The 55,717-nt window shown below is 37.2% G+C and overlaps 2 protein-coding genes across 2 annotated transcripts; both read left to right on the top strand.

The window, feature by feature from the left end:
- Positions 1-3,361: 3,361 nt before the first annotated feature.
- Positions 3,362-51,400, top strand: LOC128223834 (multiple epidermal growth factor-like domains protein 8). The gene is made up of 38 exons (XM_052933252.1): positions 3,362-3,744; positions 7,832-7,995; positions 8,283-9,447; positions 9,741-9,901; positions 10,308-10,430; positions 11,982-12,177; positions 12,966-13,141; positions 13,723-13,941; positions 14,631-14,731; positions 17,259-17,380; positions 17,675-17,931; positions 18,204-18,313; positions 18,712-18,989; positions 19,306-19,534; positions 20,477-20,596; positions 21,339-21,448; positions 22,820-22,961; positions 23,421-23,619; positions 23,970-24,129; positions 27,487-27,659; positions 27,932-28,254; positions 28,555-28,687; positions 29,021-29,210; positions 29,491-29,654; positions 30,756-30,921; positions 32,063-32,201; positions 33,178-33,288; positions 34,163-34,295; positions 37,473-37,686; positions 39,870-40,084; positions 40,570-40,828; positions 41,482-41,647; positions 42,073-42,268; positions 42,662-42,859; positions 43,269-43,417; positions 44,487-44,616; positions 44,922-45,141; positions 45,370-51,400. Exons 1-38 carry the CDS (start codon positions 3,570-3,572, stop codon positions 46,236-46,238), a joined length of 8,355 nt encoding a protein of 2,784 aa, XP_052789212.1. The 5' UTR covers positions 3,362-3,569; the 3' UTR covers positions 46,239-51,400.
- Positions 51,122-55,409, top strand: LOC128223478 (uncharacterized). The gene is made up of 5 exons (XM_052932758.1): positions 51,122-51,131; positions 51,502-51,612; positions 51,792-52,186; positions 52,300-52,964; positions 53,204-55,409. The coding sequence occupies exons 1-5, from the start codon at positions 51,122-51,124 to the stop codon at positions 55,407-55,409; spliced, it is 3,387 nt and encodes a 1,128-aa protein (XP_052788718.1).
- The last annotated feature ends 308 nt before the right edge of the window (positions 55,410-55,717 follow it).

Here is a 55,717-nt window from a genome sequence, read left to right on the forward strand (position 1 = left end):
GATGTCAATATCACGATCAGAATCAAAAATTCAAGAAACTTACATGTGTTTGCTTTTTTAAGGAAGGGGCTTTATATTAAAAGGATCCTATTGGAAAATAGATATAAATATGGACAATCCTGGGGGGAAAATCAATGTTTCTATAGCTGTTTCATTTCTTACTATGTCATATTGTTATTTTTAAATGTTTAAAAATTTCTAAACTTTTCTATGTATTTCATGTAAAGAACATTTAGAATAAACAAGATCTTTATAGGATTTGAGACAAAAATCCTGAGGAATTTTGTAGAATATACGAATATTTTCTTTTTGCATATTAGAGCAAACTTATCTGATCTTTAAATACTTATGTGAAAAACTACAGAAACAAGCTCAGTAGCCAAAAGTTTAAACATGAACCCCGTTACAATGGCACAGGGTAAACGCCAAAGACATAGAACACAAAAAAAAATCACAAACAAGAAACATGGAAAAACTGCACAAAATTCCACAAACAACACAGTCCATATATACTATATAAAAACACTATGTATGTTTATCAAGGATTGTTAGGTACCGCCTTGGAACGGTCAAATTAAGGGACTGTACACCAGATTGGCACCAAAAAAGTTTTTTTTCTGTAACGAATCTCAGGACAATTATTTAATAAAATGTTTTACTCTTTGATATCATAATGGAAAAAAAAATACCAAAATGTAAAAAAATCGAGTCGGAGACCGGGTTCGAACCGGTGTCGCCAAAATTGCAGGCCAGTGTTATATCCACTGAGCTACGAAAGCTTTATCAGTTGGAATAGTTAAGCTATATAATTAATCTTTTAAATGGAAAAATACGAAAAAAACTGCGAAAAATATATGAATTGTAAACTATGTGGTACTTCAGATAGTGAGTTTCAATTCATCGTACACATCGATACCAAGTTTATTTTTTTATTTTTTATTTTTTTTCGCTATTTCATCACACGGAGTACAGCCCCTTTAACAAATCCTTATGAAAGTTTAGCAAGTGCTAGAACATTTCTAAGATAGTGTATGTAATTAAATATTGAACGGAACAGAACATAATTTATTACACGTAAACTATACAGTTTTTTGTGTTTCATATACATATTAAATATAATACAATTATACAGTGTAGTGTGAAATATTAAATAAATATTATAATCAACTTTTTTTAAGGATGAACTGGAATTGTAAATCACAAATCTATCAAACTAAAAAGTATACAGAACAGAACATATTTTGTAACACGTAAATTTAACAGTATGTGTGAGTAATATTGTGTGAGGATTACACTTCAAACTTTTCGCGGGAATAATTCTGCAAGTGTTGATGATGCACGATTTAATTACTGCCCAATTAGTTCGTTCAATATTGCAAGTGGGTTACATTCTGTAGACACCCCAAAATCCCAGGATCAATGACAATAATTTATTAACTTTTGGTCATTTTTCTACATCCCAGGATCATAACTTGTTGAAAGTCCTTGTGAAAAACTGTTAGCAAACAAATATTGTTGTTGTTGTTATTGTTGTTGTTGTTTAGATCTGGATTAGATCAAGCCATGACCGACACCTACAACACCCGAGCAAGTAAGGTCTTTCTTAGGAATAGCGGGCTACTGAAGGAAATACCTACAGAATTGTGCCCAAATAAAAGTGCCATCGATCAAATTGTTACCAAAGTGTGCCAATTCCAAAAAACTCAGATAAAAAAGAAATCAAATTCTCCTACAAAACCTTTTCATTGGGATACGAAAGAAGAAATTGTTTTTCAGAAAATTAAAAATATGTTTTCAAAACTACCCATACTAGGTTATGCTGACTTTGAACTGCCATTTGAGTTGCATATTGATGCTTCGGTGCTGAACGGTGCCGTTATAAATATCAAATCCATACTAGAATGAAAAGAGTGATATGTTATGCAAGTATAGTGGTTTAATTAAGTCTAAAAGAAATAATTCTGCACACCGTCTTGAACTTTGGGCTTTAATGTGATGTTAGTATGTTTGTATCTATAGTTCATTATCGTTTTGGCCCTTGCCTTGTGCCCCTAAACAGGATTTATTTTTGAATTTACGACTACTGGGCTTGTTCCTGTATTTTTCATTGTATTATTAAAAAGGGAGTGTCACCGAGAAATGTTATGATTAAATATATGGTCAAGATTGAACTGTTTACACAGACAATTATCTTTTAACTTGTGTTATGACCACAAGGCTAGCTGCACTTTTTTCCTTTGATTTGGAATTGATAAACAGGCCCGGAAAACTACTTGTTCTAGTAATGTTGATGCAGATGGTTATAATTTATCCTTGTTACCTTATGAAAAAATACAGTTTTTTTTGTACTCCCATTTTTTAAAGTCACCTTAGTAGAGACATTGTCATTTAATCCAGAGTTTGTAAGAAAATTAGTAATTTTGAAGATAATTAACTATTTGAGATGTTATTTACAGACTGGAGAAAGTCTCAGAGAGAAGATGAATAACCGTACCCTGGATACAAGCTAGGTTAAGGAAAGACACTCGCACACTCACACCTTAGTTTAAAGATATTTCATTAAATATGCACTCTTAATCCCGAATAAGATTCATCACAATTAATAATATTGTTTTAATATTTCAGAAAGAATGAATAAATGTCAAAATCAATGGTTCTTATGAAGAATACTAAGTTTAATTTGAAAGAAATGAGCATAAAACATGGTATTTCTACCTTATGAGACTATAGTAGACCACAGTAAATATTTTAGCATTCACCAATCATTTAAATTTTTTGCAATCTTGTTATTAGTAATTAATATTTTCCATAAATGCATTATTTAGTAAGCAGTTAAAGGTTTATCAGTCATTTTTATATTTGCTATACATGTGTAATTGTGTATGTACTGGTTTTGAGTAAGGGTGTCACTTTAAATATTTCTGTCAGAATTTCATTTTAACTTTCTGTGGGAATAATTTTGAAAGTGTTGTTGGAAGTAATTAGTGCCTATATAGTGTGCTATTTTTTATGTGCATTAGATTATGTGGACACAATAAAAAATACCTGAATAAATGATCATATTTTATAAACTTTTGGAAATTATTCTTTGTTTCAGGTATTTAATTTGAGACATTACATATTTTAAATTGCTTTCGCAAAGCTATTAAATATGTTTTGTTGCTGTTTTCTTTTTCTCAGCGTAACAGTAATTTATACATTAGATTATTTTACTAAGTTTCACAAACCCAAACGTACCGGTCAATGTGAGTATTTCACCGTAGTTCCTAAACGCTGCCGCATACTAAACATTCCACATTTTTATCCAATCAAATTTCCCGCAAATCTTTTGCCCGTACATCATAATAATAATGGATGAAGATGGAAAACAGATGATTTCCGCTGTCAATCGAAAATTAAATGGCTTTAAAGTAATTAAATGAAATGAGAGCATCGTACTGCAACTAGAAATTCATCCCAGTGTTATGGAAACTTTGTTTACGCGAGATAATATGTGACGTATTGCTTGATTTACGCTGGAAGCGTTTATTCCCATCCTCTGGCCTAATTTGCACAAATTGTCAGCTGAGATGTGGGTAAGCGTGAATGTTTGGTTGCTGCTAGTCTTTTTTCCTTCGTCAAGAGCATCATGCCAGCACCAAAGAACAGTCCTTACCAATTTAACTGGCATCCTTACTGAAGAGGTTCCAGATGATCAACACAGCACCTATCCACATTATGCCAGATGTGAATGGCTTATTGATGGTAATTTCAATTGAATTTCATTGCTTATGTAGTGTGTGTGGGTTAGAACCAGCCCGATTGTAAGCTCAGTTGGCTAGAATAACATAGTGTTCCGGCAGTGGTGGGTTTGAGCCCCACACCGAGCGCACTTTTTTTCCCAGGTTTACCACATAATGGTTGTTTTACAGCAGCTTCTTTTTACTATAATGGTATACGGGATTGGAACATGCTTCCAAATAACATCAAAGACACAGAATCAAAGTATGTTTTTAAGAAATTAGTCAAAACTCACCTCTTAAAGGAGATGGAGAAGTTTGAAAAGTCTGTCTTTTTGTATTCACAATTTTTATGTATTAGATAAATATAAGTGCGCTTTCTAAGAATACGCACAATTTTTATATAGTTGCTTTGGTAATTTTTAAATATTCCTTAACTATTTATATAATTGTGTGGTATATTATATAATTATGTGATACTGATAGTAGTTTATATGTGATGAATATCATACATTAATTTATTTCATCTGAGTATATGATATAATATTATATAATACTGTTCACTAAATCATTTAATGCCAACTTTAAAACCTTAGACATGGACCCCGTTGGAAATCAGCTTTTGTACTTGTGCAAATCTTTACGGGTTATCCTGTACAATGTCATTTATTATGTTAAACTTTATTTGGTAAAACTTTATTTGGTAATAAATTAGATGTATTTATCATTAACACCAGAAGTAATACTTGTTTTAGTAGATCTAGTATTATGTATTTCATGTTAAACTTTCTGTGATATAACTTATTAGGACTCGAAATATCATGCAAATACAATATGTGATATATCTTATATTGGTGTAAAATGTACTGTTATTGACATAATGCACGAATTAAACTACTACTACTACTACCCCACTATTGGTTTCTTCCAATGGCACTGTTGTGACGGCTCTTTGTCAGTAATTTGTATGCAAACCGGCTGACTATAAGGAGGCCTTTTGTAGAGCTTTATGGTGTTGCCTTAAGTCTACACATGCGCTCTCTTGAGATTGGACTAGCATCAATACAAGACATAGAAAAAGTACTTGTAACTCCAAGAACAACCAAGAGTGTTTTTGTGTGGTTTGAATGGTTCAGATTTAGCAATTAAGGTTATCTAGGACCCACAAAACACTTCAGGACTATGGCATAGGTGGGAAGACATTTTGGACCCGGGTATCTGTACATACATTTCATGTCAAAAGAGTAAATACAGCATGGTAAATGCACCATTAATTTCCTTTTTAAAGCGCTATGATTGAATTAAATGACCACAGAAGATCATCACATGGACACTAGAATATGACCCTTTAGCCCTTTTGATATTGTTTTATAAGTAATTATATAACATTTCAATACAATTCTAAGAATTTTACTTGAAAAAAATATCACTATATATATATATATATATATATATATATATATATATATATATATATATATATGTGTGTACTTAAGAAATTGACCAAATCTTATACATTTGACACTGGCAGAATGGTGAAAAGCTAAGCTACAAGAAAAACATAATTTTTATAATACTTCCTGCTACAATTCTTACATAATCAGACTCAACACTGAAAAAAAAATATAAAAAAAATGGAGAGGTTTGAAAACTATGAAAAATTTCTCTCTAAAACACATTTAATACTGACTGCCATGCAATCTTTGCGCATTACAAAAAGAAGCTTGAAATATCATCCATACTGTTGTGAATTCGAAAAATAAGATGCGTAGTTATCCAAGTTGAACCATTTTTGTTGCATTTTTTTCTACTTTCACTTTCATTCACCATCTTGCACCGCGCACCTGATTATGTCTTAAATGTAAGAAATGTTTTCATTGTCAACTGTCTCATTGCATTGTCTACTGTCTCATTGCGATCGCCATTGTCGCCATTTGTGACAAAATCACAAAAGTGGCGACAATTTGGCGAATTCTATGGGGTTAAAAAGTGTAAAAAATTTAACAGAAGTCATTTTGGTATGCAAACAAATAAATATAATATACATCCCATTTGATAAGGCTTCCGATAAGTTGGCTGGAGTAATGAGTAGACAAATTCTTATTAGGATAGTATGGCCTTAGTTTGACAATGTATATTTCTTGAGTTTCCATTTATTTTAAGTTTATCTCAAAATTTCATAATTGTATTTTTTAATTCTATGACACTATTGTATGCAGGCATTTAACAGAAATCAACATATTGATGTACCGGGTATGTCATATTTTTTGCAATATTTCATTATTTTTATTATTTAGTTACTTGCCCATATATTTTGTCAGTAGAAAAACAATTTGCTAATAACTAGGGATGGAAACCGGATACCAAATCGGTATCCGGATATTCGTATCAAGTATTCGAATACTATCCGGATACTCGTATCAAATTGTTTTCATAATAAGTAAATTTCCTATTATATGTCACCCACCTTCTGTTATTTGACATAATTGTCCACTTAATTTATAATTCGTCATATGGCAATTTCACTTTTTCATTCATTCTTTCTCAGTCTTAATAATTTATAATGTTATAATCAACTCATTTTACGTCATAAAACTCATGATGAATACCACATAAACACCTCGCGAATTTGATAGTCACTTCGGCCGAGGTGATTACTGCCATGTGCTTTCGAGTTTGTTATTTATCAGCAGGTTTCATGTTAAATGACACTTCGGTTATTGATATTCGGTTGTAATTTTATTTCATTACATTGTTTGATTTAATGCAATACTTACAATTTCTGCGGTGTTTTGTTATGAAGGATATATTTGCGGAAAAGATAAGATGACAAAAAAACGATCTGATTTTTCTTTATTTACATGCGTGTACTTTTTTAATTTATCAATAAACTAAACATGTTTACATATCGTATGAAAAATAAAATACACTACACAAAATAAAACGTGAATAAATACTAAATAGGAAATAAATCATTTATATGTTTGATAATTTAATCAAACACTGTACACACACTACTTTCAAGTCCGAAATGTTCGAATACTTCACAACAGTTTTCATTCGATGTCGCACTTAATCGAACGCATGTTCTTGTTCAGAAACAATTCTTTAAATCCCCTATCTTGTGATTGGACGATCAATTCCTACGGATTAATTATCAATCTGTTTAATATCAACGGTATCAATTAGTGTCAATTAAGCACATCTGAGATCATAAAACAACACTTGTCATTGTAAACAAGGTCATAGAACTTCACAGAGTACTGCACAAGGACACAATATCACGCCTTGTGCAAACACCTAATTAGCAGACGATTTGTGACACATACCCGCTTAGCGACAGCCACTGTTGATCACCTGAAATATTTCATCTGAAAAGTTTTATAACAATTGCTATGTCTCTGCTAAGCTTTTTCATTGAAATTTTAATTCTTAACGAATATTCGAATACCCATTTTGGTATCCGAATACTTGCGTGATATCCGGATACTCGCTTCCATCCCTACTAATAACTTGTGCTTCATGAAGTATGTTATTGCACGACAATGTGCTTATTAAATGCAACCTAAGGCTCTTAAAATGCTTATACTCCATTAGCTTAAGGGGGGCTTCGCCCCCTCTGAGCCCCCACAAGGGCGCTGCCCTGGACCCATAAGGAGGCCTTTGGAGGCCTCCTTAACCCCAGCGAAAAATGGCGACAACTTTTTAGAACCCAGAGGGAACCCTGTTTTAGGGGGGCATTTTCATGTTTTTCAAACTTCTTCATTGCATCGCAGCATTTTCCCCCATACCTTGAATCTCGCTATACTGAGCATATCAGTCCAGAAAGCTCTTTTGAAATATTTCTTTTTTGCAAAATGAATCTGTTTATAATGGTCTTGTTCATGAGTTTCTGATAGCATTTGTTATCCAGTGTTTGAACTGCTGATACATTAAGTATGCAAGCTAGATATATGGAATTTGTGAACAAGTGGTTAGGTGCCATTAAGGAAATTATGCAAATCCTTTAGAAATGCTGCTGCTTTTGCAATAGAACCTTAAGGGAACAATTGTACTGCTTGCAATAAGCGGTGTTCTTGTTTTATAATTATTGGTCTTTTAATATATTTCAGCTCAGCACCCAAATAAGACCATCATTCTCAATTTCGAGTATATAGACACAGAGTGCTCCTACGACTTCCTGTTCATCTACGATGGCGACTCCTACAACTCTCCCATGCTTGCCAGTCTTAGTGGAAGCAACAATCCAGAAACTATTTTGGCTAGATCCGGGAAGGTGAATATTTCATTTTCTCTTTCATACACTTGGAAATTCACAAAATTCTTCCAATGATTTGAGATGTGTGTCAAAACAGTTTGTGAAATTGCGTGTCCATATGTATAAAAAAATATGTTATAAACTTAAGAAAATTTCTTTGAAAAACATACACAAATAATTCAATTTGTAATGATATTATACAAAAATGTCATTACCTGACTGTGTACAGAATAACAATATTCCATGAAAGGATTAAGCATTCATCTTGCATTGAGTGTATGTGTATATCTAATATCTCTCCACAGATGCTGATGTACCTGTTCAGTGACAGAAACTATGAACGGAAGGGCTTCAAGGTTCACTATGAGATAAAAGACTGCCCATTTAACTGCTCCAATCAGGGCAACTGTGTGGACTTCAGATGTTACTGCTACCCCGGCCGGACTGGGGAGTTCTGTGAGAGAGAACAATGCCCTCTAGATTGCTCACATGGACAGTGTGTACCAGATGAAGAAAATGATAACATGACTTCCAGCTGTAAATGTGATCCAGGATACATTGGGTATATGTGCAATATAAGCATCAATGATGCTGAAGGGAGTGAATACTGGTACGATGTTTTACCACAGGGCATGGGGTTAAAGTCCAGATCAGCCCATGCTGGTGCTTTTTTACAAGATATTCAGTGTTTGTATGTGTTCGGCGGATTTTCTCTGAATGAAGTTTTAGGTGATCTCAAAAAGTATTGTTTTGACACAAATAGATGGGATGATGTTGAAAAAAATAATTCATGGCCCGAAGGGCGTTACGAACATGCAATGGTGGTATTTGAAAACGGGTTTTACATGTTTGGTGGTATATTAGAAAGCGGGTCTTACAGTAACCAGTTATGGTATTTCAATGCATCTTTAGAAACATGGGAAATGCATGCCAATGACAGCACTGTTCAACCATTGGAACTATCAGGGCATACATTGACCAGGGTTGAAGATGATTTATACGTGTTTGGTGGCAAAACTGTGGATGGCCAGTTTTGGGCGAAAATGTATAAAATCGACGGATACATTCCATCTCAGTGGGAGGAGGTTCTACCTTTGGCAGGAAAGTCTTCAGCACGCAGACTAGTCGGACACTCAGCTGTGTACCATAATGAATCTAAATCATTGCTGATCTATGGTGGCTACTCCCACTCACCAGACCAACCAAGATATGGCTCACATACAAATGATCTGCATATATTTCACATAAAAAACTTGATATGGTCAAAGATCAACTTTGACATTGACAAAATTTCTCAAAATGTTCCTAGTCAGCGCTCCTTCCATAGTGTTCAGATCATGGGGAACTACATGGTAGTGTACGGGGGAAATGCCCACATTCACCATGAGGTGGAAACGTGTTACGACTATAAGATCTACCTGTACCACCTTGGCTGTCATGTATGGGTGGATGCCTCCACATTGATGGGAAGTAAGTGGAAATAGTTTAAAAGAAGGCTACAAGAAGAACCAATATACTGTATACTACATCTTGAATAGAAACTTCAATGCTTCATATAAGACTTCCCAAGTCTGAATTTATACATTTTTACAGTACAGTGACAAAATCTTTCTTCATAAAATGTATGCAAATTTCAAGAACTGAACCAGAAACTCATCTGGTTTACATTTGATAACATTAACCTTTTCATTTATGAAAAAGTAATTATTCCAAAAGTTTTGTTGTTAAATTTACAAGTTCCATTATAACATTTTCTTTTGCAGAGTACATGGAAGTCATTGAGTCTACAACTAATCGAGGGCGTGTCAGTCATGTGTCTGCTGTTGCCAATGGTAACCTGTTGCTGGTTGCTGGGGGTTATGCAGGCTATGTGAAGGGTGATCTCCGGCTGTTCAAGTTTCCACAAATCATAGCACCACCAAGTGTATGTACAGAAAGAGTTCAATCTCAATATAACCTTTCTCTTATTTGCTTAAAGCGATTGGTTTTAAAGGATTACAGTCAGATAAATATTGCACATGTACATGTATAAGTAGCAGTCATGGAGACTGGGAACAGCATGCCCTAATTTTCACACCATTATTCTACAATTTTAAATTTCAAAAGGCCAGATAATTATGTAAAATACAAATCATCCGCTAACCTCAGTGGTTGACATCAGCACAAACCTGAAAGCCCTGCACTGGTAAAATGCTTTCCAGACTTGCTCAAACTGCATTTTGGTAATTTTTGTGGTGGTATCAAATACTTACTGATACTACCCGGCAATGTTAAACATAATCAACATATTGTTATGTTATCACATGTAAATTTCTCTGCACTCCACACAGTATGAAGCGGGCCTTGACCTGGATTACTGCATGAACATCACCTGGAGGGACAAGTGTCAGACCAACCCAGCCTGCTTCTTCTGTAACGACCCAAAATCCTGCATGCACCGCACTCTCGAACATGTAAGCAAATATTGGCAAGAAATTCTTTTTTTTAAAGACAGTTTTGCTACACTCTGAAAGACTTTATTTTTTTAAGATGAGCTATTATTCAAAATCAATTTGCAGTTGATCAGAAACCTATTGATTATTAATAGGGATGCAAACGTATGGCAAAATATATTCAAATATTCTGTAATTCTTTCGATGGAATATTCAATTACCAAAATGAATCTTTATAAAGTTGAAGTAAACTATTATTAGTCGCAAAGTTTTAGCCAGGGCCTTTGTGCCCTTCTTTGTCATACCGGATCACGCGACGGATCCTAATTCTTCCCTAAATAGCCTCTGAAATTCCCTATCCCAACAAAAGGCAATACATTTTGAATAGACAAAACACAAAATGGAATAATTTCAATTCCACTGCATTCATATTTGCATCCTTAATTATTATGCCCCCCTTCGAAGAAGAGGGGTATATTGCTTAATTATTATGCCCCCCTTCAAAGAAGAGGGGTATATTGCTTTGCACATAGGTCAGTCTGTCGGTAGACCAAAGCTTGTCCGAGTGATAACCCAACAATTCCTGGACGTATGGTCATCAAACTTGACATGAAGGTTGGGCCTGACCAATAGATGACCCCTATTGATTTTAGGGCTCTTCGGGTCAAAGGTCAAGGTCACAGTAACCTTTAATGGTAAAAGAATTTTAAAGCTTGTCCGAGTGATAACTCTACAATGCCTAGACCTATGGTCATCAAACTTGATATGGAAGTTGGGCCTGACCAGTAGATGACCCCTATTGTTTTTTGGGAGTCATTGGGCCAAAGGTCAAGGTCACAGTGACCTTGAATGGTAAAAGGTTGTCCGAGTGATAACTCGACAATGCCTACACCCATGGCCCTCATACTTGACTTGGCGGTGGGGCCTGACCAGTAGATGCCCCCTTTTGTTTTGGGGGATCATAGGGCCAAAAGTCAAGGTCACAGTGACCTTGAATGGTAAAAGGTTGTCCGTGTGATAACTCGACAATGCCTGCACTCATCAAACTTGACTTGGAGGTTGGGCCTAACCTGTAGATGACCCCTTATGATTTGAGGGGTCAAAGGTCAAGGTCACAAAAAAAGCTTGTCTGTGTGATAACTTGTCAATGCCTGCACCCATGGCTCTCAAACTTGACATTTAGGTTTTTGGTGACCAGCTAATGACTCCTATGGATTTTGGGGTCATAGAGTCAAAGGTCATGGTCATAACACAATCTATCCTCACACTTTGAATGGTCATAATCTTAAAACTGTACTGCATATTTCATTCAATTGTCCATATAATCCTGACAACATGGTGCTCATGGGGGGCAAAATGTTTGACAAACATCTCTTGTTAATGAATAACTTGGGCTTTGATAAATTGGTAATTATACCCAATTAACAACTCTGGTTATACTAATTGATGAGTTAAACATCTTGCGTGACTGAAAAACGACTGACAATCATTTGTGTTCGCTCTTGTGCAATAATTGTAATGAACTTAAAACCTGAGGTTTTAAGTCTTTCATTATTCAAACTCTGACTGCAGAAATGTAAAGAAATGACCAGCTACATGGCGATGCCACGTGCACTTTGTCCTGGCATCTGTCCACGGCTCACCACGTGTATCTCGTGCCTGAGCCAGGGTCAGGGTGCTTCGCTCACTGAAAAATCCCTGGAGAGGCGCACATACATACAGCCCTGTAACTGGTGTGTCAAGGAGGCCAAGTGTCAGCAGAGATCAAGTAAGATGGCTTATGTTATGAGTACATCACATTACGATTGTAAATATAGCAGTTTGTACAAACTTAATACATGCTTGTCTTTGCAATGTCAAATTTGTAAGCTATGATATCTGAATTTATGACATTAAATTTATTTCAAGCTTTACCATAAATCACTGTGTAAAGGACGCTAGCATAGAAAGGTCGCAGTACAAAAAAGTACTAGAAAATACGGATGATAACTTAATACCATAGACTGAAAATGTCAAGATCGGCAGCAACATATTTTGTTTTAACAAATTGAATTGAATTTTGAAAATGGCAAAGGTTATTAAATAGCACAGCACATTTCAATAAATGGTAAAATATTTTGAAATAACAAAAGCACAAATGGTATTAAGGAAATAAACAGTTAATTGCAATACCATATTACATTACATAATCAATTAAAAACCATTTCATTATGTCATCCCGATGTCACTCTCCTTGAAGCCCTTAAATTATTTGTTATTTGTTGGCAACACTCATAGATTCTACATAAATGTTCTCCAAACCTCCATTTATTTCTCTATAAATAAAATTTTGGCCAGAAATGAATGTAGAATAGTTTTGTCAGAAGCCTAATAATATAGTGGGGGGGGGGGGATTACATCCTATACAAAGAGGTTTACGGAATGTTATATAATTCAACAGTTTGATTTTTGACTCTCATTGGAATGATAAGAATAACTGTAAAATGAACATAAGGAACTTTCATATCTTGAGTTAATCCTTGTTATAAAACTGCAATGTTTCCTTCTTTACCACAGAGCCTCAGGGAAACTGCATCTCGCCCACCAACACTGTGTCAGGTACGGTGGGCTGGTGGAACGGTTTAAGCGCCTCCTTGAGTCAGATTGATCAGTGTCGTGTAGAGGACCTCCCGGCTGGTCTCATTGCGACCAAGTACCGCTCTGGTTTCGGGGAGAACAACATGCCTGATGAGGTAGGGGTTTAGTAACCATTTCACATTGTTATTTATTTACACAAATAATCTTCTGACACTGCATCTATATCAAATGTTTCAATATTGGACAGGGATTGTAAAATATAAAATTGACACAATAATTATGCTTAGTTAATACAATGATACACAATAGAAAGGGTTCCAACACGACTTCACTATTTGCCCAATAAATGAGCTCATATTGCACTTGCCTTGGGGGGCTTGGATGCACAAACGCTTTTGCAAATATATTTACCACTGTTTCGAGATCCTTTTTAATATCTTGATTTGCAACAAGTAGGCCCATCCTTTTGATTGTTACTAGTGACTCGACCTACTCACTTAAAATGCCTCAACTTTTTTTTATTTTGAGCCTTGGAGTAAGATCTATAACATGACAATTCTATCAGGCAATATGAGGAAATAAAATATAAAATTTTGAACCATTCTAGGCTGTAAAGAGGTTAAATGAGCTGAGTTAGTCACTAAGAAATTGCTCAATTGTCTGAGTTTTTGCCCAAGTCTTTCTATTAGTAGGTTATTATTCATTATACTAAACCTCCTGTTTTATATCACATCAGGTGGAGATAATCAGACAAACCACCGAGTCTGAGACATTTCGACACATCTATGTCCGTCAGGGATACAAAAGCCAAATTCGCTGGTCAGGTTTTATTCACCCACTCAACGCCTCTGTGACGGGGCTTATCAGCAGTCCACAGATGCAGTACGCCCTGCAACTCATGGTGGAGAAGATATCTGTCAAGATCTGGCTCAGCAGGAATGAGACCAAACTAGCTGTAAGTCTAATATCTGCTAGTGTTTTTGTTAAGTTTAGACCAACAATTTAACATAAAATTACTACCAATTAGACAGTAAAACAACCTTTAGATGACTGTTTATAATCTAGAATTCATAATCAATATCTTCAATAATTTTAAGACATGTAAATTAACAATTCAGAATTTATGATAAATATTTTCAATAATTTTGATGTATGCATGTTCAAAATGGTTAATTATTCTGAAACGTGAATGCAATCCAGAATGTATGATCAATAGCTTCAATAACTTATGAATAATAGCCTCTAAATGTTTTTCCATTAACTAGTGTTGGTGAATCTGACAAATTTCATAATTGATAATCAAATAAAAATGACAACCATAATTGATGATTGAATATAAAATAATTGAATGTTCTTTTCAACAACTTCTTCATCTTACATATTTGAAAATTGGCCCTGCATTTTGAATGTCAGAATACTTAATTTAAAAAAAAAAAGTTATTTGTGTCAATTCATAGAACAAATTCGTCATATTTATGCCTTAACAAATAATACCATACAATTAAATAATAATGGATGATCATACTCAATTATCGCTGAAGTAGGGCATCCATAGACACTAATTTAATTATAATCATTAATCAAGACATAAGTACCATAAACATTTTGATTCTAAATAGAAATTGTTTCCCACCTAATTCACAGGAAAAGGTTTTTGACCTGGACATCAAGGACAAGAATGGCCGTATTGAAGATGAACAGATGACAAGAGCTGATCGCAGTCTTCTTTTCCCTAACATCTCAAGGTTAGCTGCTGTTTTTTTTGTTGTTCATGTGTTGAGCACAGTCATTTAATTTCAAACTACCATTACGTGAGATTCTTTTTAGAGTCCCACAAATGAACAGAAATAGTCTGTGCAGCCATATAATGTTTTTTATCCCTTGCCTAACGGCGAAGGGAATATAGAAATGGTAGACTTGCGTGTGGGTGTTTCCCAAGCATTTTCGTCCTGAGTATAGCTGCAAAGTCATTGAGGTATTGACTTTCAACTTCACATACAGATATATTATAATGAGGAGAAGTGTATTAAAGAACCATAATTCTGGCTGCAATAGGTATAGTTTTATAATTTCGTTTCATTTGCATACATATTTTTTGTCCGGAGAATCACTCCTGAAGTCATTGTGGTAATTACTTCATATAGGGATAGATTATATTAAGGAGAAGTGCAGTGCAAAGGAACCATAACTCTGGCTCAATAGTTATTGCCCTGTGTTTATGTTCATATTTATTTAGTGTTCGGGGTATTGACTTTAAACTTTATATACAGATAGCTCATATTGAGGAGAAGTGCCCTGCTAAGGAACTATAAGTCTGACTGCAGTATTTTTAGCTCTACTGGCCAAAGGCCAGAAGAGCTTATGCCATGGTAATGTGTACGTAGTATGTGCGTCCGTGTGTCTGTAAACAATTGCTTGTGAACACGATACAGTCCTCAGTTTTGATTGTATCTCTATAAAAATTGTACAGTATCTAGATATCCATTAGAGCTCGGTTCCTTTCGAAAACCAGCCAGATCCGCCCATGCATGCCTAGATAATGGCCCTTGATAGTATAAAAAAATGCTAATGTGTAAAAAATTGGTTGTGAACACAATACAGCCTTCATTTTTGATTGTATCTTGATGAAACTTGTACAGTATCTAGATATCCATTAGAGCCCGGTTCCTTTCGAAAACCAGCCAGATCCGCCCATGCATGCCTAGATTATGGCCCTTGATAGTATAAAAAAATGCTGTTGTGTAAACACTAGCTTGTGAACACAATACAGTCTTCAGTTTTGATTGTATCTCGATGAAACCTGTACAGTATTAAGATATCCATTAGAGCTCGGTTTCTTTCGAAAACCAGCCAGATCCGACCATGCATGCCTAGATTATGGGCCTTGAAAGTATTAAAAAGTCAGTTCGTCTGTAAACAATTGCTTGTGAACATGATACAGTCTTCAGTTTTGATTGTATCTCGATGAAACTTGTACAGTATTTAGATATCCATTAGAACTTGGTTCCTTTTGAAAACCAGCCAGATCTGCCCATACATGCCTGGATTATGGGTCTTGAAAGTATAAAAAATGCTATTTTAAGCTAAGTCTATTTTTAGCCAATTCCACATGAGTGAAGTCTATTTTTAGCCAAGTTGACATGTAAAGTCACAATTGCTTGTGAAGGTTTGTTCAAATTATGCCCCTGGGTTTTGTTATTGCCTTTTGTTAAATTCCTATCCTTTGTGAAAATGGACATGGATATACTGTACTTCGAGAGGGGATATGGCAAATAACTTTTAAACCATAAGAGATATAAACTTCTTATATATATATATAACAAGTTAAAAAAATCACATCCAAAATATTGTCCGATTTATAGCCCTTTGTAATGTACTTGTGAATTGGATTTTCACAATGAAAATGATTTGATTGTTCATTAGTTAAGATTTTTATATGATTCTGGACTGAAAAATAGTGCTTACATAATATAGGATCTTTTAGGCCCCCAAAAAAATACATGACTTGTGTTTCCGGTAACATGGCGACAAAAAATAGGGTCGGTAGGTCGGGATTTTTTTTTTTTTTTTTTTTTTACACTTTCCATATCATGCAATATGGGACTTAAATAAGGCGAAATAAATAACCATTGACAATTGCGGATAAATCAATATAACGATAAATGAAATGTGTATTGGAACCTGGCAGTTAGCCTGCATGAATTCGCAAAGCCTAATCGTAAGAAGCTTGCATGATATACGCAAAGCATTATCGTAAAAAAGTAAGTTTTAATTTGGACATGGATATGGATAAATAACACTGCAAACTATAATTCAAAATATTTTCATTAAAAAGACAGCAAAATATGTCTCCGGTGATCAACCACGTGTTTTGACCGTAAACATGCGTTTGCCAATTTTAAGATATCGGACAGGGTTTGCCGCCCTCCGCCATTTTGTTTTTCCGTCTCGGTAACACATAATCCGGAATGAAAGTATATTCTCCGGGGACATTGATAGACAAACAACGAAAATAATAACGATATATTTGAAGAAATATATTTTTTTCAGAAAGAATTTAAAAAATATTTTTTTACTTTTATGTCTAAAAAAAGAATAGGGTCGGCGAGGAAAAAATAGGGTCGGTCGGGTTACCGGAAACACAGGTTGTTTTTTTTTGGCCTTAGTTGAATGTGTTACAGTGATGAAAAGCTAACTTAGTATTTATTAAGATTAGAAAGATTGAAATAAATTAGTATTTTTATGTGCTATGCTGTTTGTACATGTCTTCAGGGGCCTTAAGTACTACATAGAACTGAGCGGCCTTCATGACTACCCAAACTACTCTGAGAGCATGCACCTTGGAGTGAAAATGTACAACCTGACACTCAAGTGGGATGGGAAAGCAAACAATGGTATGTAATAATCCTTCTAAAGTGGGACGGAGTAGTGGTAAATGGTTTTGCACTACCTCACACTTAAGTGGGACAGAAATCGGAAAATGGTATCTATTCTACCTCTTGAAATAATTTAAGAATTGATTTATATTTTAAAGATATCAGTTGATAGGAATAAAATTAAAATGTACAATTTTTATGGTTTATTTGGTTTACTTTATCACTTAAAAGTTTCTAGACTATGTATTTCAACCTGCAACATTAACTCATTCAAAGAATCTGAAGGCACAATAAATGTAATCCCTGTTCCAGGTAACCAAATGCCCAAGTACCACCCGTTTAGCTATGAATTCCTGGAACCATACAGCCAGGGTGACTGTAAGAAGTTTACCAACTGCCTCTCCTGTATGACCGACACCAAGTGCGGCTGGTGTGACCCCATGGATAGTTGCATGCAGCGAAACAACTCCGACAACACATGTGTGGGGGAAGGGAGTGTACTCATGATCACCGAGCCGTCCGTCTGTCCTGTGTGTTCCGATCATGTGGAGTGTGACTCATGTTCAGAGGTAGCTGTGTTGACTTGTTGGAAGTGTAACAGGCACATTTTATGGCCAACATTTGGCAAAATACTAGCATCTCACCAAACAGGTGATTGGTTTGAGCCTCTAATGGAAAACATTCTCTTGGCCTCTGGCAAGTTTTCATAAAACATCTTAAGTCATTTCCTTACAAGTTGATTGCTTAAAAAGTTTTAATTTTGAGAGTGATAGAACAGTAATCATTTTATGTTGCGTATTTGTAATATCGACATATTCATCTCCATCTATGCATGTTCCAGGATCGTCTATGTGAGTGGGTACGAGACTCAGTGTGTTGTGTACGTCGAGGTCAGGCTGAGGAGAGCAAGGTCGTCCGTCACCCAGATCAGTGTCCTGCCACTTGCCATGAGTATGTATAAAGTACTTTTTAAGTCGGTCTGTTATGGTGTAGGAATTGTCCTTGCCAGCAGTGTTTTTCTCATTGACATGCAAGAACTAAAATATTTGTACACACAGTCGCATATTAATTATGCCAAATATTTGTGGACATGCTGCCTGTAGGATGTAATAACCTGGTAAGACAATGTGAAATTATTTACGTCATGTGGTTGAATTTTCTCAGAAAAGGGGAATGAAACTTTTTCTAAAAAATTGATGAGTGCCAGCTATTGCTATATGACAATTGTTGGGTAGTACAGTCACTGGAGCATATAAGTAATGATTTCTGAATGACTGTTTGATACCCGTGATGCAATCAGGGATTCAATTTTGGTAAAAATTCATACATTTATAATCATTGGTCCCCAGGCGACAGAACTGCAGCTCTTGTCTGGACATCAGTGAGTGTGCATGGTGTGAGAATCTACGAACTTGCCTCCCGTTCTATGACTACGTATCACGACACCGACATGGCCAGTGCACGGAGTGGATAGACAGTGAGACTAAAAGCGCCAGTAACCCCTTCATGTGTAGAAATTGCTCTGAACACAAGAAGTGTGACAAGTGCATGCTGACCTTCAATTGTGGGTGGTGTGGGAACGTAGCTAATCCAACCATCGGGGTCTGCATTGAAGGAGACTTTGCTGGTGTGTATGCTTTTGGTTGTTTAGTTTGGCTTATTTTAAATGAAAATAAAAGTACCTTAAATATTGTCACAGCCTCTTCCTTTCTCTAAGATAGAGTTATGCCCCTTTTACAGCAAAATTTATAAAATATTTCTTGAAAACTGTAAATGGAAAGTATTGGATTTTCTTACTTAAACTACTACTATAAGAGGAAAACTAACTTTAGTCCTTTGTCACAAAATATTGCAGGTTGGAAGTTAAGAAATACACTTTCATAACAGTCATTGATGAAGTTAATGTTTTTTTGGTCTCATATTTAACACTTATACATTTACAGGTCCTTATGGAAATGTCACTTGTTCGGCGATAGTGAACACAAACCATGGTAATATTGTGAAGATGTCTGATCACTCCGATTGGTCGTACAGCAGATGCCCTGACGTTAATGAATGTACCCTAGGTCTCTCACATTGCCATGCCAATGCCACATGCACGGACACACCTGATGAGTACATCTGCACATGCAACAGAGGTTTCTATGGAGATGGAAAGTCATGCACAAAAACGTGAGAGTCAAGTTAATATTTTTACATCTCTTAATGAATTTACTGGGCAAAAAATCCATTTCCAATGAGAACTGTTAAATATCGTTGTTTCTCCAATGAAATAAGGAGCAGATGTTAAAATATGGCAGCTTATTCTCGGATATTTATTTCTTTTTAATAACATCATCAGTAACAAACTTTTTCAGGTGAAAATGGTTGACTTTGACATATTGCATGGAGATATCTTAACCGAAGTGTTTTATGATTTTTATATGCATAATTTCTTCATGTCAGAGCAGGAGTTACCACAAATATGCCTTGGGGGATATTGCAAGGACCATGGGGGACTGTAATTCACCTACCAGTGTTACATTCATGTATATCTCTGTAGGTGTTACCACAAGTGTGCTTTGGGAGAATGCCTGGAGGACCAGGGGGGATATTACTGTGACTGTAACATAGGCTGGACATACCCCACCAGTAAATAATGCTACATTCATGTCGAGGGGTGAATGCGAAAAGGTTCTAAGTGACATTAAATAAAGAAGCAGATAGAACCTTTTCGCTTTCACCCCTCGATGTATATCTCTGCAGGTGTTACCACAAGTGTGCCATGGGAGAATGTCTGGAGGACCAGGGGGGATATTACTGCGACTGTAACATAGGCTGGACATACCCCACCAGTAAATAATGCTACATTCATGTATATCTCTGTAGGTGTTGCCACAAGTGTGCCTTGGGAGAATGTCTGGAGGACCAGGGGGGATATTACTGCGACTGTAACATAGGCTGGACATACCCCACCAGTAAATAATGCTACATTCATGTATATCTCTGCAGGTGTTACCACAAGTGTGCCTTGGGAGAATGTCTGGAGGACCAGGGGGGATATTACTGTGACTGTAACATAGGCTGGACATACTCCACCAGTAAATAATGCTACATTCATGTATATCTCTGCAGGTGTTACCACAAGTGTGCCATGGGAGAATGCCTGGAGGACCAGGGGGAATATTACTGTGACTGTAACATAGGCTGGACAGGGGAGGACTGTGCTGTAGACTGCAAGTGTAATGGACACAGGTAACATACTTGTGTACATAGAAACACTTTGGAAACATAGTTAGATAAGGGGAATTAATGATGGAGAGTTTATTTTCATATGGATCCTACAATCTCAGCTTGTGTGTCTATGATGAGCAAAAGGGTTGTGGTATTCTGATAGCCTTTCTGGTTGGCATCGTCATTGTGCAGAAACTTGAACCTTGGCCATTACATCAAGAATCAGTTAACATATTCAAATTCAACTTGGTACACATGTTGCCAATGGCAATACACAAATCTTAATGCAACACCTATAACCCTGGGGTCAATGGTTGTCCAGTAATGTCTGTTCATCTAAAAAAAACAATTGTAGAGTGTTGGCATTGGCTCTGTGAAACTCTCGTTAGCACATTCTCATACCTTAAACAGCATCTGTAGCATGCGAAAAATTCTATATTGGCCTTAACTTGAAAGCTTGGTACTCATAATCACTCTGACAAAACCCTCATGTGTAGCAAGTCTGAAAACTTGACTAAACTATATGTTGATTCATGCCTCTTGATTCACTGACAAAAGAGAAAAACAAATTTGACAAAATTTTGTATCCACTACAACTGATCTTGTTTAGTTTGAGAAGTACATGTAATTTAATGTAAGTCAAAAATTGAGAAAGTTTAACAGAAAACATCATCAAAATACCTCGACCATGTCAGCTTAATGTTGCTAAATACATTTTAAGTTTCTGAAGTTATAAAAAAAATAGTTATTGCATTACTTGCAGTGGTTGTGAGTTTGGTGTGGGAAAGTGTGATTTCTGTCTCAATGGGACAACTGGGCCATACTGTAACGAGTGTCTGGAGGGATACTATGGGGACCCCAAGACAGTCGATGGTGAGTTGCTAGTTTTGGATGCTTTATTAACCTCTTAAATTTAATGGCAGTTTATTTGTGTGTCACCTTTCTGAAGCGTTCAGTCAAAGCCCATCTTTCTGTGAATTATTGTTCAATTAGTACTAGATTTGAGCCGTATTTGGTGAGAATAGTTTCTTTCATGCTTTTCGATGAAATATGGGGTTTAACCAGTGAAATAACAACAGTGAAAATATCAATTTGATATTTTTACTGCAAAATAAGGAGTGAAAATATCAACTTTCAGAACTACTTTAAATTCCTTTGTTGTTACATGTACTTGCCTACTGGACTTCAATAAATTATGTCAAAAAATGTTAAAAAAATATAAAAGAAATGTTTTATAAATTTAGATAAATATATAATTGGAAATTAACAACTTACCGTTTATTACCGGTTATCCCGTTTATCAAACATTTTACTGATCTTTGAAGCTGAATGTTCGAAAATTTGCTTTCATACCAAACAAATTACAGACAAAAACAACTGTTCGAACATAAATAAAATTTTATATCATCGTTCAAATGTATTTTGAACTGTTAACCATTGGAGTACGTAAATTGAGCTTCCTGGAGAATTCACACAACAATTTACAGATAGATCCGATATTTTTTACCCCACCCACACCTCAAAAGGTGTCAACAAACTAGCGTGGCATTTACTCTTTATCTGGAAAACAAACATTTTAAAGCGAAACAGACTGGTCTCTGACAGTAAGATGACTGAATATTAACCTACTATAAAAACACGCGTACATGCAGTCTTAAACTAAGAAAAATGGTTAAAATCCAATGAGTATCCACATTTGTTTTGCTAACACATTTGACCTTCCAAATTTTCATTCTTTAAATAGCGGCGTAGTAATTTGGTTATGTTTTCATGTCCATCTTGAAATAAAAAGTGTTTTCATTATTTTTGGAACATATGTGCACTAATAATACTTCATTGTTTACTGTTCATAAAGCTTTGCAATAAAAAACGAGCGAATATTAAGCTATAAGAATGAATAGCAGAGAACTATTTCTCAGCAAACCGAAAGTAGAAAAGTTGACAGCTATAATTATGCATGAGGGGCGCCCCACGGGTAGCGGCGTAAAGCCCACCATTTTCAAAAAGGGGTAATTCAGAAATAAATAAAAAACAAATAAAACTCCGAAAATAAGCATAAAAGAAACAGAAAATTTCGCAAATAGTTTTTTTATGACACTCGTGAAATAAAATACGATCTAACACTGAAATAAACAAATATTCTGTATTACTTCTTCTTTTTTTTAGTGCTATGTGATTTTATCCATTATGAACATATGTCTCATAGCTGATTGTGAATGCACACATTTTCCTCCTATGTTTCAGGCTGCTTCCCCTGTCAATGCAATGGGCATGGAAATGAGTCCCTTGGTCTGTGTAACAACTCTACAGGGGCTTGCTACTGCACCGGGCACACCCAGGACTACCACTGTAACAAGTGTATGGACAACTATTATGGGAACCCAGGGTATAAAATAAATGTTGCTTTCCCAGTATTTCAAGGGTTGAAAGCTAAAACATTTTATATCATATGAATAATAGACACTGACAGGACTCTATTCCTTTCTCCACTTGGTTTTGTAATACCTGTATCTTTTGACCATACATACTGTTGTTTACAAATTTCTACCCTCAGATCAAGAATTTACCAGTCCTCAAATCAAGAGCTTACCTCTTTTCTGGTCAAGAGTTTATTGGTTCTGAAATGAAGGGTTTACCACTTTTCAAATCAAGAGTTTACTGTTTCACAAATGAAGGGGTTACTGCTTCTCAAATAAAAAAGAGTTTTCAGTTATTCAAATGAAGCGTTTACTTATGTTCAAATTAAGAGTGTATGGCAAGACTGTTGTAATTCTTATAAATTCAGGTAGTTACTTATGTATTGAAGGCAACCCTAAAATAGAAATTTGAAATTTATGTGTTTCAGAAATGGTGGGAAGTGTTACCTGCAGTGTGACCATGGTATGATAGTGAACAACCTGACAGCAGGCTCCATGGGCTCCCACAGCGGGCCAGGGGTGTCAGGCTGGAGGGCCTACTGCCTGTGGATCCTGATGACGGAGCCTCGGGCCCATCCACAGAGCATCACTTTCACCCTGGAGCAGCTTGCAGTGGAGTGTGAACTGGTTTGTTGTGCCATTCTAGCATGATCTCATTATACTGTGTACTCTCATAAAAGTAACTTTAAAGTAAGACCAGCATCAGACAAAATATTAAGGCAATGGTGACTTATTTGAACTAATGTCTTACTGGTAGGTCTTTCTTACAGACATCAAGGGTTATTTCTTTAATTTGAATACTTATTCACAGTAAGTAAAAAAATTCTGACTCAGGTCTTGTAAAATTCAAGTGGTCTGCTATTTAAATGTCAAATTACCTATGGATAAACATAAATTTGGAATATAAAGTTTGGGTCTGGTTCACACTGTCAGTCTTTGGCAATATCTGTATGTTTGAACTGAGCTTTCCATTCCAGGACCATGTGTATGTGTATGATGGTATCCCTGAGTTTATAGACAGTGCGGGCCTTGGTGTGTTACTGGGAGCCTTCTGTGGGTTCCACTCATTGGACATCAACGTCACCGCCAACTCCGGAATACTCACCGTTTATTTTGATGCTGACATTAGCGGCGATAGTGAGTTCTTTCTTTATTTTCATTTCTTACCACTGTTTGTTATCACACATGAGCACATAGTGCTCAGTGTGTGCTTTTACAATTGCCCTCCTTCCATCGTCCGTCCGTCATTTGCAACCATTGTTTCAAGCGACATCTCCTAAACTGTCTAGCTAATTTAGACAGAACTTCAGTGAGATATTCCATGGATGATGCCTTTCAAAATTGTTCAAAGAAATGATATTAAGATTACTTGGCATACGTGTTCAGTATATAAAGAAAAAAGTTGCGTACGAAACCCATGTTCCTACCTTAAAGGTCAAGGTCACACTTAACGGGGTTAAAGTGACTGTACACCAGATTTCTCTTACGAATTTCAGGACAATTATCTAATAGAATGTGTTAGGCTTTGATATCATAATTGTAAAAAAAAGTACCAAAATATAAGAAAAAATTGTGTCGGAGACCGGGTTCGAAACTGTGTCGCCAAAATTGCAGTCCAGCGTCGTACTACTGAGCTACGACGGCTTACGTCAACTAGGTGACATAATTAAGCTATACACCTACCTCTGTAATATCATGTGATAACACCGACTAGCCAATCACACGTAAGGAATGAATTCTACCTGGTACACATACCCAGTAATCATTTTTAATGGAAAAATACGAAATAACTGCTAAACTTTAATAAATTGTAAACTATGTGGTACTTCAGTTAGTAAGTTTCAATGCATTGTACACATCGATGCCAAGTTAATGTCAGTTTCGACAATTTTCTCTTTTTTTTTTTCGCTCTTTTATCATACGGAGTACAGCCCCTTTAAGATGTGTTGGGTGCAAAACTCTACCTCCAGGGTTTGCATAGACTTGAAGAGTATTTGATTTTAAGCTGCTGTATGAAAAGTCCTTAAATTTGCAAAAGAATTTTTAAAAATGTTTGAATATTTATTTTGCCATGAAAACTGCATGTTATTTCGGATTAAGTCATTGAAATTCCTTAATCTGCTCCAAAAGTAGTTACTATAAAAAAAGGCCCATCTTTTCAAAAAGTTTAATCTTTGTGGATTCTTTGCTAGTAACTCTTTGTTCTTTGAATTTGTTGAGGTCTGTATGACAGTACAGGGATGGTACGGGTTTTAAACTCCAGTGGTACAATTTACATGTGCACCAGTTCAGTCAATTATCATTTACGGTTTCCTTTTTGCTGTGAATGTCTATTGTTTTAAACAAAAAATGCTTTTTGCTTATCTTTCGATGGTTGACCATGAATATAAATATAAATCGATGTATAAACATTGCAGAAAAGTTATCGACTTCAGTTCAAAGTGTGAGTCTGCCCTGACATCCCACGTAAAGTTTGAAAAACCTTTTAGAACAACTAAATGTTTGCCTGGTTAGTGGTTACTATGTCACAAACATGCGTTATTTTCATAGCTTGCTATTAATGATAGTCTTTGAAAATATTTGTTGAAATTTTATATATAGAGCTTGAAAATCAAATAAATGTCAGTGGAATCATCTTAAATACTTTTGCCAGTCTGGCTACACGAGCCCTAACATCTTACTGCATCACTTTTCCACACTTGCCTTGACCATCATGGCAGCTGGCATATACTAAAAGATAATAATCCATTGAACTGGATTGCACTTCAGGGGCATTGGTCACTTACTCTGACAGCTCTTGTTTTGTTTTGGTTTGATTTTGAATTAACCGGGCGGTGTCAAACTCACCTATGAAACTGAATAACTTTAGTAAGGGTTGACATATCTTGAACAAACTTGGTCTATAGAAAGAGTTAATGGGTACCTTTCATTGGATTGCGTTTGGGGTCCCTAGGGTCAAGGTCAAGGTCACTGTTACTAAAAATAGAAAAACTGTTGAAACTGAATAACTTTAGTTAGGGATGACATATCTTGACTAAACTTGGTCTATAGGAAGAGTATATGGAGACCTTTCATGGAATTGCGTTTGGGGTCCCTAGGGTCAAGGTCAAGGTCACTGTTACTAAAAATAGAAAAACGGTTGAAACTGAATAACTTTAGTAAGGGTTGACATATCTTGACCAAACTTGGTCTATAGAAAGAGTTTATGAGTACCTTTCATGGGATTGCGATTGGGGTCCCTAGGTTCAAGGTCAAGGTCACTGTTACTTAAAATAGAAAAACGGTTGAAACTAAATAACTTAAGTTCGGGATGACATATCTTGTCTAAACTTGGTGTACAGGAAGAGTTTATAGAAACCTTTCATGGGATTGTGTTTGGTGTCCCTAGGGTCAAGGTCAAGGTCACTGTTACTATAAATAGAAAAACGGTTGAAACTGAATAACTTTTGTTAGGGTTGACATATCTTGACCAAACTTGGTCTATAGGAAGAGTTTTTGGATACCTTTTATGGGATTGCATTTGGAGTCCCTAGGGTCAAGGTCACTGTTACTAAAATAGAAAAATGGTTCAAACTGAATATCTTTAGTTAAGGTTGACATTTCTTGACCAAACTTGGTCTACAGGAAGAGTTTATGGATACTTTCATGGGATTGCGTTTTGGGATCCCTAGATTCAAGGTCAAGGTCACTGTTACTAAAAATAGAAAAACAGACACAGGCTGAAGTTCTTCTGTCAATCATTAAAAACCTGGTTTCGTCGCATTGCGGCGTTTCTTGTTCATTTATTTATCGAGAATGTTCTTGTTGTTCTTGTAATGGATGTTCCATTTCTATTCTTAGTTTACAACTGTTTGATCCTTTAATTGTTCAAAAAAAATCAAACAAAAATATTGTGTATTATAAGCAATATTTTATTATAAAATGCTACTGTCACAAACTTCAGAAAGCTATGTATGAAGTTGTGGTTGGAACATCTGAGTGCCAATTTTACCGATCATTTAGGCTGGTTGAAACAGATGTTATGGGCTTGTTCCTGAAAAAAATAAAGTATATACACATAGAAACACATTCCACAGCTAAAATGTAAAAAGTATGTGGCAAGATTATTGTAAATTATCCATTATAAATGATAATGACAGCAATAACTGATTAATAAACAATTGTTTGTTAAATGCCTCCAGCCAATAATGATTATTAAATCCATGCAGTTTTAATCACTAGTGTTGATAGATATATAATTTATAGTTTGAAGTAAACAGACCTTTATGTTAACAACAACAAATTGAGTCTGAATCACTGATCTCGACCAGTCTGCTGCAAAGCAACAAAAATGTTTTTATGAAACAATTTTTTGTAAATACATAGTTTTTAGTACAAGTTTAAGTAGACTTAAATGCTTAATATCATTTTTGTATTTTTATTATGAATTTAAATGTGTAAAATCAATTATATATATTTTTGTAAACTTAATGTGAAACATTGACTTTATTGAAGATTCCACTACCCAAGGCTTCAACGCCAGCTACCATGTGAACAGGTGCAACCAGATATGTGACAACCATAGCAACCAGATGTGTTACCATGGTGATTGTGTTTGTAAAGAGGGCCTGGCTGGGTTTCCAGGATGCAACATCACAGTCTGTGAAGATGGATATACATTCAACAAGGTGGACATTAATATGGAAATTTAACAACAAAATCATTGTCATTTGATGAGCTTGGTAGAAGATAATATATAAATAATTATACATCAGTGCAACGAGTTTCATTTTTTAACCTCCAAACAAATAGTGCAATCTTTTAATTGGAGTCACAAAAACTATAGGAAGATTCATAACCATGTAAGGTATAGCATCAATGATATAAGTAACTTAAGTTGATGACTGTCCAATCAGTTATTTGTAGTTCATTTTCTTATCAAATAAAGTATTTTTTGCAGGAGGAGTCGAGTTGTGAGAAAGTGATCACCGAGGGATCAGCCACCTACCAGATAACTGCCTTCCCCCCACCCCCCTCGACTCTACCCCAAGGTCCCAACACCCTGAGCTATGACCCTGTCAGTCACACCTATGACCCCTGGGGTCAGCGTGGCCCCGTGCCCCGGTATGGTCATGTGTTGATCCACTGTGATAATGACATCATGTATGTGTTTGGAGGGCGATCATTGAAGTATGGACTGCTGAACGATATTTGGCAGTACAGTTTTGTAACCCATAATTGGACGGAAGTTAAGCCCATCTCTAATATTCAACCAAACTCCAGGTAAGGCATTTCATAGTTTCTGATGTGTTCTTTGTCTAAAACAAAACCAATAGTCGAAAACTTTGCACACTAAACAGATATAGATGTAACTTCGACAAAGAATGAGGAATAAAAAAAATAGCATTATCTGGAGTAATTTAAGCTTGCTGAGGATTATTATTTTTAACAATGTCATTTATAAGATTGTGATCAGTCTTTTTCAAAAATATAATAGCGGCCATTACCCTTAATGGAGTGCTCTCATTACTCATCTTCTGGTATGTTTTACTCGGAATATGCAAATGTTGGGTTGTCCAACAGGTACTTCCACACAGGTGTGTGTATCCCACGACGTAAGACTTTCTACATATTTGGGGGACTGGTGGGACAACATGACACCAGCAAGGAGATGTGGAAGTTTGCCATCGATGCTCGCAAGTGGTCAGGACCAATGGTATGTAGTTTAAGTCGAGTAAAGATGTTTATAGTGGGATATAATGCCTCATTGCGTTCCCCTTACTTGCAGAATGTCCAGCCTGTTGCATTTATATTAATGAAAATGTTGGAAATAATGATCTAATGGAACAAGGAATAAGTCAAATGACTGTTTTTATTTTTCAATCTCATTTTATTTTAACAATAATTTGTATCATATAGTCATAACTAGGCTTTGTAGGAAAAAAACACAAAAAACCTGTCTGTGTATCAAAAACTCAAAACCAGTTCGTGTATCAAAACTTAAAACCTGCTGAGGTATAAATACATGAAACTAGTATATCTCTGCCAGGAGCCAGTGTGGGTGAGTGAAGTTGCAGGCCACAGTATGACGCTGACATCGGAAGATAAGCTGGTGATTATTGGTGGGTTCTCAACGAAAGACTACTTCAGTGACAGTGTGTACGTGTTTGATTTCAACAGCTACCCCACAAACTGGGAGAGGCACAATACGGACAACATCACACAGGCTAAACCTACAGGTGAGTAGCCATCAAAATTGAGATGAAATAAAAAAAATCATCCTTGAGGATTGTTTATTAATAAAGAGCTATATATGTTAATATATTAAAAACTTGAATGACAATGGCATTTGTATAAACTCTTTCCATAAATATAGTTTAACTGTGTGGGTTGGATAATGTCAAGTTTGGACTTACACAAACTTTGATTATTAAATTTAACATTTATTTAAATACATAAAACATAATACAAACCTTATCTTGTCATATGTTTGAAATACATTTGATTTTCTTCCCTAAGGTATCTATGGGCACAGTGCGGTATACGAGCCCCAATCACAGACCATTTACATCTATGGGGGCTATGTGTACCGAGAAGAAAGATGGAGAGTATCTCGTAGTCTCTTCACCTACGATGTCGCCACAAACTCATGGAACCTTCTTCAGCCAGAGGTTCAGGATCTGGTAAGTTAATTGAATTAAGGTATCTATAGTTCTTGATATATTTAGATGTTGAAACATTTCTAATTCTTAGACATGTGTAGTTTTTGGAATATTTGTTATTCTTGGAAATATGTGTAGTTCTTAGACATGTGTAGTTCTTGGAATATTTGAAGATCTTGGAAATATGTTTAGTTTTGGAATATTTGTAGATTTTAGACACAAAACACAAATGAAGAAATCTGTGATATCTATTTAAAAAAAATGCACACCTTGTTATTATGTCCCCTTCGAAGATATTGCTTTGCACATGTCGGTCGGACGGTTGGTCGGTCGGTCGCTAGACCAAAGCTTGTCCGAGTGATAACTCAACAATTCCTGGAAGTATGGTCATCAAACTTGACATGAAGGTTGGGCCTGACCAGAAGATGACCCCTATTGATTTAAGAACTCATCGGGTCAAAGGTGAAGGTCACAGTGACCTTAATGGTAAAATAATTTTAAAGCTTGTCCGAGTGATAACTCAACAATGCCTAGACCTATGATCATCAAACTTGATATGGAAGTAGATGAACCCTATTGATTTTAGGGGTCAAAGGTCAAGGTCACAGTGACCTTGAAAGCAAACTCAACAATTCCTGACTTGACTTGGGGTTAGGTCCGACCTGTAGATGACCCCTTATGATTTTAGGGGTCATCAGGTCAAAGGTCAAGGTCACAGTGACCTTGAACGAAAAAAGCTTGTCTGTGTGATAACTTGACAATGCCTGCACCCATGGCCCTCAAAGTTCACATTTAGGTTTTTGATGACTCCTATGGATTTTGAGGTCATAGTCAAAGGTATCCTCTCACTTTGATTGGTCATAATCTTAAAACTGCCTCAAGGGCATTCAATGTCAGTGACAAAATCAGCTGTCATTTCAGTTCATGCATATTACATTCAATTGTCCATATAATCCTGACAACATGGCGCTCAGGGGGGGCATAATGTTTGACAAACATCTCTTGTTTATACATGTATTTGTATGTATTCATATTTTTGGAGGAAATAAGGAGGATTATGGTTCACAGATGGAGTGAAAGGTTATAAATAATACTGTATCAGTGTATGTGTTTGTATTGCAGCCTGAGATGGAGCAGTTTTTGAAGGAGACACGGTATTTCCACATAGGGGCTGGTTTAGCTGGTCACATGGTTATCCTGGGAGGGTTTTCCCACCAGCACGAGCCCAGTGATGTGGCCCTCGTGTACAACTACCGCTGTAACTACTGGCACAGGCTTCATCTCGATGGTATGTGCCTGCATGCCCACCATTATTACCCACCTATTACCTACCTGCAATTAGTTGTTGTATGATTTTTTTTTATGTTAGTGAGATATTCAATTCATGGCCGTATAAAAGGAACCTATTGTACATGGTCTGTTGTAAAAGTTATAAGAATAAATACAAACATGCCAGCCTCACTATTGTAAATTGATTATTAAAACAAGATGTATGTTTTATTTTAAATACTACTGGCTTATCGATTGGCATTGGCACCATTGAGAGTGTCAGTCTTAAATTGTGGGGCCTTGTACACAGATAGAATGTATCCCTGGTTAGATATGCTCTGGTTCTTAAGGGTGCTGCAGCGCATAACACTATCACACAAGAGCTTCAATTAACGTCTGCTACGGAAGACGATTTCTAAATTTAGTGGTAAGGTGGGGAATCAACATTCAACCCTGAGTGGACAATAAAATGTATCAAAGTATGTCACCATAGACCAACAGATATTTAAAAAGAAAAGAAAATCCAAATTTTTTAACACTATTTAACTTCATCAGATGTACTGTTTCAGTAATATATTCCCTATAAATAGACTCCATTCCAAATTCTGGAACATTCTTAAGTCCCTTAAAACAGGATCATGCTTAGCTCGCTATTATTTTTTGTAATAATAGTGTTCATTTTTCCTTATGAATAGTTTTGAGACTTTTGAAAAAATAGTTTCATATAATTATGATAAACCATGTTTTGGAAATAAAATATTTGAGCAAGTTAAGTAATATTTATTTATTTTTTATTATGTCTCCAAAATATTTATTTTATTTTATAAACGGTTGAAACATTCAGGGGTTCTTAAGTTCAAGATTAAGAGGTTTTAACTTGATATTAGTGTACATTTGTAAAGATTGTTTTTTCCCTCAGACATTTGCATCAAAAACAGTAGGAAGTACCTTGAAATGGATAAAAATGACATTGGGAACAATTTCAAAACGGATCTAAGCCACTTTACCCAGCTTTGGGCAGGCATCTCTTATACTCGGCTAAAACCCTGGGTATTTTCCTGGATTGACAATTATCAGTTGTCAGAATTTCCCCTCCCCACTTCCCCTTCCTGATATGTTAAGAAATTGGGGTCTTATCACTTGTTTCTTTCCCTTTCCAGACAAGACAGGTCGAGAGCTCCTCTCCCTGGTTGGAGCGAAGGCTGTTGTGTATGAGGATGCCGTGTACGTGTTTGGAGGTCTGGGATCCCGAGTGCAGGGAACTCTGTACAGACTCAAACTGCCTAGAGACATATGCAAGTATGTTCACCTATGTGTCCATCGACAGCCCATTGTATAAGACTGGTTACTTCTTTTGTTTGGTCAAATTTAGTTGAAAAGTTTATTGATTGGTCAATATTTATCCAGTAATTACCAGTGACCAATGAAATCATTTAAATGTGCAAACTTACTGTAAGATTAACCTGTTGAAAGTTTTATATAATTGGCATCTGATCTTGTGTCTCTACCATCTTACTCAATACTTTTATCTTAAATTTAGCTTGGTGATGCACTGGGACACATACAAAGATGAATTAGTTTATTGTCCAAAGTGAATCATGAGATGGCTTTGAGGTAGCCCATACACATCTCAATTTGTTTGTCATATTTTTATATTTCTTTTCTGCATATAATACTCTTCCAAAAAAATTCAAAAGGATATTGGGTTGTCAGGCTTCCAAAATTCACAGAATTGTATATTAGGTAAGTGATCAGACTATTATTTCAATTTTAAACTGATTTTTATTTACAGCCTCCTGTCAAAGTAAGCCCGGATGCTCTGAGGCCCAGCTGAGGGTTGAGGATTAGAATCTACACACTCTTTTCTCAATGTATTTCAGTATTTACAATAGCTCCTTTCAAAGTAATCCTGATGCTCTAGGGCCCAGCTGAGATTGGAGGATTAGAATCTACACGCTCTCTTCTCAATGTATTTCAGACTTTTCAATAGCTCCTGTCAAAGTAAGCCTTGATGCTTTGAGGCCCAGCTGAGGGTGGAGGTTTAGAATCTACACGCTCTCTTGTCTATGTATTTCAGCATCTACAATACCTCTTGTCGAAGTAAGCCCGGATGCTCTGAGGCCCAGCTGAGGGTGGAGGTTTAGAATCTACACGCTCTCTTGTCTATGTATTTCAGCATCTACAATACCTCTTGTCAAAGTAAGCCCGGATGCTCTTAGGCCCAGCTGTGGGTGGAGGTTTAGAATCTACACGCTCTCTTGTCTATGTATTTCAGCATCTACAATACCTCTTGTCGAAGTAAGCCCGGATGCTCTGAGGCCCAGCTGAGGGTGGAGGATCAGAATGAAACTGTGTGCTTCTCCACTGATGGTGACCCACCTCCCAGGTAACATACACTCTTTATTACCAAATTTCAATATAGATTATACACAGTTATTCTCCTGAAAATATTATCTAAAATATTGCATGCATACTTCAGATTGTATTACTGGATTTGAAATAACTTGTTTCAGTTATTGCTGTTTCAACATGTATTGAACATACCATTTAATTTATTAAAACTTTTACCTGTTTTAAATGCCCCAAAGAGTGGCATATAGTAAATAAAACATCAGTCAGATTGTCCCCACAGTCTTAGATGAATAACTCAAATTTATTCCTTGGACCAGACACTTCAAATTTGGTAGGCACTTTGGTCATGACCAGCAGATGACCTTGATTGTTGTCAAAGGTCTAGGTCACAATTTGTGGTCAGTGTTGAACAAAAATTGGTATCTCAGTTTTATCTAATGATGGGAATTCAATTTCTCTGCATGGATTTCAAGAACACTTCTTGAAGGTTTTTTAGATAAATGTGTATGTATTGATTTTGAATAAGAGTGTCACTTTAACTGGCTATAAAATGCTGTAAAGACATTATGGTTATGGTCCTATTCTTTTTCTTTTATGATTTTGGTGAGATATAGAAATTTTATCAGTGAAATATTGACAGTGAAAATGAATCTCGCTGCTGTAAACGCAGTCGAATGAAATTTCCACTGCATTAAAGTGACATTTTTTTCTGCAATGAAAATATTAATGGTAAAGACTACTTTAATATAAATTGTACTTCCTTCCCATGGATTAAAATTGAATGGCCTTACTTCTGCAACACTATGCTTGTTATTAAATTATTTTTTCTATTCACTTGTGAATTAAGATGCAATCTTAAACTGAAACCATCAAATTTGTTCTCTGCCTTAACTCATCTTTTATTCCAGGCGAGGACGTTACGTGGCCAAGTATTTGGCTGCTCGCTGTGACCTTGACTGGCACGACACACGCCGATGTGGGAACATTAGAAACTGCTCTGAGTGTATTGCCACATATCCACAGTTTAAACAAGCACAGCCGGTCAGTGATTTAATGCTTCTTTAAATGCAGGGATGGTAAAATTCCGGATTAATCCGGAATTCCGGATTTAAGGCCTCACGGAACGATTTTGAGATTAATGTAAATCCGCTGAGTTTTTTTCTGGGGGGGGGGGGGTGTACTGGGAGCGATTCGAGCTTAGATCGAACAATATGGGTACGAAAGGTGAGTTTTCCGGAAGTGTAAAGCCGGAAATTATCGAACCTATTTACGTCTTGGCAGTCGAGCTTTATGATTGGTTAAGCTAGCATCGGGTGATTACGGAAATTACCGATGGGACTAGAAGACAGTATCCGGATATGACAGACGACGAAGACGAATAAACGAGTATTGGAAAAAAACGACTACCACCAACTTCTAAAAACATCCATTCGTCGATTTAAAGGTATATTTGATATTTATTTTTAAGAGAAATTCCCGAAACGTTTCTTTTTAAGTTAATAGAATGTGATCATTTTGCGCATGTAGCAATATTTCGGACATCGCGATTCGGATTGTGTCATAATAATAGATTTTCATTTTACAAATTTTATTTGGCCGATTGAAGTTTACGCTGTTAAACCGTTTCTTTATTGTTCCCATAATGTTTGAAGCATTGTTCTCAATAAGAAGTGGCTGTTGACTATAATAATGGAAGGTTCAAATGAAAATTTAAAAAAAATGAATACATATTTTGTAGTAGTAATATATATTAAGTAGGAGCAGTCAGTTTATTTTTCTATTTGAGACAGTTCAACAAAACTTCTTGAGGACCCAGTTTGAGTGAGATTTAATTTCTATAGTTGTAATTTGAATTTCCAGGTATGTTGATGATACCAAAAGTCAGGGATGAACAGATACCTCGGCCAGTTCATCCAGTTGTTCCAGTCAATGACTGACAATTCAATGCAGAGGCCATGATACTTGGATTTATGGCTGAACATGACCTTCCATACTCCCTGTTACCACATGTAGTGAGTCTTACTTAAGACACTTGCCAAAGATACAAAAGCTCTCAGCGAATTAAAACTTCAAAGGTGTACAGCATCATATAAGATGACTTAGGGAGAGGCAAGCCATTTCATGATTTCAATGATGAACTTGCGGAGGAGTTAAGTGAAACTCAGTTTTGTTTGAATTTAGACGGGTCAACAAACACAAACAATGAGAAAACTGTTGCAGCTATTTTTCTGCTATAGAGAAAGAAATAGTGTCAAGACATTTGGCCTCCTTAAAAATCACAAGGGCTGATTCTGAATCAATTTTCAAGGAATTTGAAAGCCTGTTTGAGAGACTTGAACTGACATGGGACAATCTGGACAATCTAATTTGTGTGCTACTGGACTCATGTAACACCATGAGGGGATTTTTTCTGGCTTTGAGACCAGAATACGTCAACTTGTCCCTCACCTCATAGACATTGGCGACACACATGACCACAACGGCTCACTGCCAAAGCATGTACAGTCCCGTTTGGATATTACTTGGAATAATATATATAATAATTAATAATATTATATTCTCATCAAATGTGCAGATAATGGAATAAATACTCTTTATGATATATAAAAATTGAATAAATAACACTTTTACAATAAACATTTGCAAGCTTGATAATTGATATGTTGTTCATTATTGAAAATCAAACATCCCACAGTGTAGACTGTTCATACACAGGCATTTGATCATACTCAGTTGAGTTTTATGGGAAGTGGACAACTGAACCAAAATGTCAGGTACATGTCTTATGCCTGTGACTTCAGGTAAAAAAGTAAATTTAACTTTGTTTAAAGACAAAGGTGTTTAACTTCACTGCTAAGATTCCTGATAATTGTTCTGATTGCGGATTTCTCCTGTTGAACATAATTATATCTACCAAACCGAAAGGTGTACTCCTTGAACACTATTCTAAGGCAAAAAAGGGTATGAGAAACCCTGAAATACTGAAAGCTTCGGGGGGCTCAAACTTGACTTGGAGAATTGGCCTGACCAGGAGATGACGCCTATGGTTTTTGGGGGTCATCTGGCCAAAGGTCAAGGTCACAGTGACCTGGAACGGTAAAAGGTTGTCCGAGTGATAACTCGACAATGCCTGCACCCATGGCCCTCAAACTTGACTTGGAGGTTGAGTCTGGCCAGAAAATGGTCCCTATTGATTTAAGGGGTCATTGGGCCAAAGGTCAAGGTCACAGTGACCTGGAATGGTAAAAGGTTATCCGAGTGATAACTTGACAATGGCTGCACCCAAGGCCCTCAAAGTTGATTTGGAGGTTGAGCCTGGCCAGAAGATTGTCCCTATATATTTTAGGGGTCATTGGGCCAAAGGTCAAGGTCACAGTGACCTTGAATGATAAAAGGTTGTCCAAGTGATAACTCAACAATGACTGCACCCATGGCCCTCAAACTTGACATGGAGGTTGGGCCTGACCAGTAGATGATTTTAGGGGTCAAAGGTCAAGGTCACAGTGACCTTGAAAGCAAACTTGACAATTCTTGGACCTATGGTCATCAAACTTGACATGAAGGTTGGGCCTGCCCAGTAGATGACCCCTATTGACTTTGGGGGTCATCAGGCCAAGGTCAATGTCACAGTAACCTTTAACGCAAAAAAGTTAACAAATCTTCCCCCACTGATTTCTCAACAATGCCTGAACCTATGATCATTAAACTTGACATGGATGTTAAGCCTGACCAGTAGATCACCCTTATTTTTAGGATTCATAGAGCCAAAGGTCAAGGTCACAGTGATCTTGAATGGTAAAAGGTTGTCCGAGTGATAACTCAGCAATGCCTGAACCCATGGCCTTCAAACTTGACTTGGAGTTGCATCTGACTTGTAGATGAACCCTTATGATCTAAGGGGTCATCGGGTCAAAGGTCAAGGTCAAACTTGTCTTGTGATAACTTGACAATGCCTGCACCCATGGCCCTCAAACTTGACATTTAGGTTTCTGGTGACCAGCTGATGACTCTGGATTTTGAGTTCATAGAGTCAAAGGTCATGACGGTCATAACACACTTTATCCTTACACTATACACAAATCAGCTGTCATTTCGGTCCATGCATATTTCATTCAATTGTCCATATAATCCTGACAACATGGCGCTCAGGGGGGCATAATGTTTGACAAACATCTCTTGTTCATCATGGCAAGTAAAATCATGGTTAATATTTTACAGGCATGCACCTGGTGTACAAAGTGCGTGTTTGGTCGATGTATCAGTCGAAGGGACACGTGTAGGGGCCAGATGAAGTGTGAGATAGTTCCAAATACATCCAACTCCTCTGCACTGACACCTGTGACCCCTACATGCCCAGTGAAGCTCTGTATTGCCTCAACGTGCCAACGCTGCAAGGATCAGGGCTGTCTGTGGTCACTGAACATACCTAGAGGTGAGTTTGGCATTCTTACAGTTTAGTATGTCATTCCCAGAATTCCCAGAATTCCCAGACTTTAGTTTGGCATTCTTTCAGTTAAGTATGTCATTCCCAGAATTTCCAGACTTCAGTTTGGCATTCTTTCAGTTTAGTATGTCATTCCCAGAATTTCCAGACTTCAGTTTGGCATTTCTAGAGTAGATTTTTGTATTCCCAGACTTAAGTTTGCCATTCCCAGACTAGTTTGGCAGTATTTATGAATACATGATTTAAAACTTTTATTTTTTTTGGTGCAGTCTTATCTTGATCAAACTTAACTTGTGCTGTAAGAGGAAGGAGAAGGGTTAAACCAAAATATTGCGCGGTTGGGCAGGCGATATATGTTTTTGACAGTTTGGTGTAAAAGGTTTTATGCAAGGTCAAATTCAATATTTTTTTATCCAATTGTTATGAAACTTGGTCAGAATATGTGTGTGCATGAAATCTGGAACATTTATTTTTATGAGTCATCTAAGGTAAAAAACAAGGTCACTTGATCAAATTGTAGGGGGAAAAAGATCCTCTTCAAAAATTCAAAATTGATTTTTATCTAATTGTTCAGGGTCATCTTTGATTCAGGCGATAACTTTGCTGTATGATAAATGACTTAGCTGTTTAATTTCATCGAAGAGAAGTCGATTTCTCCAACTTTTTCTCATGTTCACAATTGTCACACTTTTGCTAGTAAGAGCCATTATCATTAAAGGATGTCATTTATAATTTGCAAAAGCCATACAATTCAGAATTGATTAACCCAGTCTTTACCTTATTATCAGATGTCAACAGGGTTGGGTATAAAAGACTAGCCGGACCGGACCAATTCCAGACCAACGAAAATTTCCGCTGCGGTCCGGAAATCGTTCGGAAGTCTTTAGAAATTCGATTGGGTATAAAAGACTGGCCAGACCATTTCCAAATCATAAAAATAACAACAACAACAATTAACAGCTTATTACATATTAGTATTAAATATTTATTACATAAATTGCATATAATTTTTGATAATGTTTGGATAGACACAGTGGGATCAATATACTCGTTAAAAAGAAACTTAAACAGAGACAGGTGCATCAAAAATAGCTCAATTAATCAGGGACCAATAACAAATCTTCAAAAATAAATGTGCAAGTCAAACAATAATCAATTACACTTTTGACGCAAATAACTTTACTATAATTCACAGAACCACTCCTTAAAATAGTAATAATCGTTTGAATTTGTCTCCTTTTTAGGTTATTATTAAATATGAATAATCATATATTATCTGAAAGCAATGTTTGATCATTTATGTTGTGAAGATGGAACAGACGATATTTATAATTGTTACACAATGTTAAAACGTATTGTTTACAAATTGTATTGAAATTATAAATGCACTTCAAAAACAATACATATTTTCATATTTTTATACACCTTCCAGATCAGCCAGTCTTTTATATCCGACTTTCTTTTCCGGATCGGAAAGGAGATTTCCATTGATGTCCGTTGGTCCGGAATTGGTCCAGTCCGGCCAGTCTTTTATACACAACCGTCAACAGCAACATGCTTGATTTACTGCAGAAACTTAATAGATTATCATGCAGACAGCTTGTTGCGCTTATTTCATTTTAAGAAAATCTTATGAAAAAGTCATTGTCAAATTTGAAAATCAATTGCCACTTTAGTGTTTTTGTCTAAAATGGCGACAATGGCAATCGCCAGCGGAAACCTTGAGTTGTGTACATGAGATTGAAATTGCTATAGAGAAGAAATATTCAACATCATAAATTCAAAACTTTTTATCCATTGTTATGATAAATTACTTTTGTGCATGTTGTCATGAAAAATTATAAATTTCAATAAATCTTCATGACTAAATATTTTACATCACCAATAGTTCACAAATGCTGTAATTTTCTAATAAGGGCTTTTCCAGTTCCCCCCAGGAGGAAGGCAATTATTTTAATGGTAAATGGTTGGGTGTCTTTTTTTCGCTGATTTGAATACCTAAAGGGTAAATTTGCTTCTGTAGGGGGGGTGGCATAATTTAAAAGTGCCTTCCCCCCGAGGTTATATGTTTAAATGGAATAGCCCATATTGTTAATCGAATGATCGCTAAACATAACTTTTTTATCTGGGTCCTGATGACCTCGTATTAATGGTGTTTAAATGTATTACAGAGACCATGAGCACATTCCTACCCTCAAAAGAGTGGACTTGTGTTCTTTCAAAGCGGATGTACCTTGGTTACCATGGCAACCGGACGGAAGTGCTGGGGCAGAAAGATGAGTGCCCGAAACCGTGTTATGAATATGAGTCGTGTGGAGAGTGCCTCAGCTCAATTGGGGGAGAGGGAGGTGCTAGCGAGTGCTTTTGGAGTGAGGGTCTTAATGAGGTGGGCATAGCAGAACTTAGTTGGTGCTGTTATAGAGAACAGTTTTCTTTGAACTGCACTGCAAGAAAGCTTTTATATCCACCCACTTACAATTTATCCATCTTTGCACTAACTAGGTATCCAGGATATCTGGTAGGGTGACAACAAGTTGAAATCAAGTGTCCCTTCCTGAAGTTGGGAGTTCCTTTAACCTCCTGTGCTAAAAATCTGTAAACCAACTTTTTGTTCAACTTTGATTTATTGACTGCTGAACTGTATTGAACATGTGTTTTGGGTTTCTATTTAATTTCCTACTAAACAGTTATGGTGTCCAAAAAGGACACCTGACCTGGAGGTTCTGGTGACTTCCATGAACTGATGTATCGACTGGAGTCAGGGACACCTTTGCACTGATTATGATTTTATGATCTATATTAAATAGTGTTAAATACGGAATGCATTTATAATGCAAATATGCAATTTTTTGTTATATTGCTTAATTCCAGTGTATGCCACCAGCCTACTTGTCCCTCCACTGCCTGGGTGGGGTATGCGGTACAATCCTGCAAGGCCCTCGAGACAAATGTCCCCTGCCCTGTTCCACATATACCAAGTGTGCAGATTGTCGCCAGGCACAGGGGTGTGGATGGTGTGCAGATGGGAGCGAGAATGGACGCGGGGTGTGCCTCCAGGGCACGCTCAGTGGGCCTTTCAATCAGCAGATGTGTAAGAAGAAGAATAATGCCTATCCTGAGAAAAAAACAGGTGAGTTATATTTCATCAGGTCTGTCTTTAGCATTTTTAAATCAGTCTTCGAAATAAAAATTTACTGAGCTGTGTAGTCAGAAAAGCTGCTTTCAAAATATACTTGCCCCAAACCTTTTTAAACTTGCTGGAAAAAAACAACAACAATGTACATGTTTTTCTTTGTTTATTCATGCGGCAGGCTAAGATCCTTATACATAGCATAGACAGATTTTCAAGTCATAATTATGCTTGTATGTTTTTGTTATCAACGTTAGGTAAAAAAATATTGATAAAATGAAAACAAATTGCCTCTTTACCCTGGTAGAAAAAAACATGTGTTTACTCCAGTAAATGACATCTATTATAAACCAGTCAATATATTGCATATAATTTTAGAGACAGCTTCAAGGAAATGTTAGCTTAACTCATATGATTGACAGTTTTCTTTTAATGTGTTTTCTTATTTACTCTGATTTTGTTTATTTTCACTATTTTTCACGTGCCAAATCAAACGTACAGGTTTTAAGGACACAGTCCCTGTGTGACCATGAATTATGCATTTTTGGCAGATAATTGCAGACTGTCCATTTGACAGCGCATTGTTTGTTATTTCATATTTCATTTATTAAACAGGTTTTCTCACAACTGAAATATTTTACACCTATCTACAGACACAGACGTATTTGAGCGTGACCCGCAGTGGGCGTACGCAACATGTCCACCAGAAAATGAATGTCTAAACGGCCACGACAACTGTGATACGGACACAGAGGATTGCAGTGATCGGCTAGTCGGCTTTTTGTGCACATGTAAACGAGGATATAAGAGGGAAGACAAGTAAGTATTGAATCTTACTGTAGATAGTATGTTGTTATTCTTCAAAGAATATGATGAAAATCATCTTTTACGTTCTATTTATCAAATATTCAGTTTTGTCCATAATAGACGAACTTCCAAAATATCTTGAAAATGAAATAATTTCCAACCTGCATTTTCTCACAAAGTTTCCCCTGCATATAATAGATCATAGCGAATCTGGTTTGGGCTTTGATACATACATGTGAAGAATTGACATGTTGAGACTTTACACTTAATGAGACTCGGGATGAAACCATATGTGCAGTGCATACCTGCAGATTTCACAATTATCATGTTTCATTTTATTCTCATTGTTTCCTATTAAACAACACACAAGAAAGCTACTAGCCAGATAGTGTCAATGGAATTTTTTATATTGAAATGTTTAAACCCCTCCTTCACAGGGACGGTGTGAGCGTTTGTAAACCAGTCTGCCACCAGGAGTGCGGTGAAGGTGATTGTGTCCGGCCTGACGAATGTGTGTGCCACTTTGGGTATGTGGGGCGTAACTGTTCCACCAAGTGTGAGTGTAACGGCCACAGCGACTGTGCCAGCGTGGAGGAGAAGAGGAAATGTCTTAACTGTACAGATAACACACAGGTGAGAGAGAGGAAATACCTAGACCACTAGACCAATCTCACCCCTATTGAAAAGGGGGTGCAGTTTTGAGTTTTAACTTCTTTCGTAGGGAGTCGTTTAAACTGTAACAGTACTTGAGGTTTAAAAATACTTAATTGATTTGTCATTCCCTGCAAGTACTTTGACATGGCTCATTTCTATAAATTTAAAGAAGCAGTAACATTTGAATACTTACCAGTAACAGTTTAAAACAATTAGCTCCAGCATGTCATACACAACAAATTGCAATATCAAAAGTGCAAGCCCCTATAATTATGTGAGCGACTAAGAAATGATGACAAAAATGTTGCTTGATAATTTAAAGATTTATGATTACTTGTGAGTCTATTCCATGTTGATGTATTCTACTTGTAGGGTTCCCAGTGTCAGGAGTGCAAGCCCCTGTATGTGGGGGACCCCAGGGATGGTGGACGGTGTACCTCATGTCATGACTTCTGCCATGGTCACTTTGATGTCTGCCTCTATTACCTAGACACTGCACGCTTTGGCCAAGAGATTGACAGACTTCTGAAGAAATATGGGAGTGCCAAGTCTCAGGCTTTTTATGAAGAGGTGAGATGTACAACCTTCTGCAAGAATATTGTTTACATTCTGATGTGGTTTGGTTTCCTTGAACAAGTTAACACTCCAGCGAGCTCCTATTTTGCTGACGGTCCCAACATTTATTTGTTAAGATATTTTGATGTATGGGTAGTCAGTATTTGCTGTTTTTGTGATATAGTGTGTCACTCTGCTCGTGTCCGTAAGGCTTAAATCTGGTGTGTCTCTGCGCAGGATATTTGTTAAATGTTTCACTACTTGGCTTGTCTTTGTAGTTCCAATTGTATTGTTACCTTGATATTTATATTCTTATAGACATTAAAGATATGTTTAAATGGTAATTACCATATCAATTAATAAATAATAACGATATTTATTGCAAGTCTAATACTAATATTTCAAGCTCTGTTTGATTCCCCAGTTTAAGCGTTACCAGCATGCGGGCCCTACAACCCGGAACAGCACCAAGTGTTTAAGTTGCCGTGACAACACAAAAGGCGAGCGATGTGAGAAATGTGAGCCGGGATACTTCCGCAGACCAAACATGAAACCAGATGAACCCTGCATCAAGTATGAGCTCTTGTGGATAACTTGATTAGCACCCATAGGCTATCAGTGATAATTGCCAGGCACCCATATAGGCTTTCAGTGATACTTGCCAGACACCCATATAGGCTTTCAGTGATAATTGCCAGGCACCCATATAGGGTTTCAGTGATACTTGCCAGCACCCATATAGGCTTTCAGTGATACTTGCCAGGCACCCATGCAGGCTTACAGTGATAGTTGCCAGCACCCATGTAGGCTTACAGTGATACTTGACAGCACCCATATAGGCTTTCAGTGATAATTGCCAGGCACCCATATAGGCTTTCAGTGATACTTGCTATACACCCATAAAGGCTTTCAGTGATACTTGCTATACACCCGTATAGGCTTTCAGTGATACTTGCCAGCACCCATGCAGGCTTACAGTGATACTTGCCAGCACCCATATAGGCTTTCAGTGATAATTGCCAGGCACCCATATAGGCTTTCAGTGATACTTGCTATACACCCATAAAGGCTTTCAGTGATACTTGCTATACACCCATATAGGCTTTCAGTGATACTTGCCAGCACCCATGCAGGCTTACAGTGATACTTGCCAGCACCCATATAGGCTTTCAGTGATACTTGCCAGCACCCATGCAGGCTTACAGTGATACTTGCCAGCACCCATGCAGGCTTACAGTGATACTTGCCAGCACCCATGCAGGCTTACAGTGATACTTGCCAGCACCCATATAGGCTTTCAGTGATACTTGCTATACACCCGTATAGGCTTTCAGTGATAGTTGCCACACACCCATGTAGACTTTCAGTGATACTTGCAGTTCTTATGTTTGGTATACATACATTTCTTTGTACACAGTTATCTAGACATGTCCTTACTGTTGTGTTTATTAACAATCCATGATTTCACTTTTTCAATCTTTATCTATTAATATTGATACTTTTCTGCAGTACATGTGTTTCGTAAAATAAAATGAGAAAAAAGGTGATAAATGTACTATTTTATCATTTTAAGAAATCAAAGGCCTTCTTTTCCCACAGCATCCAGGAAATGTACCTGCATGAGACTCTTGTTTACTTCCAGATGCATGTGTAATGGTCACGGGGACAGCTGTGATGCAGACAGCGGCCTGAACTGTGTGTGTAAGAACAACACAGAGACGCGGTGTAGCATTGAACAGGGAAATAGTGACCCCAAATGCCATGAGAAACAGGTATGATATAGCAGTCATGAGATACAGGCACTATTGCACTTATGCGAAACAGGTTATATTGCAGTGTTAAAGTGTAAAACAACTTAAAAATAATTATGAGCAAACAAAGAATAGTTTAAATTCCTTCATAAGTCAATTGTAAATGATATCATTTGATAAAAATTAATAGCTTCAGGCAATACTGGGTCTCATTTGAAGAAAACTGTGAAAACTATGTTGAACTATTGAGGGCTAGATCTAAAATAAACATTATACAAGTGAATTGAAGGCAATGAGTAAAGAAGTTGACTAATCTACTTTCACAGTGTGCTGACTGCAAAGAGTATTTCCTGGGAAAGCCAAAGAGTGGCCACCAGTGTTACCGCACGATGACCGTGAGTCGTGACTACTGTCTCGATCCCAACACGCAGGCTGAGTGTAACAGGATTCCTACAGCCTTGGATCATGGAGGGACGGTCTTTTTCGTTGTTCAGCCAAAATATGTGAATGTGGACATCAGGGTGACCATTGACATCACCTTTGGAGGTCAGTAGATAGTTCATGAGTGCAAACTAAATATAAATTGTTCTCGGTTATCTCAGCTTAATATGTATGGAAGTACTTGTGATGTAAACATTTTATATTTCAGATATATATATAATCAGCTTCTCTCCATGGGTGATCAGTTTCATAATAAGTATGATCAGTTTTAAATTATTGAAAGTCTGAAAAATTCTCATCTACTTTCTTAATTCAATTTTCTGTACATTTCAGGTATCGATGTGTTTTTCTCCCCTCGAGAGGACACATTTGTAGTCCACACTGACAGATACACTGGCAAACACGTAGTTGACCTTGACCCTGGATACAAGACTTACACACGCCGTAAAAGATCTGAAATCGTGGTCACTGAACAAAGTTATGTGCGAGAAGTGGAGGCTAAAACTTTGAACACATTCATTACTGTGCACAGTCCAGAGACAATTCTGGTAATCCGCAATCTGCGAGGAAGGCTTGTGATCACACTGCCAAATGAGAAGTTAAACTTGAAAACTTCCCGGTTTTATATGGTGTTTTTGAGCACTGGGAGTAGTGTAAGGAATGAGACCCTGGGAAATATATACTTCAGACAGGATCAGCCTCATATTGACCTGTTTGTTTTCTTTTCTGTGTTCTTTTCCTGCTTCTTTCTGTTTCTTGCCATGTGTGTTCTTGTGTGGAAATTCAAACAAGGCTGTGACGCTCGTCGTAATCGTCAGCAGCGTGCACAAGAGATGCTTCATATGGCCTCTCGGCCGTTTGCTAAAGTACTTATCCATATAGACCATCCAGTGACTCCATTTAATATATCTCCAAGTTTACGACCACGACCTCCACGTAAGCCAACGGAGCGGACCCCATTCTTAGCCAGTGAGCCAAATATTCCCCTCTCTCAGACAGTGAATACCTCGCGTGATAAGTTTAACATTGTGCCCATAGCAACAGAACCTACAGAGGATGGTATATCAGCAGTGGGTACGATCGTGTTCCAGCTCCCGGGGGGAAACTCCGCCCCCTCTCACCTCTGTCTGGGCTCAGCGCTGATCACTCAGGTCAGCCACATGGGGAAAAACAGGCGTCTTCCTGTCTCTTCTAATTGCTAGCAGAAAAGAACTGGCAGGGATGAACAAAATTAGGATTCGGGAGAAGCTTTTTTCAAGATTGTTTAATAATTCCTTAGCGTGAAATAGCATAAGTTATTTTTAAATTCATGTACAATTTTTCTTATTTTTATCCGAGGCAGTCTTTATTTCGCTGTACTTATTGTAAAGATATACTGGTTCATAAACAGTCTTTGTACCACCGATATTATTCATCGTTATCTTCTTTTGATTTGTGTAAGTTATGTTTTTAAAAAAAGTCATACCATGTCATTATATCAAATTCCATTGTATTAAATCATTGTTGTTATTTCTACATGATCATGCTTTAAAAAGGTCATTACATCATTTATAATGTTGCTTCTCATACAGTGATTCATTTTGAAATCTGCTTGGGTGCATCTGTTCGGACTCAGATATTTCACCACCATGAGTCCTGAGCTAAAATCTGAGAGTCCCAAATATCACTTTGTGCACATATAACTAAAAAACAGTGCATCCCAAGGATTCAAATATTTAAGAATTATGGGTCTTCGGATAAAACAATGTATAGGACTCTGGATGCCCTTCAAAATGAATCATTGCAAATACAGACAGTTAAGTTTAACTGAATGCACTTCAATGCAAGCTTCCTTCTCATTTTAGTTTAGGTATGCTATTATGTAGTAATGTGTAAATGTGGATTGTTGTGAGTAGATATGCCACTTAAGCCTCCAGCCTTAAAGGCACTCAAAGATTTTATTTTGGTAAGACTTCTATAAACTTTATTGAAATTGAAATTTTACATCAAACAGCAACCGACAGATATATTCATTTGAATGGAAATTTGTAAATACAAACCCAAAATAATACAATTTTGAATAGAGTTATAACACTTTATGGCAAATAGAGCATTTCTGTGACAGTTTAAGATGAATATTAACACTGAATAAGATGAATATTAACACTGAAGACAGTATTTTCTGTGACGGTATAAGATGAATATTAACACTGAAGAGAGTATTTTCTGTGACAGTATAAGTTGAATATTAACACTGAAGAGAGTATTTTCTGTGACAGTATAAGATGATACCTCAACACTAAGATCCTCTGTAAGCTTTGACCATGTTTTTGTCATTGGTATGACCATTTTGTTCACAATTTACATGAAGATATATGTTTCCATCTCTAACCCCATAAAGCATAAGAGAGTCCCTGTAAGTGTACATATTCTCTAAGAGTTTAAATTCTATGTTTTAGAAGTCTTATTATTTTATTGATATTTAAAATTTTATGTAAAAAAAAAAATCTTTAACATTACGATAAGCATTTTGTATTTTTTTTTTTTTTTGCCATAGTGAAGATTTTCAAATGTTTATAACTTTTGTATACCTAAGAGCATTTATATATCTCCTGTAGCTTTCAATGTAAGATGGCTGACGGTTGGCTAATGGTTGTCACTGTCAAAATGGTTTTTAAAATAATGTGAGTTTTTCATTCCAAATAACTTCCATATGCAGTTTTTGAATTAGCACGTCCGTCATTGTTTGTATTAAAAGATAATGAAGAGAAGTTAACATTGTCTGTAAGCTCTGAATATCCTTTTAGACACTTATTAGTGCATTTTAGTGCCAAAGTATTGTATGTAAAATTAAAATGAAATATTGTTGAAATGTACATGTAGTTAGTGGTATGATTTTGATGTTTTATTGGTACATGCTTGTGTGCTATTTTATATTGCTTAGTGGCTAATTTGGCTGAAGTACACTCTAGTTATGTTTCAGTGTTATGTGAGCATTCATTTGGAATGACTCTGTATTTAGGATACTAGTTTGTCTTAAAGTTCCTCTTTTAAACACAAAGAAGGCAGAACTTCTGACATATATGGTCTTGACAGTCAAGCATCCCATTTTGCTACTATAATGATGGTGGAAAATAAATCCAGATATTTTATAATCAGAAATTGGAATAAAAAGATTGAATAACTGAAATAGATTTTAATGAAAACCATAACCTTTTCTAGAAATAACAAAGCAAGTACATAAAATGTTTTGTATAACACATGCTCCATAACTTGCAGTGTAGAACAGCGTCATCTGTGATAATTTTATTTTAGCCCTTGATCAAGCACTCGTGATGTGGGCACTTGTACAGTTATGCAACTACTTCCCTAGGTAATAGAGTGTTTGATTTTCACTGTGAAGATGTATGATTATGGATGCCTGATATTTTCTTCCCTCAAAGTATCTTAGGGTTGGTAAGCCCTTTAGATAGCTCTGTTGTCATCATTATCATCGTCCAAGAACATAAACAATGTCATAACTGGTAAAACATTCAATATATTCCACTGAAACTTTATACACCTGTTAACGCTAACAATACGCACATTGTGGTTTAATAATTGTTGAGTTATGCCATAAGTTATCTCATTATGCGATTGTGTTTTTATTTAGCTTATTAAGTGAATTACATGTATGCCAGTGAAGCAATGTTATTTTTAGCTTTTGAGTATATGGTTTATTTTTAACATTACACAATATAAATAAGTTTGCTTTGTACAATATTAATAAACGCTACTAACATCAACTTTCATAAAATATCAAGGTTCTAAGACTTGTGAAAGTGTTGATGTTTTGTTTTGCTCAAGTTTTTGTTTAACTGGCCCATATTTCTTGAATTATGTTCAGTCCCTAATAACAGGATCAAGCTTAACTCACTTTTATTGTTTTGGTATAATTTGTGTTGTATTCTCATTTTGACGAGTTCTAAGCCTTTTAAGGAAATTATCTAAATGATAATCACGATTTACATATATTTTTTTATTATTTAAAATGAAGTTTAAGTAATTAATTTGGCTAAATGAAATAAGAGACCCAAGCTTTTTACTTTTAAGATGTTTAAAGAAATTGGGGCCTGTACCCTGTTTCAGTCAAGGTCTTAGGCTTAAGATCATATTTCTTGGCTTAACCCTGTTAGGGCTTGTCTTTGGAACATTTATGATAAAGATTCTGCCCATAACTCAAAGTACTCATAAGTCGTGTAAGGATTACGATTAAGATATCTTTTTGAAACAGGGGCTGGGTGGTTATATCTTTGTATATTCTTCTATTTCAAACTGTATGACCTCACTGTTTTGTTCTCTTAGTTAGATTCTATAAAACTTGAGTCAAAAATATGAATTGTATGCTGTACTTATTTATTTAATGAATTAAGCTTATTTTTACTAAAATAAGACAATATTATACACCAAATTCTGCACTTTATTATACCAGTACATTTTGCACATGATATTTTTATGTATATGTTTGAATTTTGTCAATGTGTCATTTCATTGTTCTATTCTACTGTGTGTCATGTTCAATGTGTCAATAGTTGTATGATATTTTGAGAAGCTTTTGTATCTAGTTTTTGTACAGTTTGTATATAGAGCCCTTTTTTTTACACATCTTCACTGTACATAATGAATGTGATTTTGTATCATGAATGAATTTTTGCACAGTATCAAATATTAAGCATTACTGTTGTTACGGTTACATGATAGAATGATTGTTTTACATATATTTACATTGTCTTGTACTTTTTATCATTTTCCATAAACTATATAACTGGCATAGTAATGAACAGGTCTTCAAACTTACATGGACTTTATGGGAATTGCCAAATTGAATTAGGGCATTCATGATTGCTTACATGCTCCGGAAATGAATTTCAGTCCTTCAATAAATGACTAATTGTTCATGATTCTAGTATATTAGAACCTTTATGTGTAATGTGCGGGTTTAACTGTTTTTATTGTGTATTTGGATCAGTGTTGGCTTAAAAAAAGAATTACCGGGTTTTCATATAGTGAAACATTGTAATTAGAATGAAATATGTTGTTGTTCGGACGGGAGACGTTTAACTGGCCGTCAAACTCTCCTATGAAACTAAATAACTTCGTTACGGTTGACATATTATGACCACACTTGGTATATATGAAGAGTTTATGGATACCTTTTTTGCGTTTTGGGTCTCTGCAGTCAAGGTCACTGTTACTAAAAAACAACAGTTGTAACTGAATTATCTTCAGTTTTGGTTGACATATTGTGACCAGACTTGGAAGAAAGGTAGAATTTAGGCGTGATCAAACTTGGTATATAGGAAGAGTTTATGGAGACATTTCATGGGATTATGTGTAGGTCAAAGTCACTGTTACTAAAAATAGAAAAACAGTTGAAACTGAATACGCTCAGTTTATGTTGAAATATTGCGAGGAAACTTGGTATAAAGGAAGAGTTTATGGAGATCTTCCATGGTGCAACCAGGTGCAACAAATCAGCTAAGTTATAATTCTAACACCACAGGCTGAGTTTCTTTTGTCAGTCATTGAAAACCTGGAATTGACGCATTGTGGCTTATCTTGTATTATAATTGCATTCTTTGTCAAAATGTACCTCATACCTTGTCTGATTACATCGGTTTTTTACGCCAGTAGAAATCATGCCACCTTATTCTTGGGATAATAACCCATTACGGGACGGCTTGATGTGAACCATTACAGGCAGAAATGGATGTGATAGTGATTTTAAAGCAATCAGTTTTTGTCATCATAGTAGATATGTTTTACACACAAAAAAGGCATATCAATGCATCCACAACCTTACATACACATAAAACCATGGGAATCGCAGTTCTATTATGTAACAAGAAACTGATGTCATATCATCTGTTTCTCTCAGACCCATTTCTGCTTGTCCTGGTTCATGTTATTATTAAGCTCTGTTTGAGTAAAACGTGCTCATTTAATTATTGATCAGTATTACATGATGATTTGTAAATGTATATTGTATGTTATTGGGTGGGAGCCAAACAGTTTTAAGTTCTTCTCTTTTTAATGTCACTTAAAACTGTTTTGTATTCATCTCTGAATGTCAAGGGGTAAGAGTGAAAAGGTTCTATCTGCTAAATTATTAAATGTTACTTAGAACTTTTTCATTTTAAACCCTCAATTAGTGTACATGCCAGTCGAATTTCTTGTGTATATTTATCATTGTGAATGGTTTTGATATATTGGTTATATTTCGGCCAGTTGCTATTATATATCTATTATGTAATTGTTGTTAAACATTTTGAATGAATCTTCGATGTGCGTTTTATGGAACATATATATCACTCACATTTGAAATATTATTAAAATGAGAAAATACTGTGTGTTCTTGTGCTATTTATTGTACATGTTACATTGAAACCAACAATATATGAAAATTATCATCTCTTAGGGGGTAATTGTACAAAATTGTACAACCAGCAAGTAAACTGTCCACTGTCACTATCAACCCACCTGAGCGTAAACTGCCCACTGAGACTGTCCACTTGGCTGTCAATCAGAGTACACGGTTCACTTTGGCTGTCAACCAGAGTACACTGTTCACCTAGGCTGTCAACCAGAGTACACTGTTCACCTACATGTAGGCTGTCAACCAGAGTAAACAGTCCACCTAGGCTGTCAACCAGAGGGTACACTGTCCACCTAGAGTGTCAACCAGAGAGTACACTGTCCACCCAGACTGTCTACCAGAGAGAACACTGTGCACCCAGACTGTCAACCAGAGAGAACACTGTGCACCCAGATTGTCAACCTGGGAGTACACTGTCCACCTAGACTGTCAACCAGAGAGTACACTGTCCACCTAGACTGTCAACCAGAGTACACTGTCCACCCAGACTCTCAACCAGAGAGTACACTGTCCACACAGACTGTCAACCAGAGAGTACACTGTCCACCTAGACTGTCAACCAGAGAGTACACTGTCCAACCAGACTCTCAACCAGAGAGTACACTGTCCACCAAGACTCTCAACCAGAGTAAACTGTCCACCCATACTACCAACCATAGAGTACTCTGTCCACCAAGACTGTCCACCAGAGAGTACACTGTCAACCCAGACTGTCAACCAGGCAGTACACTGCCCACCCAGACTGTCCACCAGAGAGTACACTGTCCACCCAGACTGTCAATCAGAAAGTACACTGTCCACCCAGACTGTCAACCTGAGAATTCACTGTCCACCTAGGCTGTCAACCATAGATTACACTGTCCACCCAGACTGTCAACCAGACAGTACACTGTCCACACAGACTGTCAACCAGACAGTACACAGTTTACCCAGACAGTACACTGTCCACCCAGACTGTCAACCAGACAGTACACTGTCCACACAGACTGTCAACCAGGCAGTACACTGTCCACCCAGACTGTCAACCAGAGTACACTGTCCACCCAGACTGTCAACCAGAGAGTACACTGTCCACCCAGACTGTCAACCAGAGAGTACACTGTCCACCTAGACTGCCAACCAGACAGTACACTGTCCACCCAGACTGTCAACCAGAGAGTACACTGTCCACCCAGACTGTCAATCAGGGTACACTGTCCACCCAGACTTTCAAACAGAGTACACTGTCCACCCAGACTGTCAACCAGAGAGTACACTGTCCATCCAGACTGTCAACCAGACAGTACACTGTCCATCTAGACTGTCAACCAGAGAGTACACTGTCCATCCAGACTGTCAACCAGAGAGTACACTGTCCACCCAGACTATCAGCCAGAGAGTACACTGTCCACCAAGACTCTCAACCAGACAGTACACTGTCCACACAGACTGTCAACCAGAGTGCACTGTCCACCCAGACTGTCAACCAGACTGTACACTGTCCACCCAGACTGTCAACCAGAGTACACTGTCCACCCAGACTGTCAACCAGAGAGTACACTGTCCACCCAGACTGTCAACCAGAGAGTACACTGTCCACCTAGACTGTCAACCAGACAGTACACTGTCCACCCAGACTGTCAAACAGAGAGTACACTTTCCACCCAGACTGTCAACCAGACAGTACACTGTCCACCTAGACTGTCAACCAGAGTACACTGTCCACCCAGACTGTCAACAAGACAGTACACTGTCCACCCAGACTGTCAACTAGAGAGTACACTGTCCATCCAGACTGTCAACCAGACAGTACACCGTCCACCCAGACTGTCAACCAGGCAGTACACTGTCCACCCAGACTGTCAATCAGGGTACAAAGTCCACCCAGACTGTCAACCAGAGTACACTGTCCACCCAGACTGTCAACCAGAGAGTACACTGTCCATCCAGACTGTCAACCAGAGAGTACACTGTCCACCTAGACTGTCAACCAGAGAGTACACTGTCCATCCAGACTGTCAACCAGACAGTACACTGTCCACCCAGACTGTCAACCAGAGAGTACACTGTCCACCCAGACTGTCAACCAGAGACTACACTGTCCACCCAGACTGTCAATCAGGGTACACTGTCCATCCAGACTGTCAACCAGACAGTACACTGTCCACCCAGACTGTCAACCAGACAGTACACTGTCCATCCAGACTGTCAACCAGACAGTACACTGTCCACCCAGACTGTCAACCAGAGAGTACACTGTCCACCAAGACTCTCAACCAGACAGTACACTGTCCACACAGACTGTCAATCAGAGTACACTGTCCACCCAGGCTGTCAACCAGACAGTACACTGTCCACCCAGACTGTCAACCAGAGTACACTGTCCACCCAGACTGTCAACCAGAGAGTACACTGTCCACGCAGAATGTCAACCAGAGAGTACACTGTCCACCCAGACTGTCAACCAGACAGTACACTGTCCACCCAGACTGTCAACCAGAGAGTACACTGTCCACCCAGACTGTCAACCAGACAGTACACTGTCCACCTAGACTGTCAACCAGAGTACACTGTCCATCCAGACTGTCAACCAGACAGTACACTGTCCACCCAGACTGTCAACCAGAGAGTACACTGTCCATCCAGACTGTCAACCAGACAGTACACTGTCCACCCAGACTGTCAACCAGACAGTACACTGTCCATCCAGACTGTCAACCAGACAGTACACTGTCCACCTAGACTGTCAACCAGAGAGTACACTGTCCATCCAGACTGTCAACCAGAGAGTACACTGTCCACCCAGACTATCAACCAGAGAGTACACTGTCCACCCAGACTGTCAACCAGAGTACACTGTCCACCCATACTGCCAACCATAGAGTACTCTGTCCACCAGAGAGTAAACTGTCAACCCAGACTGTCAACCAGGCAGTACACTGCCCACCCAGACTGTCAACCAGAGACTACACTGTCCACCCAGACTGTCAACCAGAGTACACTGTCCACCCAGACTGTCAACCAGAGAGTACACTGTCCATCCAGACTGTCAACCAGACAGTACACTGTCCACCTAGACTGTCAACCAGAGAGTACACTGTCCATCCAGACTGTCAACCAGACAGTACACTGTCCACCCAGACTGTCAACCAGAGAATACACTGTCCATCCAGACTGTCAACCAGACAGTACACTGTCCACCCAGACTGTCAACCAGAGAGTACACTGTCCACCCAGACTGTCAACCAGAGACTACACTGTCCACCCAGACTGTCAACCAGAGAGTACACTGTCCACCCATACTGCCAACCATAGAGTACTCTGTCCACCAAGACTGTCCACCAGAGAGTACACTGTCAACCCAGACTGTCAACCAGGCAGTACACTGCCCACCCAGACTGTCAACCAGAGACTACACTGTCCACCCAGACTGTCAACCAGAGTACACTGTCCACCCATACTGCCAACCATAGAGTACTCTGTCCACCAAGACTGTCCACCAGAGAGTACACTGTCAACCCAGACTGTCAACCAGGCAGTACACTGCCCACCCAGACTGTCAACCAGAGACTACACTGTCCACCCAGACTGTCAACCAGAGTACACTGTCCACCCAGACTGTCAACCAGAGAGTACACTGTCCATCCAGACTGTCAACCAGACAGTACACTGTCCACCTAGACTGTCAACCAGAGAGTACACTGTCCATCCAGACTGTCAACCAGACAGTACACTGTCCACCCAGACTGTCAACCAGAGAGTACACTGTCCATCCAGACTGTCAACCGGACAGTACACTGTCCACCCAGACTGTCAACCAGAGAGTACACTGTCCACCCAGACTGTCAACCAGAGACTACACTGTCCATCCAGACTGTCAACCAGACAGTACACTGTCCACCCAGACTGTCAACCAGACAGTACACTGTCCACAGAGACTGTCAACACTGTCTATCAAGGCTTTATTATACCTTATCAATACCAAAGATTGCTTCTTTAGATTTTATTTCAGTAACAGTGTTCTGTTTTAAACTGATCTTTATAAATACCAGAAAGGTATTTTTTTTTGTCCACACTTTAAAAGCAAAGTGTGAAGACATTTTTATTTAACATAAACCCATGTCTCATGGTTTTGAGAATGACATCAGTGGGAGAGTCTGTGAGACTGTGTGATTAGACTGCTGCGTGTATAGCTGAAGACCGATATTGAATACATCCCCTGTTGTTTCATTCCATCTGCATTGCATCAAAATGAATTTGAAAATTAGTGATTTGGGATTAAATTAGCTCACAATTTGACTGGAATCC

The sequence above is a fragment of the Mya arenaria genome, chromosome 17 (genome assembly GCF_026914265.1).
Source record: "Mya arenaria isolate MELC-2E11 chromosome 17, ASM2691426v1".
NCBI lineage: Eukaryota > Metazoa > Mollusca > Bivalvia > Myida > Myidae > Mya > Mya arenaria.

Excerpts from the sequence above, each read along its gene's own strand:
- LOC128223478 (XM_052932758.1), top strand. Across the intron at positions 51,613-51,791 it reads CACTTTGGCTGTCAACCAGA|ACTGTCAACCAGAGAGAACA; the intron begins GTACACTGTTCA and ends CTGTGCACCCAG. Across the intron at positions 52,965-53,203 it reads CCCAGACTGTCAACCAGAGA|ACTGTCAACCAGACAGTACA; the intron begins GTACACTGTCCA and ends CTGTCCATCCAG.
- LOC128223834 (XM_052933252.1), top strand. The coding sequence starts at position 3,570 with ATGTGGGTAAGCGTGAATGTTTGGTTGCTGCTAGTCTTTTTTCCTTCG. Across the intron at positions 24,130-27,486 it reads TGCTGACATTAGCGGCGATA|ATTCCACTACCCAAGGCTTC; the intron begins GTGAGTTCTTTC and ends ACTTTATTGAAG. Across the intron at positions 41,648-42,072 it reads GGATATAAGAGGGAAGACAA|GGACGGTGTGAGCGTTTGTA; the intron begins GTAAGTATTGAA and ends CCTCCTTCACAG.